The following is a 72,089-nucleotide window of genomic DNA, read 5'->3' on the forward strand; positions in this document are numbered from 1 at the left end:
TGGTGAGATTAAGTCAAACCACAAGAAAATGTACGGTTATAATGCTATTATGCTACTATCTCTTAGTCTTGTGCTTCATGAATAGGAATTTGAAAAGGAGGACAAGTGAAAATTAAAATTCCTACGTTTTTTCTTTCAAGGAGACACTAAAGGAACAAATCCGTGTGCTCAGTGGACAATATATATAACATGTAGAGTAAAAAGAGATGCAACAAGTGTACAACCTCTTTGGCGAAGCCATGTCGATCTCAGCGTGATTGGGTTGGCCGGTGAGGATGCTCCGGCTGACTTTGCTGTCGGAGGAGGGGAAGAAGATCTTAGGCGTCTGGAGATGGAGCCCGAGGTACTGCTCCGCTGTGATGGAGGGTTTCGTCGTTGGAGCAGCTCTGGTGAGTTGTACGACGCCGAGGCTGAAGCAGGACAAGAGAGACAACGAACAACGTTAACCTGAGTGGAATTCTAATAGCATCTCCAATACATGACATAAAATACATAACCACAAAGTGCTAGATGTAAAATACATCAGCCGCTCATCTCTGAACTTAACTGTCGAAACTGAACTTAACTGTCGAAACTGAACTTAACTGTTGAAACTGAACTTAACTGTCGAAACTGAATTTTGCTGTCGAAACTGAACGCACTAGCAAGGTGAGGCTACACGTCGGTCGACTGACTTTTTCATCTCTGGTCAGTCGATTTTGCAGCCGTTGGATACGAAATCAAGGGCCTGCGGTTCATCTTCAACCTCCACCCCCCTGAGCCGCCAGCCACCACCGGCCAAATAGCAGCCCCCCGCCGCCCACGGCCGGCGGTGCGCCGCCCCGCCCGCCCCGAAAACACTCCCCACCGCCGGGCCGCCGCCGCCCCGGCCATCCCTCTAGGCCCCCCCGTGCCGAGCTTTTTCTCTGGCGATCCCCACGCCACCGCCCCGTCAACGCCCCGCCACCGCCGGCGACCACCGCCCCCATCCTGAACCCTAAGATAGATAGTGGGGTACCTCTCCGGCGAGCCCCCCCTCCCCGCTGCGGCTGGTTCTTCCTTCACCCTGGCGAGCCCCCCCACCCCCTGAAAATCGACTGACCCAAAAGTCGATTCAGTCGACTGAAGTGTAGCTACATCGGAGCAGCATCGCAAGCAAGAGCAAGCGCGAGAGCAGCAGCGCGAGCAAGAGCAATAGCAAGAGCAGACCAGGCAGGGGACCGAGAGCAAGAGCAGAGCAGCAACGTGAGCGAGAGCTAAAGCAGCAGCAGCTCCTACTGATGTGGACGTCGCCGCCGAGGGAGCGACGCCGTCGAGGAAGTGGTCGGCGACGCCGCCGCGGATGGAGCCGCGCCGTGTCGGCTCCGGACCGAGCGCCGGCAGCACCGTGAGATCGAATCAAGAAGAAAATGCGGCGATTAGTGTACAACCTCTTTGGTGGCGCCGATTAGGCCACAGCTTCATCCGAGGAAACGGTGATGATGATGCTCTTCCGGTGGTGCAGGTGAAGACGGCAGTGTGGGAATGGAGGTGGCGCGAAAGACGAGGGGAACGTCAGGGCAGCTCCTTGGAGGTGGAGGACGGGGTGGCTGAACCGGCGGGACGATGAGATCGACGACGGATCCTCATCCGGTACGGTGGATGAGGGACGTCGAGGTGTTGCTGTGGATGACGTCGTCGGGGAAGAGGATCCGGCTGGGTTGCGTACGGAGCAGGGTGTGGGGTTTCGTCGCGGGTTTTCGCGGCCTCGGTGTACGCATGGGTGGGCGGATGGGATGGCAGTGGGGAACCATGGCTTAGAGACGGGCTTGTCCGAAATGTGGGCTAAGTTACGAAAGTACCCCCACCGATTTGAGGCGGTTCTTTCGGTTCAGGGGTAGCACGGGCATTTCGTGTGTCGGGATTTCACAGGAGGTGGGAGTTTTCGCGCGTGTTGTAATTTCGGAATAGCAAGGCGCGGGTTGAGATGGAGGGAGTTGTCGGAGCACAACGAGACAAAGATATATCTTAAATATTTCGGGCTAACAAGGCGCGGGTTGAAATTTCCGGACAAGCCTAACGTGTACTGTACCAAATCAATGCGCACTACAAATGTCATTCAAAACTTTGAATTCATGTTATGTTCAATTAAAATATTTCGCTACATGTATAATGCATGCAACCTACTACTCAAATGAACGTTTTAGAGCATTCCAAACGTATATACTACCGCTTCAATATGAACTAAATTTGAATTCGTTTCTCCATTTGAATAAGATCTATAGTAATGATTGTTGTGAAGTCAAAGCATTAGAATTCGTTTCTCTATTTTAATAAGATCTACAATCATCATTATTGTCAAGTTAAACCATCGTTTGTGTATTATCTTCACAGCACACCACATGATTAGTCTCGAGTTACATATGAACTATGTGTACTATATGAACTCGAACTAGATTTTTTGAATCCACTTTATTTTGATTTCAAATCACATTACATTTCTAGCTCTAGCTAGATCTTCATAATGTAAACCATGTCTCATATGTATAATGTGTTTATCACATTATGTATGGTTCCCCGCCCCCTACGCCTACAAGTATTTAGATGTGAGTTGCAAACACCACACATTACCACAAATTCAAATAAAATGTGAGAATGTTCGATATATAGTATTGTTTAGATTGTTCGATATTTAGTTGTAAGCTGCAAACGCCACACATTATCACAAATTCAAATAAAATGTGAGATTGTTTGATGTATAGTATGGTTTAGATTGTTCGGCATTTACCTGTGAGTTGCAAACACCATGCATTATCACATTATGGTATAACATGTGCACAACACGTGTATCACCACTATATTCATGCATGCAATGTTTAAAACACGATGATCTCCTATTCAAATATATGAATCCGCTTTCATATCAAATTATGATCTTTGTTAGTCTCTTACACCCACACAATCCTCTAACCTTTGTAGCTACCACTAACTTTCTCTCGTGCATGCACAAGCCCTCCTCGCCCTCCCCCTCCCTCGGCATTCTATCCACCGGGCACATTCATTTTTTTTCTTTAGGTCGTTCTCCCTGAGTCTCCACAACTCCTTTCTGACACACACCGATCGATAAACCTCTTCAGCGATGCCTGCCTACAACATACACACACACCTTCAATCTCCTCCTTTATGTGTCCTTGCCTCGTGTCTCTCATACGGTCAGACACACGTGTAAACTCTTGCCCCTCTTTTCATCGATCTCACAACCGCACACTCCTCCCCCTATCTAGCTAGTAGTTGGGCCTCTCGCACCACCTCCTAGCTCCATTCTCTCTGTCTATCTCACTACTAGAAAAAGGCTTACTAGTGGCGCACCAGTTTTGCTTACTAATGGCGCACTACTGGTGCGCCACTAGCATCACGCCACTAGTATTTTTTACTAATGGCGCACCAGTGGTGCGCCATTAGTATCTGGTATACTAATGGCGCACCAGTGGTGCGCCATTAGTATATGCCATGGTGCGCCATTAGTATAGGCCACTGGTGTGCCATTAGTATAGCCCACGGTGCGCCAATAGTATTTTTGAATTTTGAAGGCGGGAAAATAGTAGTGGCACACCGTCTAAGCCCATCGTGCGCCATTGCTATTTTTGAATTTTGAATTTGGATCTGGATCGCAATTTTTTTGCCCATTTTTTGCTCTTTTTTTGCACGATATTATTTCAAATTTTATTCCTGTTTTTGGATCTTGTACGTTCTTTTGCCGTGTTCTTTTGCCGGAGAGGAGGAGGAGGTCACCGGAGAGGTGCTCGCCTACATCGCCGGAGAGGAGGAGGAGGTCGCCGGAGAGGAGTTCACCGGAGCATCGGAGAGGAGGAAGGAGAAACCATGAGGGGATGGGAGGAGAGGAGGGAGGAGGAGCTCACTGGAGAGGAGGGAGGAGGAGCTCACCGGAGAGGAGGGAGGAGAAACCGTGAGGGGAGGGGAGGGGAGGAGAGGAGGGAGGAGGAGGTCGCCGGAGAGGAGGAGGAGCTCACCGGAGAGGAGGGAGGAGGAGCTCACCGGAGAGGAGGGAGGAGGAGCTCACCGGAGAGGAGGGAGGAGGAGCTCACCGGAGAGGAGGGAGGAGAAACCGTGAGGGGAGGGGAGGGGAGGAGAGGAGGGAGGAGGAGGTCGCCGGAGAGGACGAGGAGGAGGTCGCCAGAGAGGAGGAGGGTAGTATGGTGGAGGAGAGAAGGGAAGATGGAGTGGAGGAGAGGAGGAGATGAAGTGGAGGAGAGGTGGAGTGGAGGAGAAGAATGAAGAGGTAAGGAGGAGAGGACACGCCCAGCCATATATACGGCATAGTAATGGCGCACCGTGGGCAGGTGCGCCATTACTAAATTTTTTTATTTTGAATTTTGAAGGCGGGAAGATACTAATGGCGCACCATGGGCAGGTGCGCCATTAGTAACTTTTTTTAATTTTTTTGATTTATTTTGAATTTTGAAGGCGGGAAGATACTAATGGCGTACCATGGGCAGGTGCGCCATTAGTAACTTTTTTTTATTTTTTTGATTCATTTTGAATTTTGAAGGCGGGAAGATAGTAATGGCGCACCATGGGCAGGTGCGCCATTAGTAAGTATGATTTTTTTTGAATTTTTTTGCCTCTGCAGATCTTAAAAGCCCCGTATCTTTTTTCTGTTAGGTTTTTGAGGATTTTGAAAATGTTTAACGGGGTTCACCCGGTTAAATTCGGATGTAAATTTTCGAGTAGATGATTTTTCATATAAAAAACTTTTTCATCCGAGTTCGTATGCAAAAGTTATGCCCATTTTTAAAAATTCTCGAGAGATTTTGCAAAAAAGTCAAAAATTCATGTTTGTAAATTTTGCTAACAACTAGACCACATATCACATGGGAATCTTATTTTCTTTTATTTTTTTTGACATTTCTATCATTTTCTTTTATTTTTTTTCAAACTAAAAAGGTGGTCCACGGGGGGGTGGGGGGTGCATTCGGGGGAATGCTTGGGCCAAATTACTAATGGCGCACCGTGGGAGGGGTGCGCCATTACTAGTTGAACTAGTAATGGCGCACCCCTCCCACGGTGCGCCATTAGTAGTTTAAAAATAAAAAAAATTGAAAAAAAATTTGAAACATAATTACTAATGGCGCACCGTGGGAGTGGTGCGCCATTACTAGTTGAAATAGTAATGGCGCACCATCCCACGGTGCGCCATTAGTAGTTTTGAAAAAATTTAAAGAATTTTTTTTACTAATGGCGCACCGTGGATGTGGTGCGCCATTAGTATTTGCACACCAATGGCGCACCAACACATGGTGCGCCATTAGTATTTAGTAATGGCGCACCACATGTACAGTGCGCCATTAGTGTCCATATTGGCTATAGCTGTTTTTGTAGTAGTGTCTGTCTCGCTGGGCCTTATTTGCCTCTAACAAATGGACGTACACCCACCGATCTCTCGCTATACATATAGCTAGCTAGGTCCTTATAACTCATTTTTACCCACACGTCAATTGATCTACCTCATTAGTTGTGTCTCTCCCTTCCTCCGACAAACAACAATTGATCTACCGATCTAGTTAGGTTTGCTTACCAAACACATGGTTCCCCTTCATCATCCATGGATGCGTCCCGACAGATCTATCACGCACAGGCACACACAGAAACACATCCCCACTCTTATTGATAACATTGCAGTTCCACCCTCAGTTTGTCTAGTAGGCCTCTCCCACCATCTTCGAGAAGCAACTCCATCACCCATCCAGCACTCTGCCCCTCTCCCTCCCTCTCCCTCCCTCTCTCTCCTCTCTCTCTGTCCCATCATATTTCCCGTCCTTCAGTCATGTATGGATGTCGACCGATCTCCCTCAAGACATAGCTGGGTCTCTCCTTCTCAACAGATATACGAGTCGTTCTACCTCTATAGTTAGGCCTCTGCCTACCCCTCCCCCCACCCCCTCCCCCCACACACACCGATACATCGAGCGCTCTAGTCATGTCTCCCTGCCACACACAAACTTGACATGTGCCCTCTAACATTCCGGTAGGCCAGTCACCCTATATCTTTGACTTGCACACACACACACACACAATTTCGATGGCTCTCTTCATCGATCTCGCACCCACCCACTTGATCCTCTCTTCAACTCTATCGATAGCTATGACCCCTCCCTCTCTTCTCGTGGATTGCCCGACCCTCTATGTATGATATGGATAGGCCTCCATTTCACACACATTCCATGCAAAATTTTGTTTGAGATGTCATTGACACATATTCCCACAAATAATTCACGAAATCAACCCCCCACCCCCCCCCCACCCCAAAACAAAAAACACTCACGAACGTGGTTTGTATCTCTCACACACACCCACGTAGGTGGGGGACGTGCACGAAGAGAAGAGGTGCATGCACAGCGCACGTGCTCCCATCTCTTTCCCAACCACACCCGCGCGGTACACGGTGGAGCTCATTTCTGTACGAAAAAGGCAGCCCACGTGGTAATTTGGCACGTGTACTGGTTGTCCACTTGGTGGAGGGAGGATCGTTTACCATGGGTGACCAAACAAATTGCGACTTGACGTGTTATGTTAGAAAAAGAGGCAAACCATGTGGGGCCTACCTTAGAGGCAAGGCTCTATACACTGGAGTACTTTTGATGTGTCCCGTCAACTCGCAGAACGAGGAGAAGCTTGCTTAGTACGCCGTCTCCCCCGCCCACGGGTGCGGTGGCTCGCAGGATGAGGTGAAGCTTGCTCCGCCTTACGCCCGCTCCCTCGCCCATGTGCGCGGTGGCTCGCAGGACGAGGAGAAAAATTTACTACTCCCTCCGTTTACTCCTCGTCCCTACTACCTTGGTTATAGAGATTATATCATATTGTTTGGAATATATATATCCTTTAGTAGATTTCAATATGAACTACTAGTACATACTCCAAACACTGATGTATATAGACGTATTTTAGAGTGTAGATTCACTCATTTTGCTCCTTATGTAGCACTCTCCCTCGCCCCTTGACCCTCGCCCACGTTGTGGACGTGCAACAATTCATTCGATCTCATATAGCCAGAACGATATATACTGCACTACCATTATTGCTCGACTTCCCGAAGAGGCGAAGAGCCAATTGCAAGGTTAATATTTTGGAGATGCCAAGCGCAAGGTTATAGGAGAACGAGTAGTTGGTGCCGCGTCATTTATAAATAAATTTTTCTTTTCTTGAGTGGCACGTACGCAATATGATAGGTTCATATGGAGAGAAAAGGAAACCGCTCCACTATATACATAGTCAGGACGGGCCAGCCTACACGGTTGCTTGCTGGGGTTGCTCTCTTCACACTCTCTCGCACAAAACGACTGTGGCCACATCTCTAACATCCCGGCGGATCACGTCCGCTTGGGGAAGGGGTGGATGCTTAGTGTAGATGCGGTGGCCGTCGCCGACGGCGAAAACCCACTGTCGGCACGTCCCGATCAGGGGTCCCCGCCGTTCTCTCTCACAAAGCCGGTGAGGTTGCCTTCGTCCCTTGCTCACTGTTGCGACGTGGGCAGTTTCCGCCTCCCGCCGCCCTCCTCAAGGTTGTGCTACGTCTCTCAGGTACAACTCCCTTTTCAGCCGGCTTGTACCACTGCTCCAGCTGCCCACATCACTCCCTGTGGATATTTCTCTACTTCTTTGCCCCACACATACCTCTACTAGCTTCTACGTACTGTATTTGTGATGAGTTTATGTCTCATCAACTAGTCCCAGTAATCTTATTCTAATCACGCTTCTTCAATTTCTTTGCCACAGGGATGCTCATCTCGATTTTGGTGAAACTGCACAAAATGATCCGATGGTCAAAAGGTTGCAAACTTCATTTATTAGGAAGCTCGAACGTTGCCAGCAAATTAAAGCCTGGTCAGGGTTCACGGTTCAAGGGCTAGGGACAGCATGGATCGTTTTTTTCTTTAGCTGCCTCTGTTCCAAAATAAGTGTCAAGTTTAGTTGTAGTACAACTTTGTACTAAAGTTTGCACAAAGTTGAGACACTTATTTTGGAACGGAGGGAGTACATATTTGCTATGATCTGTCAATCATTGAGATGCAATAGCATGCATGTTAGTCTCCTTTGTATTTGATGAAATGTTGCAACGGGCAACCTTGGACGCAAGATACATGTAACAGAAACTGGAAGCTTCATAGCATTGTACAAATTTATCTCGCTGATAAATTACAGTACGTACTATACTAGTACTTCCTCCATTCCTAAATATAAGTATTTGTAGAGATTTCACCATGAACCACATGCGGATGTATATAGATGCATTTTAAGTGTAGATTCATTCATTTTGTTCCGTATGTAGTGGAATCTCTACAAAGATTTATCTACTAGTAATAGCTAGCCCCCACTACTAGGAATTCTCTATCCTCTCCTTGAGCCACATCATCAAAATTGATGTAGCCGCTAGATGAAGTAAATCAGTCCATAATAGCCGTCTGATCTAGACGTTGAGAGGCTCCGCACTAAGCCACATGCAAGCATGCAGAAATACCGTGACACATGCATGTGAGTGGGTTTTAAATCGCGTCAACATGTCTGCATGCAAGCATGCACCGGTAGCATGCAGGTAAGTGAGCTTTTAAGTCCCATTAACATGTCAAAAAGAAAAATATAATCCCATTATGCAGTAGGAGTTGGCTGATCTTTTTTCCTTACGTGGGATGATCTAAATGATGATGGGAGTTTATTTAGTTTGGCTACCACATTTGTCATGCGGTTATCGAGTTTTTTTAGTTCTATGAAATCGATAATTTTGCGCAGAGAGATATACCGCTGTTCCGCGGCAACGTGCGGGGACTCATCTAGTAATATTTAGGAACGGAGGGAGTACTATGTAAAGAGTTAGGTGTCGCACGGTGATAGTGTGAGGTGGGCCATGTAATCACCGAGGATGCGTGTTTTCATTGCTCTTGCACGCCTCCGCTGTAAGAATGGAGAAAATTGTAATCTAGTAGTAGTACCTCCTTTCGCCGAAAGCGTGGGACATCAAGCAGTCCTACCACCTCAGTAATAAAGACCAATGAGCCGTCAAATCACATAGACCCAGCAGTAAGTTGGACGGACGAAGCAACCATCACTCTTGCGCCAGTGAGAGGTCATGTCCGCTCTGCCCGGGTATGAATGCGGCATCGATTCTTTGGAGCGGCGCTAACCGTTTCAGGCGGGAAGCGTGCGCGGGCGATGGAGGGGCTTTGGGTGGGCCAGGCTGGTCAGGAGCGAGCGTGGCAGCTGTCCGCATGTCCCTACCAGACACGCCCGGAAACGAGAGGATGCACCGACTCTCGCGGCTAAAATCGTACACTACACAACATCTCTCTGTAGGAGTAGGTCGATCTGTCGCTCTCTCTAACACACACATGCTGTTAAACACACACACACACACGCACCTTGGTCCCGTTGCACCTTCTAACGTGACTTAGTACACCTAGACGGAGGGAGTAGTAAGTATACGAGATACGGTGGCACACTGACTTAAGTCGAATACAAGTGCCCAAAATTTGTGTGCATGTTATAATAAGGATTCACTTAAAATAGTACGTGAGCAAACAGAGGGATCAATTGGACAGTGTTCTTGAGCAGTAGCGAGATGTGTGAGGTAAGATACACCGCTGGCGCTTTTAATTTTTCTTATTAATTTGTTTGTTTCACCCTTTGACTGGTGGGACCCAACGTACTACGTGGAGAGAGGTAAGGTGACTAAGGCTGCATTATTTCTGCACCACTGTGGATAGTCTTACCACCAAAGCCACATGACACGATTATGATTGAAATCCCAATGACTCCCACACACACAAAAAAACACGGCATGCTTGTCACACGAATGCAGGAATGTATAAAAGGTTATTTCCCTCTCGTTGAACATAACGGGAGGGTTGTGTAGCTGGTTAGCCTGTTCGCTCATCAAACTTGAGGTCTCGGGTTCGATAACTACACTTGAGCATAATTTGTGCCAGGAGGATTCTTTGACTGGTCAAAATGTTTTCTAGGGTTTGCACGCTTCACACTCTCTCTCCAGTATATATATACACGCTGGAGCCTCAGCGCTTGTAGTTGCTCTCTTCACACTCTCTCGCCCTCTCCCGCTGGAGCCTCAGCGCTTGTAGTTGCTCTCTTCACACTCTCTCGCCCTCTCCAGATCTAAACAAGACTTCGTTGGCCTCTCTCTCCCCTCACTGCTGCTCAAAGAGCCGGCAGGATCCGTCCGCCGGGAAGGGAAGGAGGCTTAACGCTGTCGCCGTCGGCGAGGGACTACCGGCGCAGCTGTTCACTTTCCACCCAGCGGCGGCGCGGGAGGGCCTCCGACCCCTTCTTCTTCGCCGCCGTCCCGTCGCCCACCGAACCACGCCCCAAGTACCTTAAGGTATAATTTACTTACTCCACATGCATTGCTCTAGCTGCATGTATACCATGAATCTAGGACGTGGTTCAAAGAGGAAAGGAGTGGGGGAAAGTAGTGGGAAAAGTTGTATATAGCATGAATCTAGGACGTGGTTCAAAGAGGAAATGAAGGGGGAAAGTTGTATAGCATGAATCTAGGACGTGGTTCAAAGAGGAAAGGAATGGGGGAAAGTAGTGGGGAAAGTTGTATCGCATAAATCTAGGACGTGGTTCAAAGAGGAAAGGAAGGGGCGAAAGTACTAGTTCAAAAAGGAAAGGAAGGGACAAGGCTGTAGAGTTTGAGCAGGACTAGATTTGCTGCGCTCACATAGGGAAAGGTGTCTAAAGATAACAAAACTGGGACCAACACAAATATGCTCCTTGGTTGTTTGTTCTTTGTTGCAACAGACTGTGCATGACCACAGTACATCGGTAGATGCACATGGTGCTGGTGCGTCCACTGTCCCGTGCAACTCATTAGCTGTTGTTAATCTAAGGCCCTGTTTGGTTAAAAACTCCCTAGTCCCTACCTGCTTGGTTCCAGGGACTAAACATGGACTAGAGGTTATTAAATGACATGCTAAAAGACCATGTTACCCCTAGTAATGAACTAATAGAGACAAGGTGCGATGCGTGGCAGGGGCAACTGTTGGAAAAAGTCCCAAAAAGACTCCCTCGGGGTCTTCTTTCTTTAGTCCCAAATGCCCACTTTTAGTCCCTAAAAGTCCCTCCTGTTTGGTTTAGATGGGACTGACACGGAGTTTTTTTAGTCCCTACACCAAAATGTCCCTGTAAACAAACACCCTCTAATAATGCCGCTGGAAAATTGATGCAATGCCACAGTTAAAAGCAAATTACATGTTTAACGAATTTTATTGTTAATATAATCTCTATGTTAATATTAATCAATGCCACCGTTTGAGAAATGCTACTGTCTTGCTTTCTTTCCCATTTAGATAAGGTAGATGCTTCTTTTTGTTGGCTTCTGTGTCATCCACCGTTATTGACCACTAATTGTTTCCTTTGCACCTCTGTGTAAACAGGGTTATCTACTTCACCTCGTTGCCATTGTGACCTTTTGTTGCACTGCACAAAACACTTTTGTTTTAAGAGTGTTTTGTGCAGTTCAACCAAAATGTCACACCGACAACGTTGCTTGATTGCTTGATCTTAGTGGAACTGCACAAGAGGAGATCTTACTTCCTATCCGTTAAGGCGAATTTGGTTCAGATCTTCTTCTTGTGAGTTGTTTGAATTCCGCATCATGAGAGGTCAGTACTAGCCTTCTTTCACATGATTCTGCAGTGTGCTTTCATATGTTGTGCTACTTGTACGATAATGTTGCTTGATTTTAGTGAACTGCACAAATGGAGACAAGACTTCCAATCTGTATGTGCACCGTAATATCCCATTGAGGTAAGATAAGGATATTTCACAAGGAGCAGTTGAAGGATGGTTACATTACTCCCCACAAGACCAAACTAACTTCAGCTCAGAAGGACTGACAAATCTCCATTTTTTTGCTGTGATGCGCGAGTACAATGTTGTTCTAGGATTCTTTCTGGTGAGTTCCATTTTTCTAAAAGTGTGCTCTACATGGACCATGTATGTGCCTGTTGAAACTGTCAATTCATAGTACAGTTTGCTTTATACTAATCACTTTTTTGTATTTGTGCAAACAGGGGTGCTCAGCTTGATTTCAATGGGAACTGCACAAAATGTTCATGAATACATCGAATCATTCATTTCCACCACAAGAAAGGAGGTGCCGATAAGTTCAAGGCGTTGCAACATATAAGGGCGAAATCATACAAGCTACGCGCGAATTTGGTTGATTTTGGTGGAACTGCACAAAAAGAACAGCTGGTTTATTTAGCACGAGGTGCCATGTCAATGTCCGAACTGATGGCAAACCCTGCCCATTCCACAATCATAGGCATTTGATATTTTGGAATGGGACAACCTTGTCAAATTTTGCTCATTGATTTTAGCAAGACATGCGTTTGATATTTTCGAATGGGACGCCCTTTGCTGTCAGTAGCGTCGATCAATTTTTTCTTTATTCTTTAGTTGTGAAGTAAATATTGCCTCTGACATGTGAGTAGCTGAGATGCATAATCATCGATTGTTTTGAATGTTCTCTATGAATTGCCAGGCCTGTGTGTTTGATTGCTATGTACAGAAACGCTAAAAAGCTGCTCAAGCTCTTTGTACTCCTTCTGTTCCTTTTTACTTCGCACATTGTGAAAGTGCATACTTTGACTGCAGACAAAACTTGTATGCAGACTAGAAAGGACCGGAGGGAGTACATGTGAAACTGCTCCAAACGAGGTGATCACCCTGGGAATAATGCTAGTACATATTGTTTTGCATGTTCATCCAATGCGAGTGATACAGGAATTCGAACTAATCGAAATAAATTCATTCATACATGGTCGGATTTCATATAAACATACCGGATTTCATTACATTTCATACATTCTTCAACTAAAAAGGGGTGCGCTGGAGGTATAATTAATTAACCAAAGCTACCCACCTGTGTTCCGCTGAGCCGAACAGAAGCTTCAGTGACTTAACTGCAGGTGCAGTTGCGTAACTGACATGTGGCCTGTTGGGCCCATGTGTCAGTCAGCCAACTGCACCAGCAATTAAGTAGAAGCAGTGTTCTTCTCCAGCGCAGCTCTCCGACTCCACGTCACCGCCAAGAAGCTAACCGGCCGTCAATGGTCAACCCGCCTAGCTTGGCTTCAACCGGAGGGTAGCAGCGGTGGCCTTACTTGGACCCGAGCGGCGGCGACCTACCGTGTTCTACTCTTCCTCGTTTTCTGTGTGGCGCGGCCTCGTTGGCAGCGGGGCGGGGCCTCGGCGGAGCCGGCGATGTCCTCTGTCTCGTTGCCGGCGGGCGGCGCCTCAGCGGAGCGGTGGAAATCCTCCCCCACGTTGCCGGCAGGGTGGGGCCTCGGCTGAGCCGGCGATGTCCTCTGCCTCGTTGTTGGCGGGGCGGGGCCTCGGCGGAGCCGGCGGTGTCCTCTGCCTCGTTGTTGGCGCCGCGGGGCCTCGGCGGAGCAGGGCCTCGTCGACGCCAGCGGAGCGGGGACTCGTCGGAGCCGGCATTGTCCTCTGCCTCGTCCTCGGTCTCGCCAAACAGCGCCTCGCCCGCTTCATCGCCCTCTTTGCTAGCCTCTTTGTAGGCGGCCGCAGCCTCCGCCACCCGCATGCGGTACCGCCAGCGCTCGAGGCGGCCCTTGCGGGCGGAGCGGTACGAGTCGAGCAGCGCCTCCTGCTCCGCCCGCTCCGCGGCGATCTGCTCCTCCGCCTGCAGGTGCTCCTGGAGGAGATGGTGGTTGTAGGCGGCGTCGGCCTGCGCCTCCCGGAACTGCTCCTCACGCATCTGCCTCACCCTGTCCATATATTGGGCACGGGCCTCGCCGATGGTCATGGTGCAATGCACCGGCGAGGATGGCGCGGAGGAGGGGGTTGGCGCCGGATCGTCGACTACCATGTTCTCCATTGGGACGTCGTCGTCCTCCGGCTGCCTGCCGGCCAGCCGGTCGGCAGCAATGGCTGCCATCTCCTTGTGGTCCGTCGTCCGCCCGTCCCGAAGAGCGCTGGAGCGCGAGGAAGCCATGGTGGGCAGTAGTGGTGTGGACAGGAGAAAGGGAACGGATGCGGATGACTGCGGCTATGGCCGGCGCAGCAGTTTATATAGCAATGGTGGGCGGGCGGAGGGACGGACGTGTGGCGCCGGAGTAGCCGCCTCGGCAACCGCGTATCATTAATGTGGGCGGCAGATGGACGGACGGACGACACTTGTGTCGTTTGAAGGCGGAGCAATCGCCTGCACCGGGAAGCGGGGCGGGCGGCGCTGACTGTTTCGGGCGGAAAGCGCGCGCGGGCGAGGAGATGACTTTACTTGGAGAGGATGACAATGGGGACCCACCAGGTCCATAGCCTCACGTACGCAAGTGCCTCCTTATTATATATATATATATAACTATAATTTATTTTGCTTCCTCCTGGTTTCCTGACATCACGGTCCCACACCATTGTCAACCTATGTAGTAGTCAATAAACGAGAGAATTGCACAAGAAGCGGCCGACAGCTGGGACCAAGCAGCTCGAGCAGTATTTGTGTTTTTGAGGTGTGAGCACTGCAGAGTTTTTCGATGTTTAGCCCAGATATTAATTTTTCTCCTCTGAACAACAACGAAAACATCGCTGCAGGTATTAACTGGGCGGGCTGTGGCCCGTCTAGCCCAGGCCAGATATCCAGCCCAGATATTAATTTTTTTCAAGCTGAAAATGGCTAGCCCAGCTATACTTTTTTTAGGAATACCCAGGCAAGGTCAAGTTGTTATTCTCCGCCCCGCTGGGCTGCAAATCTTTCCTAGGAGGGATGCATTAGGCTTAACAAGAAAATGGGCTTTAAGAAATAATAAATGGGATGTAATTATAAAAACTGGGCAGTAACTATAAAAAATGCACCAAACACGTGATTACTTTATAAAATATTATTTTTGGATATTGAAAATTTTAATTTCATTAATTGTTGCGAGCGCAATGTTTCGTTGGATTTTTACGTAATATAAATTTATATTGAAATTGTATTTAATCTGACTAGAAATTTCGGGATAAAAATATTTCGGATCCCATCAAAATGTGGGAAATTTTATTGAATTCTGTTTTGAACGGTTGGTTGAAATGGGCTGTACTTTTAACAAACTGTAAATGGGCTGTAGTAAATTCCATTAGAATTCAAAAATGGGCTACACATTCTTACAAATCTCAAATGGGCTATAAGTTCTCTGCCACACACTTCTGGCCTTACTAAGTTGACGCGTCCCCTAAAAAACAGAGTTGACGCGTATGCAAGGCTTTGTCAACTTATAGTCAACACACGGTTCTAGCAGCAGTGGCCGTTGGATGTCCATCCAACGGATGCCGTGCTTCTTCTTCAATCTCGGATATTCTAGCTTCACCCGCCCAAAAAATGATTCCTCCCCCTGACATCTGGGGCGCACCGTTTCGGAAGCTGACCTGTGGGCCTACTAAGCTGATCTGCATGCATTCAAAAAAAAGTTGACGTACCAAGGGCTTTGTCAACTTAGTCAATATAAACGATTCTAGCTGCAGTGACCGTACGATGTCCATCCAACGGCCGTCGTGCTTCTTCAACCTCTGGTCTTCTTGCTCCAGCCGCCCAAAGCAGCGCCGGTCGTGCCGCCTGCTCCTGCCTCCCGTGGCCGGCTGTGCTGCCGCGGAGGCCTCACCGCCCCCTACTACTCCCACCGCTGGCCAGGCCATCCCTCCACTCACCCACACCCCCTGTTATTCTGCGGCGACGGCAGCCTCACACCGCAGCCGAACCAGTGAACGCTCGTACTCCTCTCCGCGTGGGCATCCACTGCCGCGTCTTGCCCGGCTCCGCGTCGTCCCCTTCCTAGGCCTCGCCGTCGTCCACCGCCGTGGTGCTCTCGGCGCGGCGTGGTCAATGTGGTCAACGACCGACTTCCATCGGAAGAGTACTGTACGTGGAGAGGCTGACAGCTGGGTCCACGGCAGCCGCAAGGAAGTGCCTCCTTATTACGCGGAAAATAATTATTCCTCCACCTGACAGCGGGGACCCACCGGACGGGCCACCAGTATTTTGCGAAAAAAATCGTTTCCCCTGACTGCTGGGACCCACCGGACGGGCCACCGTATTTCTCGAAAAAAACATTCCCCCCGCTGTCAGCTCGGACCCACCGGAAGTGCCTCCTTATTACGCACAAAAAAATGAATACTCCCCCGGCTAGCTGGGACCCACCTTGGTGGGAGGCTGACTTGTGGGCCTACTAAGTTGACGGGGACGAAGGGCTTTGTCAACTTAGTCAATATGAACGATTCTAGCTCCAGTGACCGTACGATGTCCATCCAACGGCCGTAGTGCTTCTTCAACCTCTGGTCTTCTTGCTCCAGCCGCCCAAAGCAGCGCCGGTCGTGCCGCATGCTCCTGCCTCCCGTGGCCGGCTGTGCTGCCGCAGAGGCCTCACCGCCCCCTACTATTCCCACCGCTGGCCAGGCCCTGCGGCGACGGCAGCCTCACACCGCAGCCGAACCAGTGAACCCTCGTACTCCTCTCCGCGCGGGCTTCCACTGCCGCGTCTTCCCCGGCTCCGCGTCGTCCCCTTCCTAGGCCTCGCCGTCGTCCACCGCCGTGGTGCTCTCCGCGCGGCGTGGTCAACGTGGTCAAGGAACGACTTCCATCGGAAGAGTACTGTACGTGGAGAGGCTGACAGCTGGGTCCACGGCCACAGCCCAGTTTTTTTGTGATTTGCCAAGTAAGTCGCTTTGTCAGGCCTGTTGGGCTGCAAATCTTTCAAGACGAGGAGAGCTTTCATTCGGCTGGCCGAGAAAATGGCCCATCAGTAATGAGAAATGGGCTGTACATTTTTAAAACACATCAAACCGGCAATTAGTTTCAAATATCTTTTTTTTCATTTCAAGATTTTAAATTACATTAATTTTTATGCGTGGAGAATTTGTTGGATTTTATATTGATATACATTTATTTTTAAAATCAGTTTGAATGTGAGTCGAAATTTCGGGATTAAAAACAGTTCGGACCGCACCGAAATATGCAAAATTTCGTATAATTTTTTAACCGTGGCCACAATATGGGCTGTAATGCTAACAAAAAGAATATGGGCTCCAAAAAAACCTTAAGAATTAGCAAATGGGCTGTAAATTATTAGAAATAATGGCAGATGGGCTGTATGCTGTTTTCCACAGATTTGAGGCTTTCCTAAAAAAAGGTTGACGCACAAGCACTGACTGTTGGATGTCCATCCAACGGCCGTCGTGCTTCTTCAATCTCTGCTCTTCCTGCTCCAGCCGCTCAAACAAGCGCCGGCGGGACTGCCTGCTCCCTCCTCCCCGCGGCCGGCTGTGCTGCCGCGCAGGCCTCACCGCCCCACCGTACTCCCATCGCTGGCCTAGCCATCCCTCTACTCACCCACACCTGCTGTTATTCTCCGGCGACGGCAGACGAACCAGTAAACCCTCGTACAGTCGTACTCCCCTCCGCGTGGGAAACAACTGCCGAGTCTTCCCTGCCTCCGTGTCGTCCCCTTCCTAGGCCTCGCCGTCGTCCACCGCCGTGGTGCTCTCGGCGCGGCGTGGTCAATGTGGTCAACGACCGACTTCCATCGGAAGAGTACTGTGCGTGGAGACGCTGACAGCTGGGTCCACGGCCGCAGCAAGGAAGTGCCTCCTTATTACGCGCAAAATAATTATTCCTCCACCTGACAGCGGGGACCCACCGGACGGGCCACCGTATTTCGTGAAAAAAACGTTTCCCCCTGACTGCTGGGACCCACCAGCTACACCTTCGCACGCAAGGAAGTGCGTCCGGGCAAAAAAACAAAACGATTCGCCCCCCTGACTGCTGGGACCCACCAGCTACATCTTCGCACGCAAGGAAGTGCCTGACAGTCGGGACCCACCTGGTCGAAGCGTACGTAGCGTTGTCATTCTGGTCGCGAACGTGTACGTACATATATACTGGTGGATGTAGAGGCGCGCACGTGTCGTAGTAGAGGCGCGCACGTAGCATGTACACGTACGTACAGCGGCCAGGGTGCAAGAAAGAAAATACGGCCACGTATGTGTACATACGGGCGGGGTCTCGAACGCCTACTCGCGCATACGTACGGCGAGGGCTCGTTGACATGGCTGGGTCGGAACGGAGAAACAGCGTCGTCGTCGTGTTCATGGGGAGGCAACGGAATGCGTCGTGTTCATGGGGAGGCAACGGAATGCGTCGTGTTCATCGGGAGGCAACAGAACGCGTGGGAGCCAACCGGCTGGGTCGGAACGGAATGCGTGGTCGTGTTCATCGGGAGGGCTTGGACGGAACAGGCGATGGAAACGAGGCCTGGCGTACCGCACAACGGAGGAAACGGACCTCCTACGTTCGGAACGGGGTCCTGTTGATCGGGAGGGGTGTGGCGTACTGCAAAATGGAGGAAACGGACCTCCTACGGCCGAAACGAGGGTCCTGTTGATCGGGAGGGGTGTGGCATACCGCAAAACGGACGAAACGGACCTCCTACGGTCGAAAAGGGGGTCCTGTTGATCGGGGGGTGTGGCGTATCGCAAAACGGACGAAACGGACCTTCTACGGTCGAAACGGGGGTCCTGTTCATCGGGAGGGTGTGGCGTACCGCAAAACGGGACTCCACGGGATACTGTTCATCTCCACCGTCGACCTCCTCCAGCCTCCACGGGCTACCGTCGACCTCCTCCAGCCTCCACGGGCTCCTGTTCATCCAGCCTCCACCGCGCGCTACTCCACCGGCTACTGTTCAAGCACCCCTCCCACCCTCCGTCTACTGTTCATCCAGCCCTCCACACCACGGGGTCCTATTCAACCACCCCTCCACGGGCACCCCTCCACCATCTACTGTTCATCCAGCCCTCCACCACACCACGGGGTCCTGTTCATCCAGAGGCAACGCCACCGCTCACTGTTCATCCAACCCCCCCGCAACGCTCACTGTTCATCCCAGAGGCAGCATCGATCGGCTTCAGTTAGCAGCAGTAGCGAAGGAATCGCTCGATCGGGTTCAGTTAACAGCCATCGATCGATCGCTCGGGTTCAGTAACGCGTAGCCTGCAGTGCAATCGCTCGGGTTCAGTTAGAGCCCAACGCCTCGCCCGGGTTCAGTTAGAGCCAACGCCTCGCACACACGCGCGTACGTGTACGAGAGAAACGCGCATCGCTCGGCCCCGACCTCCCACCGTAACCGGGAACTCCCCCAAATTTTCCTCGCCCTCGCTTCTACCACGGTTTTTTCCGTCATGGACGGCCCAAAGAATGTCATGCAGCTGCGTCTCCGGCCCGCCCAGGGCGAAAAGCCCATTTTCTGTCATGATTTTTTGTCATAGAAGTAGGAGCCCACCACATCTATGATGATACCGGGTTTTTTCACAATTATCGTCATAGAAGTGTCATATGTATGACAGAAAAAAAATTCATTCGGCCCAAAATGTCACGGATGTGTCTTTTTTTGTAGTGACGGTGCCGCACCAGAGGCGGTACTCTTTCGTATCTGCTCAACTTATTTATCGCAGCTAGAAAATAGATCGCCACTGCTTTACTCTGATTTCTTGTCCCTCACTTACATGTTAGTTGAAGGCAAACATTGGTTGCAAAGTTGCCTTTGTCCGGTTTGCACCTTCAGATCCGCCATGGCACGCTCAACACTATACTCGCAATGCTTATGGTTTTCCCTTTTATATTCCACACTAGTTAAATGACAGTAGACTAAATTTCAAAATTGGGTCAGTTGATTTTTGAGAGCTCCCCGGAGTTTGCTGGTGTGAAGGAAGGGGCTCGGGTGGGGACGGTGGTTGTGGGGGTGGTGGTGGAGCCTCGCCGAACGAAGAAAACTCGACGCGGGTGCGGGCGGGGGTGGGGGTGGCAGAGGAACACAGGCGGTGGGGACGGTTCAGTGGAGGGCGGGGGGGGGGGGTCAGGGCCGGTGGTTCGGCCGGCGGCCCGTGCGGTGTTCTTTATGGGAAGAATATGAGACGAGGAAGAAGGGTTAGGAGACGTAGGATCTTCATCCAACCGCCTGAACTGGTCGACTGACCCAAATGACAAAAGTCACGCGACTTGCATGCAGACATGCCTTTATATTCAGTACCATCATCATAGCTGCTTAGCACTGCTCCTGAATCCATCAAGCTATACAACGTGCCACTCATAATTCCAAACTTGTTGCTCAAATACGAATCTGATATGATGCTGATATTATTAAAACATATAATGTTTAATTGGTGAGCTAATGTTCCTACTTTACTTTCGAAAAGCACGTGCACCACATATAGAGAGACAGTAGGGAGTTGCATTCTTAATGCGCTCTGGTTCATCATGTGTGGGCACTGCACAACAAACAGTTTATTATCCAAAATCTGCTTGCTCTTCTTTAGCATGTTCCCCTTCCGTTCTTCTTTAATAAGTACTCTCTCCGTTCCTAAATACAAGTCTTTGTATAGATTCCACCATGGACTACATATGGAGAAAAATGAGTGAATCTACACTCTAAAATGTATCTGCATACATCTGTATGTGATCCATAGTGGAAATCTCTACAAAGACTTATATTTTGGAATGGAGGGAGTATGATAGAGTATAGTATGTTCCTTGTAGTGAAGATGAGTTGGGACATTTGCAGTGTAGAGGTCTATACGATCGGTTGTGATGGACACTTTGAACTCTTCGGGCCTCTTTGATTCGTAGGATTTTGTAAACATAGGAATAGGAATTCTAATGGCCTGCACACTTGAATCCTATAAGATTAGCAAGGAAATGCAGGGAGCTGTGTCGCCTTTGAGAGTTACACTGATATTAACAGTACCGCACCTTCAGTTGAAGAGAGCTGGTAACCGAAGCCTTTCTAGCCGTACCGGCAATACTAGCATATATTCCAGCAAGTTCAACTTTGCTGATTTTACTCCTGATGCTTATGGTTTTCCCGTTATATCTACACTATGATCTGTGCAGCTGCTTTGTGTCGCACTAGCAGCAGTCCACTCTTGAAGCTAAACAACACACCAATCATATGTCCTAAGGTTCTTCAAGTACAAATGTGATATGATACTGACATTAGCTATCAGACACACATTTAATTGGTTAGCTAATGCTCCCAATTGAGTTTCCAAATGCATGTGGCCACATATAGAGAGACATCATGGAATTGCAGGAAGGGGAGCAGGGACAACTGCAGTTGATAGCTCTATTGGGCCTGTTCTGCTAAATGTTTCACACTTCGAGTTGGTCTGCCATAATACCCCGGAAATGGTGGAGCAACGTGGTCTTTGATAGACTAAACTGATAGTAACAGCTGTGCGCCTTCAGATGAATAGAGCTGGCATGTAGGTGATCGATAGGCTGCATATTAGTAGCGGCAAAACCCTATGTTTTCCAGCGAGTTCCGCTTTCCCGATTTATTTATGGTGGTTATGGTGTACCCTATTATCTACACTACGATCTGCCTACTGGCTCTGCACTCTCATTATCATGGTTTGGAAATAAACTTTCTATACGCTATATTATGAACCTAACATCTGCCAACTATCCTTACATCTGGGGCCCCCAACAGGGAGCCTATTTTTTGTGTAGTTGTGCCAGATTATATTAATCTACTCACCATATTAGAGCACACATGGGCTCTCTCATCAGAATCCAGTGATAGCACACAAGGGTTTACAGGGAGCCTCTATTATATTACAATATCCTCTGCATTACCAAGATAATCTCACTACTATTTGTGTTTTCATGCTTTACAGATATTGTACGTAATCACAATGAATATAAGAATGCGCACATCAGAAGAATATTGCAGAACAGTTCAATGGGTAACAAACTTGGCATCAAGGGATTGAGGTCCATTGTGGATGCAATGACACTAGTAGAAAACAGGGCTTTGGTCACAGGGCGGTATTCACATTAGTCCCGATTCAGTCACGAACCGGGACTAATGTGAGCATTCGTCCCGGTTCGTGCGGCTAAGGCATTAGTCCCGGTTCACCTGGGCCCTTTAGTCCTGGTTGGTGCCACGAACCGGGACTAAAGGGTGCGATGCCCATTAGTCCCGGTTGGTACTAATGGGCTTTGAGGCATTAGTACCGGTTCATGGCACGAACCGGTACTAAAGGTCCCATTTTCAAACTCTACCCCCCCCCTGTGGACCGCCTTTTCAGTTTTAGAAATAACAAAAGAAAATGATGGAAATGTCAAAAAATAAAATAAAATAAGTTTCCCATGTGATATGTGGTCTAGTTGTTGGGAAAATTAACAAATATGAATTTCTACTTTATTTGCAAAATCTCTGTGGAATTTGTAAAATGGGCATAACTTTTGCATACGAACTCGGATGAAAAAGTTTTTTATATGAAAAATCATCTACTCGAAAAGTTACATCCGAATTTAACGGGGGGAACCCCGTTAAACATTTTGAAAATCCTCAAAAACGTAACAGAAAAAAAGTTACGGGGCTTTTAAGATCTAGAGTGGAAAAAATCAAAAAAAATTCAAACTGTGGTCAAACAATGGTCAAACTAATTATTCTAGAATATTAGTGTTACTAAATAATTATTTCAGTTATTTTGAATTTTGGTCAAATCTGGTCAAACTGTGGTCAAACTGTGGTCAAACTAATTATGCAAGAAATATTAATGTTACTAAATAATTATTGTTTTTTAAAACAATAGTTTCAAACTCAAACAGTGAAATGTGTCACTTCATGCTCAAGCAAAATTCCTGAGGGTTAATAGGATTGACATCTTACTATTGTCAGGAAAACAACAAGTGCAGACTTGGAAATGAGGGAGAATAGAACCCGGAAGTTAAGCGTGCTCAGGCTGGGGGAGTGGGAGGATGGGTGACCGTTCGGAAAGTTAGATGATTTGGAATGATGAGGGGTGATTAGAGATTAGAGGATAAATTGAGCAGTCATGAGGGGTGATGATTAGAGATTAGAGGTTAAAATAATTCAGAAATTTGAAAAAAAAAATTAAAAAAAAATCATAAAATTTCTTTACTCCCGGTTGGTGTTACCAACCAGGACTAAAGGTGGAGCTCCACGTGGCCGCGGCCTTTAGTCCCGGTTCGTGTAAGAACCGGGACTAATGGGGAGAGGCATTAGTAACGACCCTTTAGTCCCGGTTCAAAAACCGGGACTAAAGGGCCTTACCAACCGGGACAAAAGCCCCTTTTTCTACTAGTGTGAAACCCACATGCTGCCGACCTATAGATTCACATTCAGAATATGATCCTAATGACTATTCTGAGCTCAAGGAGTCAAAGGCAGATGACCTATCTTGTTCACCCAATAAGGTGCATGTTCTAATTTGGCAAAGTTTTATTGGTTGCACATATCTTGCATAAGGTGTCTTGCATTTCTTTTGCTTCATTGCACCGCCATCTTCTTAGTTTACTCATGATATATGTGAAGATGCCATGCCCATCCATTATCAACACCTATTCCATTTGTCGTCATACCATGTTTTTACATTCAAATGTTGTTCTTGTGTTTCAGACATCCAAAAGGAAGAGGGTGATTGCAGAACTAGAAGGAGTACAAGCAAAGTCCTTGAAAAAGGTGGTGCTACCAGAGAAATCACATAGCACCCGACATATATTGGCGATAGAACCAGTGCCGCAGAACCTAGGATATCGCAGCTATGCTGGTAGCTGCTTTGCTCTTGTGAGTACCTATTGTCCTATCGATGTCCTTACATTCATACCTGGTGGATTATGTGACATCATTGTGCACTATAGCTTGCTTATCCACTGTTCACTCCAAATTAACAGATCTATATTAATGCTTAAATTAATGTAGAATAAGCCCAATGCTTATGAAGAAATTTAGTTCTGCATTGTTCTTGTAAGTATATGTTGTCCTTCATCACTGTAGTTATATTTTTCAGCTAGTTCTTCATGAACACTTTGCAGCTTATTTTCCCTTGACCTCCATTTTTCTACACATCAGATCTACATTTACTCTTGCCAAAATATTGAATAAAACCAATGTTACTGAAGAAGTTTAGCTCTGCATTACTCTTGTGAGTGCCTTCTGCTTGTATGCTGTATTTACATTTGTACTCTGCATATTAAGTTAAATAATCACCATTTGTTCCTATATTTTCACATCTATATTTACTCTTAACAAAATGTATAATAAAGGCAATGCTCTTCAAGAAGAGTGTGCGGTAAACTTCTTGAATTGCCCCCCCCATCAATATGGACAAGGGTTCTATAGAGCCTGTCCTCACTACTAATGTAAGTTTGTCCTCCACGAGCCTTCAAACTATGAACAACGGTCTGGTGAAGCTGGCCGCTCCTGCACAATGCCATTTCCTGCCGTCTTAACTATGAACAATGCCTATTATGTTAATGCCATTTTAAACCGTGTCTCTTTATTACTGACAAAGAAATGAGATGAATTGACAACGCTGATGTTTATACATGCAAAACATGTTATCTACCTACTATTTCTCTTTCAGGGTGACATCGCTGCTGCTAGGAAGAACTGCCAATGATAGTGAGACGAACCCATTGTTTGTCCCTCTAACACATATTCCAGAGGAGAAGGCAACACATCTTGAGGGTAGGGATACAACCACGAAGTCACATCTTGATGTAGTGTCAAACTTACTCGGTGATAGAAGCTCGATGAAGTCGCCGCCTGAATCAAATCGACTTCTTCAGTCTGAAATTCAAGCGGAAATACATGCTTCTGCTCAAATCCGACTGGAACTCCAATCTCTATGCAAGATTACCATAAGTACATGACGTTTATTGGTGCTATGCAGCTTAAGTTGGTGGATATGAGCGCCAAAGAAGGGCAGTCTCATCAGGTTGCTAAGCTGCTTATGCTGCAGCTCCTGGGTCGGGCTAACCATTCTTGAACTATTTTGAAGTGTTGTCGGTTCTGTCTATTATTTTGTCCGCCTGTTAACTTCCACTGGTGGCAACCTGCCCAGTTTATGTAATCTGCTATCTGGTTGCCCTTTATTATCACTAGTGGCGAACTTTGATGCCGAGGGGATGTAATATGATGTAATTTCTTTGTTGTATAGTCTAGGTTTATTCATTGTCATGATGTTGTAATTTGTTTTCTGTTTCTGTTGTCGTTGCTCTGAGAAAAGGTCGTAATATTCGATCAGTGTCCAACAAGCCAATAGGTTAGGTTTATAAAATAGTAATTTCTATACTCAAACTGGCTGGTTGCCAATCGCTAGTACGGGCCGAACCGTGGGCCTACAATCATCTTGGGCCACTAGTTTGGTCTAGTCTTAATCTAGCCCACTAATAGTTTCGGGCCTTTAAAAGGCCGAGTAAACCGCTTGCCTTAATTGGGCCCGAAAATTAAATACGCTTTTAACAGATTAAAATGTTTTTGGGCCTTGGCTGACCCAATTACATGACGGGCGGGAAGCAGGCTGATATATAACGGGCTTAAATTAGGCCCAACGCTCTCAAGGGCCTTTAATGGGCCTATAGGCAGTTTGGGCTAGAATGTATCCACGAAGACTACGGGCCGTTAAGAGGCCAAAAGTAACTACGGACCATAATTAGGCCCAGGTGCAACTCGGGCCTTTAAATGGCCGAAAGTGAAACTGGGCCGAAAGAGGCCCATATATAGACAGGGCCGCTGACAGGACGAAACTGGTATCGGGCCGAACTATTAAACGGGCAATTAAGAGGCCGAAGAGCAAATCAGGCCACCAATAGGGCCTAATGGCACAATAGCTATTAAAAGGGCCGTATCTATTATGGGCTGTAATTTGGGCCAAGAAATAAAAGTCAGTTAATAGGCCGGATCAGGTGTGGACCGTAATTTGGCCCATACTATTGCAGGTTGTTAACGGGCCAGATCTGACATGGGCCGTAAACTGGGCCGAGAATATTGCAGTCATTTAACGGCATGTATCTGATGTGGGCTATAATTTGGTCGAGAAAATGTTAGGCTGTTAACGGGCCGGCCCATTAGATCTGACGAAATCTTGTGGGCCTATTCCTGGGCCGGCTTTTAGACCTATATGGGCCTCTATTGGGCCGTCCCACGTGTCAACGTTTCATTGGCGATCCTTGTCAAATGGACGGTTGACATCTGTCCCAACGCTGAGCCGACACATGGTTCGTTGGCGAATGAGAATTTTACACGTGGAAAATTGCCATTGGTTGGGGCTGTTAACGGGTTACCGGATCCAAACCGGAACCCGATAGCTTAACGGCGACACGTTACGGTGGATGCCATGTGTTGGTCACCCTTGAAGAAAGCACTTCTATGACGCGCGATTTATCGTCATGGAAGTGGACACTTCCGTGATGATAATTTTGGTAATGTCATGGAACACTTCTACGACAGCACAGGTATGACTATCTTGATTTTGTCATAAAATCTTCATGGATGTACATGCATGACAGAAAACGTGACCTACTATGACAGACACATATCATCACGAAGTGTATTTTTTGTAGTGGTGGAAGATGGGAGTTTTAAATATCCGGTTGTAGAGAACTTGACACCAGATCCGAATTAAAATACACCAACCGCGTGTGTAACCGTGACCTCTCTTTTGCGACCGTGGGGTTATGTTTGAACGTAAGTAGTTCAGGATCACTTCTGGATCATTACTAGTTTGCGACCGTTGCGTAGTTTCTCATCTTATTCTTGTACTCGTAAGTTAGCCACCATACATTGCTTAGTCCCTTGCTGCAACCTCACCACTTATCCATTCCATACCCATTAAGCTTTGCTTGTCTTGATACCCATGGTAATGGGATTGCTGAGTCTTCGTGGCTCACAGATTACTACAACAACAGTTGCAGGTACAGGTAACACGATGATCTGAAGTGAGAGCGATGCTTGATTTCTTTTGGAGTTCTTCTTCTTCGATCAAGGGATAGGTTCCGGGTCAGGGAGTGTCAGGACCCCGATTCTAAGTCACACCGATCTAGCATGTAACACCTCACACCACTTTGCGGCCTCACGCACGGTATTCCCACGGGTGTCACCTTACCTAGCCCGGGACCGTTTGCGTCTTTTGGCTCACGTATATGATAGTGTCGCTAGCATCCATATGACAGAGAACCCAGGCCTACATGACTAGTCGTGAACCCAAAGTGGCACCAACTTATGGGGACAGGCATACATGAAACAACATCGAGCATGTCGGTCATCAGCGTGTGAATCCGGGCTGTAGCAACTGGGCTAACAGGACTCCGGGAATCCGGGCTGTAGCAGGCTAGTAGGACTCCGGAAGTCACCGCGTGACATTTCCCCGAAGGGACAGACACAGGAACGATGTGAATCACATGCCGGCCAGTCTAAGCGTTCCAGAGCAGTAGTGTTGGGCTAGCAGGACTCCGGTAAACCGGGCTGTAGCAGACTACCATGGCTCAGTGGAAGCACCAGACTACATTTCCCCATAAGAGAGGCTACCAAAGATAGACAACTAGGTTGTCGGATACCACACATACCAGGCATTTCAATCGTACACACAATATGCTCGATATGTGCAAATACAACATGGCACCACAACAAGACTATACGACTAATAGTATTTATTCATAAGGCTCCCAAGAGTCAGATATTACAAACATGGGTCTCATGACCCAGCATTCAAGTCATACAAGCAATAGCACAAGCGGAAGCTTAAGCATGTCTGAGTACAGACAACTACAAATGAAAAAGGCTGAGAAGCCTGACTATCTACAAGACCCTCCCGGGGGTACAAGATCGTAGCTGAGGTAACAAGCTAAACGTCGAAGTCCACGCGGAACTACTAGCGAGACTGAAGTCTCTCTGCAAAAACATAAATTAAGCAAACGTGAGTACAAATGTACCCAGCAAGACTTACATCAGAACTATCTACATATGCATCAGTATCAACAAAGGGGGTGGTGGAGTTTAACTGCAGCAAGCCAGCTTTGACTCAGTGGCTATCCTGAACTACGACTGCAAGTAACTCTTTTGGGGTGGCGCACACAAGTCCACATATTCACCATATCAATACACCACTATGGACCCGCTCCCGTCTCCCTACGAGAACGCCGTCCATAGCACTCACGCTTATCTTGCGCATTTTAGAGTATCCACTTTCACTTGTCTATGAACTGTACAGGCAACCCAGAAGTCCTTTTCCGCGGACACGGCTATTCGAATAGATGATGTTAACCCTGCAGGGGTGTACTTCTTCACACACGCTCTCGCCACTTACCACCATGTACACGTCGTGTATCTCGGCAACCTTCAAGCGGAAGCCTGGCGAGGGAGTCGGCCACAACCTGACTAACCACACAAGTCTCTAGTCCAGGTTTATCGCCTATTCGGGTTCCATCCGCAAGGAGATCCGGTCGGGGTGTCGCTCACGGCCCCAAACGATGTGAGCAGGGTTCCCAAGCCCACCATCCGGGTGCCACTTGGTACACCCTGCCACTGGTCCTAGTCTGTCCCAAGCCCACCTGTATCGGGTGCCACTTGGTAGACTACTAACACTACCTACAAACACCAGAAACTAGTTGCAACTCCTGGACAGAGATCAGTTTGATTAATAAGTCGAGAGGGGCCGAGTTACCGGAACCCAATGTGTGGTAGTAGCTGTTCATGGATCATAAACACAGAACTCAGTTCCTGAGGACGGCTGCAATGAGAAAACCCACCAATGTACTCCTACATGGCCTCTGACCGCTACCTTTACCAAATCGTGTTCACACACTTAGCTCTCAACAGTAGGACATGTTCACAACTTTCCAATTCATTCCCGATGAATCAGACCTGACACAACTCTAAGCAATAGCAGGCATGACAAACAAGCATGAATGAGTAGGCACATCAGGGCTCAAACAACTCCTACACATGCTAGTGGGTTTGATCTATTTACTGTGGCAATGACAGGTCATGCAGAGGAAAGGGTTCAACTACCGCAGCATGTAACAGTTGAATCGATGTTGTCCTAATGCAGTAAAAGAGAGCAGGATTGAGAGAGTGAGACTGTATCGGAATGAACAAGGGGTTTTTGCTTGCCTGTCACTTCTAAATATATCTCTACTACTATAGTACATCATTTTTTGAACATGGAATACCCATTCATCGTGTTCTAGAAGCAAAACCCTTAGCCGTCGATTTGTTACACCAGGTGAATCTCCACTGTTTATCAATACCAGACTCGATTGATCCAACGACACATGTTTCCTGGATTCGCGTTGTACGGACGCGTGCCAAAACGCTACCAATCTGGATCTTCCAGAGTTTTCACGGACGTGCTGTTGGCCTGCAGCAATAGCGGTCTGCTGCTGTGAAGAATTAAATATTCCAACCACGAGTATTTACATGCACAGGCTCGAACTATCTAGACCAGGTGCATGTAGAGGCTAGCAGGCCAACAGGATCAATTTACATCTCACGGAGTGCTACAGGGATGGAAGCATTTTTAACTTTCTCAAAAGAAGTAGGGCGCTGTAGAAAAGACTGCACACATTTTTGTTTGCAGATGAAGTAAAGAGTGTACACATGGCAATATTGCTGGTCGCTGAGAGAAATATTCGAAAAACCTGTAGAAAATTTTGATTTTGATTATATTTCGAATTTGAATTTTAAAAATATTTCACAAGCATGTCAATAACAATAACATTTCCCTTCAAAAAAGGTATGCTTTTTCTAAAGCATTCTTCATATAGGAATTCATTGTGCTACTGTTGTTTTACGTGAAGAGCAAAAAAAAAGTTTCCATGAGTTCCCACTCGAAAACACAAATGTACTTTTGAAATTTGCATGATAGTTTTATCATAAGATAGGTGATTTAGTTTTTGTTTAAATGATTTAGTATTGTGATTACTCATAATAATCTAACGTGCAAAGCACGTACAAATTACAAGTATAGTATAGTTCTTCATCGGTGTCATCGAACTCATCGTCGGAACATCGTCTACTGAGAGGGGACAAACACCGGAAACAAAGAGAACACATTCAGTGCAATGCACAATAAAATGATGGCATGACATGTTAAGGTACTGAATTGACCTAATGCAATAGTAAGTCATATTAATTGAAGTGGAATTCAAGTCTATAGCAAATTCCAACTCCAAAGCTATTTACCAAATATTCCATAATCATGAATTGACCTAGTTGCTGATGTTAACTTTCTCAAACATGCATGATCATGGCATAAACAGATTCCTCATATTTGTCCGATCATTTTTCATATATAACTTATTCCCATTGGAGTTATAAATTAATTACTATGAATTTTAGAAGTTTTAGCTATTTTTAGAAATTTCCTGAATTATTTTAAATCCAGAAAATCAATTACTGCGTCAGCATTGTGCAAGCATGACGTCAACGAGTCAACCGAGGCTGACCAGGTCAAACCTGACCAATGGGTCCCACTGGTCAGTGATACAGTGCTGGTCAGGGTCACTGACCCGTGGGCCCGGTCAACGGCCACATCAGCTCGGTCAAAACTGTCGCGTGGGGCCACCATGATTAAGTTAAATCTAAGCAGGAATAAACTAGGGTTAATTAGCGCGTGGGGCCCTTATGTCAGTGAGCTAGGGAGGTTAGTTAGCCCCGTCATTAGAGCTAATGAAGGTGCCACGTCAGCAGTCGCCTGGGTTACTCGCTGGTGACCTCACAGTGCGACGGCGGCTCGCCGGCCGGGCGATTCCGACCACGAGAGCTCGCGCTCTTGGGCTCTACGAAACCAGCGCGACGAGGCACTTCAGATCATGGCCGTGCCTGGCCGTGGGGTGGTCCGTGGCGACGGCAAGGAGCTCGGCCGCGACAGTCGGAGCTCGGGCGTGAGCGCGGGAGGCGCTTCAGGGTGCAGGCGGGGAACCTAACGCGCTAGGGAGGGCGTGCGCGAAGCGGCGACTGCGCTGGACACAATGAGCGGACCAAAAGGTCGCCGGAGTCGTGTCGGCGGCGAGCGCAGGTGGCGGCGCGTCCGGGTGGCACGGCGGCTACGGCGTGCGAGAGGGAAAACGGAGGGAGGGAGAAGATTCAGTGGCTCATGGCGGTTGCGACGACCGTCAAAGTGGGCTCGGGGAAGGCCGGACGACAACGGGGCATCTCCAGCGATCTGGGGGGTAGAAGGTTGAAGACGACGGCGTCGGCGGCGTTCGGGGGCGTCCGGCGTTGCTTGACTCAGCGGAGAGGGTGTGGGCGATGGGGCGATGCTCCTGGGCATGTCCAGGGGCGATGGGGAGGCAGTGGCCGCGGTGGTGCTTGTCGGCGATGACGGTGGCGCTCGGACCGTGCGAAAGGTAGAGAGACAGAGGGGAGGAGGAGCACGGGGAGGGTGAGAGAAGACCAGAGGCGTTGCGTGGCGACGCAGGAGGCATCCAGGGATGCGAGGGAGCAGCCAGGCAGGGAGGAGGTGGCCGACGCGTGCGCGCGCGTGTCGGGCACACGCCCTCATGCCTACTGGCAGGAGTTTGAAGACGGTGGCGGCTGTGGTGGGCTGGGCTGCTGCTGGGCTGCACAGTGTTGGGCCTCTGGGCTGAAGGTAAGCGCCAGGTATTTCCTCTCTCTCTCTCTCTCTCTCTCTCTCTCTCTCTTTTCCATTTCTGTTTCAGTTTTCTATTACTTTTATTCTGTTTTGAATTAGTAAAAATACTAATTCGTTTTGAAAAATCTTGAAAATGATTGCGGCATATGTTTGGATTATTTCCAACAACCTTAAAATACTTTCAAGATTATTTGGACATTTAAAATTATTTATAGGATTTAAATGTCCAAATGCAAATACTTATGATTTAATTCAAAAATCCAAAAATGATCTAGAAAGGTGTGCACCATTTTTGTCAGAGGTTCTAGACCAATTCAAAAATGATGAACTTTTCTAAAGAGCATTCTGGGTTCTTGAAAATGTTTTTAAATTGAACCTATTTGATTTAATTTTGGTGCTAGGGTTTGTCATCCCAATTTCAACTTTAATTGAAAAACTAACATGATGCATGGATGCTTTAAGGCAACTAATGGCAAGCAAATTCTAGGGCTGTGACAACTCACCCCCACAAAACAAGAATCTCGTCCTGAGATTCAAGACGTGAGGTAAGGACACAAAGGGGACACAAGCTAACACGGTCTTCACGATCCGACTGTCCTCCTCTAAGATGTTGATTTATTGCTTCAAATTGATCTTGACATCTTTGCTTTTGAGATCTTCATCCAACACAATGACGATATGAAGAAACTCCATAGGAAACGATCTTCTCAAAGATCGGGTAACTCAAGATCAACTCATGGAGCGAGATGTTGACACATCTCTTGAGCTGAGAGACAAAACACACATCGAGAGGAAGGGAAGAAACAATTGACGAAGGTTTAATTTGGTAGGCAACAATTCCACGCTGGAGTAGGATGGTGCATGGTTTCAAAGTAGCGAGGAGATTGATTGCCATGATTCCACAACGGGGCACCTTGGGAGAGGTGACTCGTAGAATTATTACCTTAAGTGGCAAACCGAATTACTTTTGATCCATAGATCATTGAAACTCTTCGTACCAGCCTGAGGCAAATCACAATTGATCGTTTGAAAGAATTCGAGAGGATGGCATACTCAGTTTGGAAAGGAAACTTCGGTTATAGAACAACTCGGCAAATGGAAGGCACATTCCAGTTGATACCAAGGATATAACCTAGTGACTGAGCGTTCTTTCAACAACTTGAGCATTTCCATATTCATCAAGGTTTTACCAACATCTATGCCAAGATCCTGGTGACACCTCGTACTACCATGATGAATAACGATGGAGGATGCAGGTGCAGAGCAGGACAACACTTTCTCAGATTTTACCTTAGCGAGGCCAAGGAAACAAAATCTGGATGATCGACTGAGAGACATTTAGCACTCCGCTTCTAATGTTCTCCTTGATGTGCTAGCGTAACCCATTTATAGATATGGTTTGGTATCTAGAATATCAAGTAAAAGATCGGACTTCGGAAGCACAAGAATCCATAAGGAACAACTTGTGGAATAGGTCAAACCAAATCCTCATGGAGAAGCTGGTCAAATTGCTTAATCAAGAAGCTACAATAATAGATCTTCCGGCTAGTGTGTCGGCCAACATCAACCTTGTCGGGACCTACATCATAGATCTTGGAAAAGTTGCAAGCATCATATCTGCCTGAGATTCAGATCTGGTTGGTAACGAAATATTTCAGACATCATGTCTGGAAAAGAAAATTTGCAACACAAATCGACGAGATGATGTTGCGAGATTCTCGGGAATGAATTACGATAGCAAGCTGCAAAACACGAGCTGGGTCTGCTACACACATGTGTACACGTTGTCCCAGACAAGCATGACCACATAGTAGTCTTACAATGAAACACTACCGAGTTCAGGTGGGAACCATCAACGAGGATATCAAAGTCCTTTTATAAGCCCGGGTTAGCTCTTAAGAAGGAGCTTCTTCTCCTTGAACAAATCAATCAGTGGCTTGATGTGCTAGGAAACAAATATGGAATGGAGGCGCCAACCTATCAAACCATAGAGTACTTCGCACATAGGCGTGACTAACTTGGGATGATTCCAGAGGAAGCGAAATCAATCTTTCTCGAACTCACGGCGACAACTTGCACCAAATGCACATAAATTAGAGGAAGTCACCTCTTCCATCCAAGCATAAGCTTCATGAACGGAACACGAAGTCATTGCTTACAAAGTTTCCAACACTAGGTTGATGTTCAACATGAATCATGGCGGAGACAAAATGCTGCTGATGGGCTCCACAGCAAATCATCGGAATTTCCATATCACTGGACTTCCACCATTATGTGAACAATGTGATAGTATTGGCCAGACCATAAGATGTAATGGTGTATGCTCGAGGAATCAACCACGAGTAAGACAACATTACTATTGGAAATATGCCCTAGAGGCAATAATAAAATGGTTATTATTGTATTTCCTTGTTCATGATAATTGTCTATTGTTCATGCTATAATTGTATTAACTGGAAACCGTAATACATGTGTGAATACATAGACCACAACATGTCCCTAGTAAGCCTCTAGTTGACTAGCTCATTGATCAATAGATGGTTATGGTTTCCTGACCATGGACATTGGATGTCATTGATAACGGGATCACATCATTAGGATAATGATGTGATGGACAAGACCCAATCCTAAGCACAGCACAAGATCGTGTAGTTCGTTAGCTAAGAGCTTTTCTAATGTCAAGTATCGTTTCCTTAGACCATGAGATTGTGCAACTCCCGGATACCGTAGGAATGCTTTGGGTGTACCAAAGATCACAACGTAACTGGGTGGCTATAAAGGTGCACTACAGGTATCTCCGAAAGTGTATGTTGGGTTGGCACGAATCGAGACTGGGATTTGTCACTCCGTATGACGGAGAGGTATCTCTGGGCCCACTCGGTAATGCATCATCATAATGAGCTCTATGTGACTAATGAGTTAGCCACGGGATCATGCATTACGGAACGAGTAAAGAGACTTGCCGGTAACAAGATTGAACGAGGTATGGGGATACCGACGATCGAATCTCGGGCAAGTAACATACCGATAGACAAAGGGAACTGAATACGAGATTGATTGAATCCTCGACATCATGGTTCATCCGATGAGATCATCGTGGAACATGTGGGAGCCAATATGGGTATCCAGATCCCGTTGTTGGTTATTGGCCGGAGAGGTGTCTCGGTCATGTCTGCATGGTTCCCGAACCCGTAGGGTCTACACACTTAAGGTTCGGTGACGCTAGAGTTGTTATGGGAAATAGTATGTGGTTACCGAAGGTTGTTCGGAGTCCCGGATGAGATCCCGGACGTGACGAGGAACTCCGGAGTGGTCCGGAGGTGAAGATCGATATATTGGACGAAGGGTATTGGAGTTCAGAATTGTTCTGGGAGTACCGGGTGACGACCAGCGTGACCGAAAGGTGTTTCGGAGGCCCCGACAAGCATTGGGGGGCCTTATGGGCCAAGGGGAGGCGGCACACCAGCCCACTAAGGGGCTGTGCGCCCCTCCCAACCCCTCTCACGTAACGTGGAGAGGTGGGGGTGCCTGCCGTAGGGCTGCCACCCCTCCCGGCTTGGGGACAAGTTTCCCAGGGGTGGGGGCGCCCAAACCCATCTAGGGTTTCCCCTGTGGCCGACGCCCCTCCCCTAGGGAACCCTAGGGTGCCTCCTCCACCCCCTTCCCCCTATATATAGTGAGGGAGAGAGAGGGCAGCCACACCCCTTGTTTGGCGCAGCCCTCTCCTCCTCCAACTCCTCCTCCTCCTCCGTAGTGCTTAGCGAAGCTCTGCCGGAGAACCACGAGCTCCATTGCCACCACGCCGTCGTGCTGCTGGAGTTCTCCCTCAACTTCTCCTCTCCCCTTGCTGGATCAAGAAGGAGGAGACGTCCCCGGGCTGTACGTGTGTTGAACGCGGAGGCGCCGTCCGTTCGGCGCTAGATCGGATCTTCCACGTTTTGAATCGCTGCGAGTACGACTCCATCAACCACGTTCTTGTAACACTTCCGCTTAGCGATCTTCATGGGTATGAAGATGCACTCCCTCTCTCTCATTGCTAGCATCTCCTATATTGATCTTGGTGACACGTAGGAAAATATTGAATTATTGCTACGTTCCCCAACAGTGGCATCACGAGCTAGGTCCATGCGTAGTTTCTATTCACGAGTAGAACACAAGTTGTTGTGGGCGTCGATTTTGTTAATTTACTTGCCATTACTAGTCTTATCTTGATTCGGCGGCATCGTGGGATGAAGTGGCCCGGACCGACCTTACACGTACGCTTACGTGAGACAGGTTCCACCGACTGACATGCACTAGTTGCATAAGGTGGCTAGCGGGTGTCTGTCTCTCCCACTTTAGTCGGATCGGATTCGATGAAGACGGTCCTTATGAAGGGTAAATAGAAATTGGCATATCACCGTTGTGGCTTTTGCGTAGGTAAGAAACGTTCTTGCTAGAAACCCATAGCAGCCACGTAAAACATGCAACAACAATTAGAGGACGTCTAACTTGTTTTTGCAGGGTATGCTATGTGATGTGATATGGCCAAAAGGATGTGATGAATTATATATATGTGATGTATGAGATTGATCATGTTCTTGTAATAGGAATCACGACTTGCATGTCGATGATCATGACAACCGGCAGGAGCCATAGGAGTTGTCTTAATTTATTGTATGACCTGTGTGTCAATGAAAAACGCCATGTAATTACTTTACTTTATTGCTAACCATTAGCCATAGTAGTAGAAGTAATAGTTGGCGAGACAACTTCGTGAAGACATGATGATGGAGATCATGATGATGGAGATCATGGTGTCATGCCGGTGACGAAGGTGATCATGCCGCGCCTCGCAGATGGAGATCAAAAGGCGCAAGATGATATTGGCCATATCATGTCACTTTATGATTTGCATGTGATGTTTGTCATGTTTACATCTTATTGCTTAGAACGACGGTAGCATAAATAAGATGATCCCTTACTAAAATTTCAAGAGATGTGTCCCCCCTAACTGTGCGCCGTTGCGAAGGTTCGTTGTTTCGAAGCACCACGTGATGATCGGGTGTGATAGATTCTAACGTTCGCATACAACGGGTGTAAGCCAGATTTACACATGCGAAACACTTAGGTTGACTTGACGAGCCTAGCATGTACAGACATGGCCTCAGAACACAAGAGACCGAAAGGTCGAACATGAGTCGTATAGTAGATACGATCAACATGGAGATGTTCACCGATGATAACTAGTCCGTCTCACGTGATGATCGGACACGGCCTAGTTGACTCGGATCATGTATCACTTAGATGACTAGAGGGATGTCTATCTGAGTGGGAGTTCATTAAATAATTTGATTAGATGAACTTAATTATCATGAACATAGTCAAAAGGTCTTTGCAAATTATGTCGTAGCTTACGCTTTAGTTCTACTAAGATATGTTCCTAGAGAAAATTTAGTTGAAAGTTGATAGTAGCAATTATGCGGACTGGGTCCGTAAACTGAGGATTGTCCTCATTGCTGCACAGAAGGCTTATGTCCTTAATGCACCGCTCGGTGTGCTGAACCTCGAGCATCGTTTGTGGATGTTGCGAACATCTGACATACACATTTTGATGACTACGTGATAGTTCAGTGCGTAATGTTAAATGGTTTAGAATTGCGGCACCGAAGACATTTTGAAACGTCGCGGAACATATGAGATGTTCCAAGAGCTGAAATTGGGATTTTAGGCTCGTGCCCACGTCAAGAGGTGTGAGACCTCCGACAAGTTTCTTAAGCGTGCAAACTAAGGGAGAAAAGCTCAATCGTTGAGCATGTGCTCGGATTGTCTGAGTACTACAATCGCTTGAATCGAGTGGGAGTTGTCTTCCAGACGAGATAGTGATGGTTCTCCAAAGTCACTGCCACCAAGCTACTAGAGCTTCGTGATGAACTATAACATATCAGGGATAGATACGATGATCCTTGAGCTATTCGCGATGTTTGACACCGCGAAAGTAGAAATCAAGTAGGAGCATCAATTGTTGATGGTCAGTAAAACCACTAGTTCAAGAAGGGCAAGGGAAAGAAGGGATACTTCATGAAACGGCAAATCAGTTGCTGCTCTAGTGAAGAAACCCAAGGTAGAACCCAAACCCGAGAGTAAGTGCTTCTGTAATGAGGGGAACGGTCACTGAAGCAGAACTACCCTAGATACTTGGTAGATGAGAAGGCTGGTAAGGTCGACAGAAGTATATTGGATATACATTATATTAATGTGTACTTTACTAGTACTCCTAGTAGCACCAGGGTATTAGATACCGGTTCGGTTGCTAAGTGTTGGTAACTCGAAATAAAAAGCTACAGAATAAATGGAGACTAACTAAAGGTGAGATGACGATATGTGTTGGAAGTGTTTCCAAGGTTGATGTGATCAAGCATCGCATGCTCCCTCTACCATCGAGATTGGTGTTAAACCTAAATAATTGTTATTTGGTGTTTGCATTGAGCATAGACATGATTGGATTATGTTTATCGCAATATGGTTATTCATTTAAGGAGAATAATGGTTACTCTGTTTATTTGAATAATACCTTCAATGGTCTTGCACCTAAAATGAATGGTTTATTGAATCTCGACCGTAGTGATACACATGATCATGCCAAAAGATATAAGATAGTAATGATAGTACCACATACTTGTGGCATTGCCATTTGAGTCATATTGGTATAAAACGTATGAAGAAGCTCCATGTAGATGGATCTGTGGACTCACTCGTTTTTTAAAAGATTGAGACATGCGAACCATGTCTATTGGTATATATGCATGAAGAAACTCCATGCAGATGGATCGTTTGGACTCACATGATTTTGAATCACTTGAGATATGCAAATCATACCACATGGGCAAGATGACTGAAAGGCCTCGTTTTCATTGAGATGGAACAAAAGAGCAACTTGTTGGAAGTAATACATTTGATGTGTGCAATCCAATGAGTGCTGAGGCACGCAGTGAATATCATTATGCTCTTACTTCACATATGATTTGAGTAGATTCTAAGTATATTTACTTGATGAAATACGAGTCTGAAGTAATTTCAGAGTGAAGTATAAGATCGTTGTGACAAGAGGATAAGATGTCTATGATATGATCATAGAGATGAATATCTGAGTTACGAGTTTGGTACACAATTAAGACACTGTGGAAATTGTTTCACAACTAATAACGCCTAGAACACCATAGTGTGATGGTGTGTCCGAACATCATAAATGCACCCTATTGGATATGGTGCATACCATGATGTCTCTTATCGAATTACCACTATCGTTTATGGGTTAGGCATTAGAAACCACCGCATTCACTTTAAATAGGGAACCACGTAATTCCGTTGAGATGACACCGTATGAACTATGGTTTAGAGAAACCTAAGCTGTCATTTCTTAAAAGTTTGGGGCTGCGACGCTTATGTGAAAAGGGTTTAGCCTGATAAGCTCGAACCCAAAGTGGATAAATGCATCTTCATAGGACACCCAAAACAGTTGGGTATACCTCCTATTTCGGATCCAGAAGCAAAAGTGATTGTTTCTAGAAACGGGTCCTTTCTCGAGGAGAAGTTTCTCTCGAAAGAATTGGGTGGGAGGATGGTGGAGACCTGATGAGGTTATTGAACCGTCACTTCAACCAGTGTGTAGCAGGGCACAAGAAGTTGTTCCTGTAGCGCCTACACCAATTGAAGTGGAAGCCGATGATAGTGATCATGAAACTTCGGATCAAGTCACTACCAAACCTCGTAGGTCGATGAGGATGCATACTATTTCAGAGTGGTACGTAATCCTGTCTTGGAGGTCATGTTGCTAGACAACAATGAACCTACGAGCTATGGAGGAGCGATGGTGGGCCCGGATTATGACAAATGGCTCGAGGCCATAAAATCCGAGAGGATCCATGTGTGAAAACAAAGTATAGACTTTGGAAGAACTACTTGATGGTCGTAAGGCTATTGGGTACAGATGGATTTTAAAAGGAAGACGGACAATAATGGTAAGTATCACCATTAAGAAAGCTCGACTTGTCGTTAAGATGTTTTCCAACAAGTTCAAGGAGTTGACTACGGTGAGACTTTCTCACTTGTAGCGATGCTAAGAGTCTGTTGGAATTATATTAGCAGTTACTGCATTATTTATGAAATCTTGCAGATAGGATGTCAAAACATTGTTTCCTCCACGATTTTCTTGAGGAAAGGTTGTATGTGATACAACCAGAAGGTTTTGTCAATCCTGAAATATGCTAACAAGTATGCAAAGCTCCAACAATCCTTTTAAGGACTGGAGTAAGCATCTCGGAGTTGGAATGTATGCTTTGATGAGATGATCAAAGATTTTGGGTTTATACAAAGTTTATGAGAAACTTGTATTTCCAAAGAAGTGAGTGGGAGCACTATAGATTTTCTGATGAGTATATGTTGTTAACATATTGTTGATCAGAAATGATGTAGAATTTCTGGAAAGCATACTGGGTTATTTGAAAAGTGTTTTTCAATGGAAAACCTAGATTAAGCAACTTGAACATTGAGCATCAAGATCTATAAGGATAGATCAAAAACGCTTAATAGTACTTTCAAATGAATACATACCGTGACAAGATTTTGAAGGAGTTCAAAATAGATCAGCAAAGAAGGAGTTCTTGGCTGTGTTACAAGGTGTGAGTATTGAGTAAGAGTCAAGACCTGACCACGGCAGAAGAGAGAGAAAGGACGAAGGTCATCCCCTATGCTTTAGACGTAGGCTCTATGGTATGCTATGCTGTGTACCGCACCTGAAGTGTGCCTTGCCATGAGTTAGTCAAGGGGTACAATAGTGATCCAGGAATGGATCACATGACAGTGGTCGAACTTATCCTTAGTAACTAGTGGACTAAGGAATTTTCTCGATTATGGAGGTGGTAAAAGAGTTCGTCGTAAAGGGTTACGTCGATGCAAACTTTGACACCAATCCGGATGACTCTGAGTAGTAAACCGGATTCGTATAGTAGAGCAGTTATTTGGAATAGCTCCAAGTAGCGCGTGGTAGCTGCATCTACAAGATGAAATAGAGATTTGTAAAGCACACACGGATCTGAAAGGTTCAGACCCGTTGACTAATAACCTCTCTCCCAAGCGAGATATGAACAAACCCCATGGGTGTTGGATTCATTACAATCACATAGTGATGTGAACTAGATTATTGACTCAAGTGCAAGTGGGAGACTATTGGAAATATGCCCTAGAGGCAATAATAAAATGGTTATTATTGTATTTCCTTGTTCATGATAATTGTCTATTGTTCATGCTATAATTGTATTAACTGGAAACCGTAATACATGTGTGAATACATAGACCACAACATGTCCCTAGTAAGCCTCTAGTTGACTAGCTCATTGATCAATAGATGGTTATGGTTTCCTGACCATGGACATTGGATGTCATTGATAACGGGATCAAATCATTAGGAGAATGATGTGATGGACAATACCCAATCCTAAGCATAGCACAAGATCGTGTAGGTCGTTTACTAAGAGCTTTTCTAATGTCAAGTATCATTTCCTTAGACCATGAGATTGTGCAACTCCCGAATACCGTAGGAATGCTTTGGGTGTACCAAACATCACAACGTAACTGGGTGGCTATAAAGGTGCACTACAGGTATCTCCGAAAGTGTCTGTTGGGTTGGCACGAATGGAGACTGGGATTTGTCACTCCATATGACGGAGAGGTATCTCTAGGCCCACTCGGTAATGCATCATCATAATGAGATCAATGTGACTAATGAGTTAGCCACGGGATCATGCGGTACGGAATGAGTAAAGAGACTTGCCGGTAACAAGATTGAACGAGGTATGGGGATACCGACGATCGAATCTCGGGCAAATAACATACCGATAGACAAAGGGAATTGAATACGGGATTGATTGAATCCCCGACATCGTGGTTCATCCGATGAGATCATCGTGGAACATGTGGGAGCCAATATGGGTATCCAGATCCCGCTGTTGGTTATTGGCCGGAGAGGTGTCTCGGTCATGTCTGCATGGTTCCCGAACCCGTAGGGTCTACACACTTAAGGTTCGGTGATGCTAGAGTTGTTATGGGAAATAGTATGTGGTTAACGAAGGTTGTTCGGAGTCCCGGATGAGTTCCTGGATGTGACGAGGAACTCCGGAGTGGTCCGGAGGTGAAGATCGATATATTGGACGAAGGGTATTGGAGTCCGGAATTGTTCTGGGAGTACCGGGTAACGACCAGCGTGACCGAAAGGTGTTTCCGAGGCCCCGGCAAGCGTTGGGGGGCCTTATGGGCCAAGGGGAGGGGCACACCAGCCCACTAAGGGGCTGTGCGCCCCTCCCAACCCCTCTCACGTAACGTGGAGAGGTGGGGGTGCCTGCCCTAGGGCAGCCACCCCTCCCGGCTTGGGGGGCAAGTTTCCCAGGGGTGGGGGCGCCCAAACCCATCTAGGGTTTCCCCTGTGGCCGCCACCCCTCCCCCAGGGAACCCTAGGGCGCCTCCTCCACCCCTCTTCCCCCTATATATAGTGAGGGAGAGAGAGGCCGCACCCCTTGCCTGGCGCAGCCCTCTCGTCCTCCAACTCCTCCTCCTCTGTAGTGCTTAGCGAAGCTCTGCCGGAGAACCACGAGCTCCATTGCCACCACGCCGTCGTGCTGCTGGAGTTCTCCCTCAACTTCTCCTCTCCTCTTGCTGGATCAAGAAGGAGGAGACGTCCCCGGGCTATATGTGTGTTGAACGCGGAGGCGCCGTCCGTTCGGTGCTAGATCGGATCTTCCACGATTTTAATCGCCGCGAGTACGACTCCATCAACCGCGTTCTTGTAACGCTTCCGCTTAGCGATCTTCAAGGGTATGAAGATGCACTCCCTCTCTCTCGTTGCTAGCATCTCCTAGATTGATCTTGGTGACACGTAGGAAAATTTTGAATTATTGCTACGTTCCCCAACAATTACGAATATCGTTGGTTCTTAACTTGATTTGACGATAGCCCATACTCAAATCAAAGTTTTGATAAGACAATAGGTCCAACAAATGATCACAGGGACCAATCGATGAAGATATCATCTTTCTTCAATTAACACACAAACACAAGGATATCCCTTTGGAACGAACTAAGTTAGGCAAGCTTTTATCTTCCAACTCTCCAAGTTGTTGCTTAGCTTAACCAACTAGCTCAGGGGTATCCAACACAGATTCTTGGAGAAAGGGGTGGCTACAAGAAACCAACTTGATCACGAACTCAACATAGCGGTCATGTGACAACCTGGTAACACTTCCGAGAAGATATTCGGAAAATCAGGAACCACCGATATGTTACTAAGCTCGAGAACAATCTTGCTTTTCAGGGCAAGACGATGTGACCAAACAAGAAAGCGATTGATACAATCCTAACTCTTGATCGAAGGGTGCACCAGGAAAAAAGGACTAGGTAGCACGATCAACCTTAGGGCGATGATTCAACAACCAACAGGCTAAGAATGAGATTATTGTCCATTAACTACCAAGCAACACAGTTACTAGGAGTATTGATTTCACACATCACGGTTCACATGTCGGTGTTCCGGTTACCATAACATGGGGACCGAGGTATGAACAATGATGGCGGAGAGTATCACTGCATCAAGAGTTCATAAGATATGGTGCAATTCTCATGACAATCCTCACATAAAGGAGGTAATACTCCAGGTAGAACAGAACAAAGTTGGATTGGCAATTTGATCTGCGGAATACAACTACTTTGACTCAATCCTAGATATGGACGAGGTACTGGAGTTTGTTTCTCCTAGTCATTCCGGAGTAGAATGGCTTGACGGACCACAAGAGTAAAAGGCATCGATGAACACGAATGCACACATACCCTTGACTATCAATAGATAGGCTAAGGTCAGAATACAACTAAAGAGGGACAACTCAAAGGGACATATATCTTTCTGAGTTGTGGATGCATAGATTAGTATGTCAAACGAGTTCAACATATTTCTCCCGGATAACCCATGCAGAAAGGTAGATCTGGCAGATTCACAATATAACGGAGAACTCCTCATAAGCACTCCGGTTGTGATCTTTTGGTTCAGAAGAACTTCTGCCATAAGCAGTTCATGGTATTTGGAAGAAGGAAATACCACGGACTTGAGGACTATCGCAAAGGTTACTAATATCCTAAGGAACGAGCAACACTACCAACAGGAAGTAAGTAGAGTGAATCTTGGGTTCAAGAGCCCAAAAATAGAATGCCTACTAACTAAATGGCATCACGGGATGCTTTCGAGAACGACGGCCAGAATCATCACACTAGGAATACAAAACGTTGCTAGATTACTAGGTGATCCTCTAAGACACCTGGGGTCATAATAATAGCTCCAACATAGATGTCGAGGCAACAGAGTACCTCAACTCACCAATTAGTGTGGTTGAACTAGCCCAAAGGAACATCGGAACGGGAGGAAGGGATTTACAAATGCATCAGACTATTTAGAAACCTGGGATGACTCGGACAGCATAACGGCTGTAAATGCTCAAAAAGGGTTTAAGACATCCTGCAAAATGGTGGCATAGCCACTTAACATCACAATAGCAAGGTTCCAAGACCAACTGCTAACACGGGAAAATACTAGGAACTGAACTGAGACTTGAATCCATCAATCCTAAGATTCTACGGATTAGTAACACGTGATCCTGATAGAAAGACAATAATCCTAGTTCTTAATCCCCATAGAAGAGAAGAGGTTGACTCGGATCAGAAGGGCATAAGGTAAAGGAGTAAAAAGAGCCTTACGTTCCCTTCCACAATCAATTCCCTTATATAACTAAAGCATTTCTAGACTCGACTTCGACCAGTTTGGCTTGGTAATCCTACAGGCAGTCAGGCTCTGATACCAAAGGTGTCAGGACCCTGATTCTAAGTCACACCGATCTAGCATGTAACACCGCATATCACTTTGTGGCCTCACGCGCGGTATTCCCACGGGTGTCGCCTTACCTGGTCCGAAACCGTTTGCGTCTTTTGGCTCACGTATATGATAGTGTCGCTAGCATCCATATGACAGAGAACCCGGGCCGACATGACTAGTCGTGAACCCAAAGTGGCACTAACTTACGCGGACAGGCATACATGAAACAACATCGAGCATGTCGGTCATCAGCGTGTGAATCCGGGCTGTAGCAACTGGGCTAATAGGACTCCGGAAATCCGGGCTGTAGCAGGCTAGCAGGACTCCGGAAGTCACCGCGTGACATTTCCCCGAAGGGACAGACACAGGAACGATGTGAATCACATGCCGGCCAGTCTAAGCGTTACGGAGCAGTAGTGTTGGGCTAGCAGGACTCCGGTAAACCGGGCTGTAGCAGACTACCATGGCTCAGTGGAAGCACCAGACTACATTTCCCCATAAGAGAGGCTACCAAAGATGGACAACTAGGTTGTCGGATCCCACACATACCATGCATTTCAATCATACACACAATACACTCGATATGTGCAAATACAACATGGCACCACAACAAGACTCTACGACTCAGAGTATTTATTCATAAGGCTCCCAAGAATCAGATTTTACAAACATGGGTCTCATAACCCAGCATTCAAGTCATACAAGCAATAGCACAAGCGGAAGCTTAAGCATGTCTGAGTACAGACAACTACAAATGAAAAAGGCTGAGAAGCCTGACTATCTACAAGACCCTCCCGGGGGTACAAGATCGTAGCTGAGGTAACAAGCTAAACGTCGAAGTCCACGCGGAACTACTAGCGAGACTGAAGTCTCTCTGCAAAAACATAAATTAAGCAAACGTGAGTACAAATGTACCCAGCAAGACTTACATCAGAACTATCTACATATGCATCAGTATCAACAAAGGGGGTGGTGGAGTTTAACTGCAGCAAGCCAGCTTTGACTCAGTGGCTATCCTGAACTATGACTGCTAGTAACACACGAGTCAACATATTCACCATATCAATACACCACTATGGACCCGCTCCCGTCTCCCTACGAGAACGCCGTCCATAGCACTCACGCTTATCTTGCGCATTTTAGAGTATCCACTTTCACTTGTCTATGAACTGTACAGGCAACCCAGAAGTCCTTTTCCGCGGACACGGCTATTCGAATAGATGATGTTAACCCTGCAGGGGTGTACTTCTTCACACACGCTCTCGCCACTTACCACCATGTACACGTCGTGTATCTCGGCAACCTTCAAGCGGAAGCCTGGCGAGGGAGTCGGCCACAACCTGACTAACCACACAAGTCTCTAGTCCAGGTTTATCGCCTATTCGGGTTCCATCCGCAAGGAGATCCGGTCGGGGTGTCGCTCACGGCCCCAAACGATGTGAGCAGGGTTCCCAAGCCCACCATCCGGGTGCCACTTGGTACACCCTGCCACTGGTCCTAGTCTGTCCCAAGCCCACCTGTATCGGGTGCCACTTGGTAGACTACTAACACTACCTACAAACACCAGAAACTAGTTGCAACTCCTGGACAGAGATCAGGTTGATTAATAAGTCGAGAGGGGCCGAGTTACCGGAACCCAATGTGTGGTAGTAGCTGTTCATGGATCACAAACACAGAACTCAGTTCCTGAGGACGGCTGCAATGAGAAAACCCACCATGTACTCCTACATAGCCTCTCACCGCTACCTTTACCAAATCATGTTCACACACTTAGCTCTCAACAGTAGGACATGTTCACAACTTTCCAATTCATTCCCGATGCATCAGACCTGACACAACTCTAAGCAATAGCAGGCATGACAAACAAGCATGAATGAGTAGGCACATCAGGGCTCAAACAACTCCTACACATGCTAGTGGGTTTCATCTATTTACTGTGGCAATGACAGGTCATGCAGAGGAAAGGGGTTCAACTACCGCAGCATGTAACAGTTGAATCGTTGTTGTCCTAATGCAGTAAAAGAGAGCCGGAGCGAGAGAGTGGGATTGTATCAGAATGAACAAGGGGTTTTGCTTGCCTGGCACTTCTGAAGATAGTATAGTTCTTCATTGGTATCATCGAACTCATCGTCGGAACATCATCTACTGAGAGGGGACAAACACCGGCAAACAAAGAGAACACTTTCAGTGCAATGCACAATCAAATGAAGGCATGACATGTTAAGGTACTGATTTGACCTAATGCAATAGTAAGTCATATTAATTGAAGTGGAATTCAAGTCTATAGCAAATTCTAACTCCAAAGCTATTTACCAAATATTCCATAATCATGAATTGACCTAGTTGCTGATGTTAACTTTCTCAAATATGCATGATCATGGCATAAACAGATTCCTCATATTGTTCTGATCATTTTTCATATATAAGTTATTTCCATTGGAGTTATAGATTAATTACTATGAATTTTAGAAGTTTTAGCTATTTTCTGAAATTTCCTGAATTCTTTTAAATCCAGAAAATCAATTACTGCGTCAACATTGTGAAAGCATGACGTCAGCGAGTCAACTGGGGCTGACCAGGTCAAACCTGACCAGTGGGTCCCACTGGTCAGTGACACAGTGCTGGTCAGGGTCACTGACCCATGGGCCCGGTCAACGGCCACGTCAGCACAGTCAAAACTGACGCGTGGGGCCACCATGATTAAGTTAAATCTAAGAAGGAATAAACTGGGGTTAATTAGAGCGTGGGGCCGTTATGTCCGTGAGCTAGTGAGGTTAGTTAGCCCCGTCATTAGAGCTAATGAGGGTGCCAGGTCAGCGGTCGCCTAGGTTAGTCGCCGGTGACCTCACAGTGCGGCGGCAGCTTGCCGGCCGGGCGATTCCGGCCACGAGAGCTCGCGCTCTTGGGCTCTACGGAACCAGCGTGACGAGGCGCTTCAGATCATGGCCGTTCCTGGCCGTGGGGTTGTCCGTGGCGACGGCAAGGAGCTCGGCCGCGGCAGCCGGAGCTCAGGCGTGAGCGCGGGAGGCGCTTCAGGGTGCAGGCGGGGAAGCTAATGCGCTTGGGAGGGCGTGCGCGAAGCGGCGAGTGCGATGGACACGACGAGCGGACCAAAAGGTCGCCGGAGTCGTGTCGGCGGCGAGTGCGGGTGCGTGTGGCACGGCGCGTGCGGGTGCGGGTGGCACGACGGCTACGGCGGTTGTGACGACCGTCAAAGTGGGCTCGGGGAAGGCCGGACGACGACGGGGCATCTCCGGTGATCTGGGGGCAGAAGGTTGAGGACGACGGCGTCGGCGGCGTTCGGGGGCGTCCGGTGTTGCTTGACTCAGCGGAGAGGGTGTGGGCGATGGGGCGATGCTCCTGGGCATGTCCAGGGGCGATGGGGAGGCAGTGGCCGCGTTTGTGCTTGTCGGCGGCGACGGTGGCGCTCGGACCGTGCGAAAGGGAGAGAGACAGAGGGGAGGAGGAGCACGGGGAGGGTGAGAGAAGACCAGAGGCATTGCGTGGCGACGCAGGAGGCGTCCAGGGCGGCGAGGGAGCAGCCAGGCAGGGAGGAGGTGGCCGGCGCGTGCGCGCGCGCGTCGGGCACACGCCCTCCTGCCTACTGGCAGGAGGTTGAAGACGGTGGTGGCTGTGGTGGGCTGGGCTGCTGCTGGGCTGCACAGTGTTGGGCCTCTGGGCTGAAGGTAAGCGCCAGGTATTTCCTCTCTCTCTCTCTCTTTTCCATTTCTGTTTCAGTTTTCTGTTACTTTTATTCTGTTTTGAACTAGTAAAAATACTAATTCATTTTGAAAAATCTTGAAAATGATTGTGGCATATGTTTGGATTATTTCCAACAACCTTAAAATACTTTCAAGATTATTTGGACATTTAAAATTATTTATAGGATTTAAATGTCCAAATGCAAATACTTATGATTTAATTCAAAAATCCAAAAATGACCTTGAAAGGTGTGCACCATTTTTGTCAAAAGTTCTAGACCAATTCAAAAATGATGAACTTTTCTAAAGAGCATTCTGGGTTCTTGAAAATGTTTTTAAGTTGAACCTATTTGATTTAATTTTGGTGCTAGGTTTGTCATCCCCATTTCAACTTTAATTGAAAAATTAACATGATGCATGGATGCTTTAAGGCAACTAATGGCAAGCAAATTCTAGGGTTGTGACAGGGAGCCTGGGTTTAGCAGGGTGGATGTCGTTCTTCTTTTTCGTTTGATTTCATTCGTAGTTGGATCCTGCTCTTCTGTATGATAATTGCTATGTATTGATGAACTGTTGTATTCATGATGTAGCTTGTGGCGAGTGTAAGCCTTTATCTTGTACTCTCATGTATTCATTACATGGTATGTTGTAATGATATCCACCTTGGTATGCGCTCGAAATGCGGTTGTGCCCCAATCATGAATTCATCACGTGATTGGGATAGAATCGCATCTTCGGCGCTACTTGTTATCATAAGGTTCGACCGATAAAGATCTTCATAGAATATGTAGGAACCAATATGGGCATCCAGGTTCCACTATTGGTTATTGACCGGAGAGGTGTCTCGATCATGTCTACATAGTTCTCGAACCCATAGGGCCGCACGCTTAACGTTTATTGACGATATAGTGTTATATGAGCTATGTGATTTGGTGACCGAATGTTTTTCGGAGTCCCGGATGAGATCACGGACATGACGAGGAGCTCCAGAATGGTCCAGAGGTAAAGATTGATATATAAGACGATGATGTTTAGACACCGGAAGAGTTTCGGGGGTACCGGGTATTCATCAGATTGCCGGAAGGGGTTCCGGGAAGCCCCGGGAAGCTATATGGGCTTAATGGGCCAAAGGGGGGAAGACACCAGCCTACAAGGGGCTGGTGCACCCCTCTCCCTGGCCGCTGGCCCTAGGGGAAGGAAAGGGGGAGGGTTGGCCCCTCCTGCCTTTCCCTCCTCATGAGAGAAAGGAAAGGGGGGAGGCGCCACCTCCCCCTGCCTTCGTCTAGCGCACAAATAATGAAAGGGGGGCGTGACAAGGGCACGAGCACAAGCAGGATTCGGCCTCCTTGGGGGCGCCTCCTGGTAGCCTCCCCTCTCCCCCACATATATATGAGGGAGGGGCGCCACACAAGACCACAACAATTTCTTAGCCGTGTGCGGTGCCCCTCTCCACAGTTTCATTCTTCGATCATATTTTCGGAGTGCTTAGGCGAAGCCCTGCGGAGATAGAATCACCACCACTTTCACCATGCCGTAGTGCTGCTGGAACTCATTCACTACTTCGCCGTCTTGCTCGATCAACAAGGCGAGGACGTCACCGAGCTGAACGTGTTCTGAACGCGGAGGTGCCGTATGTTCGGTACTTGATCTATTGGATCGCGAAGAAGTTCGACTACATCAACCACGTTACTAAACGCTTCCACTTACAGTCTACGAGGGTACGTAGACACACTCTCCCCTCTCATTGCTATGCATCTCCATGGATAGATCTTGCATGTGCGTAGAAATTTTTTGTTTTCCATGCAACATTTCCCAACAGTGGCATCAGAGCGAGGTCTATGCGTAGATGATATGCACAAGTAGAACACAAAGAGTTGTGGGTGGTGATAGTCATACTACTTACCACCAACGTCTTATTTTGATTCGGCAGTATTGTGGGATGAAGCAGCCCAGACCAACCTTACATGCCCATGCACATGAGACCGGTTCCACGGACTGACATGAGACTTGTTTTGCATAAAGGTGGCTGGCGGGTGTCTGTTTCTCCTACTTTAGTTGATTTGAATTTGACTATGGCCGGTCCTTGAAGGTTAAAACAGCAAACTTGATAGATCACCGTTGTGGTTTTTGCGTAGGTAAGAACGGTTCTTGCTAGAAGCCCATAGTAGCCACATAAAACTTGCAACAACAAAGTAGAGGACGTCTAACTTGCTTTTGCAGGGCATGTTGTGATGTGATATGGTCAAGATATGATGTGATATATGTTGATGTATGAGATGATCATGTTTTGTAATATCGACAACCGGCAGGAGCCTTAGGGTTGTCTCTTAATTATTGTATGAAATGCAAGAGCCATGTAATTGCTTTACTTTATCGCTATGCGTTGGCAATAGTTGTAGAAGCAATAGTTGGCGAGACGACCCCGACGCAACGATGGAGATCAAAGTGTCGAGCCGGTGACGATGGAGATCATGATGATGCTCTGGAGGTGGAGATCAAAAGCACAAGATGATGATGGCCATATCATGTCACATATTTTGATTGCATGTGATGTTTATCCTTTATGCATCTTATGTTGCTTAGAACAGTGGTAGCATTATAAGATGATCCCTTCACTAAATTTCAACATAAAAGTGTTCTCCCCGAGTATGCAATGGTACCAAAGTTCGTCGTTTCGAAGCACCTTGTCATGGGAAACCACGACCACCTATGGGGCCATGAGCTCCTTTGTGGTTCGGCGGGCGAATGGGCACGTTGCAGAAAGAGCGGAGAAGCATAACACAGCACGACAGAGATCACACGGGCAATTTTACCCAGCTTCGGCCGCCGTGAGGCGTAAAACCCTACTCCCGCTTTGGTGGATTGATGGTGGATTATGGTGGAGAACGCGGCGCTCTTTCCCGGCAGGGTCGCCTTGGGGCCAGAGCGGCTACGCGTGTATGAATATGCGAGGGTCCGAATCCTCTCTACGGTTGCCATGGCCCTCCTTTTACTGGTCAAGGGGTCACCATAGTGGCAAATCAGTCATTACATACTAATTAGATAGCAAACAGTGCTATTATACCTAACTCTGCAGGCGGACAGAGCGCATTAAATGCGCCGCTTAGTGTCACATCACAGCATGCCCGACAAGCCTTGCCGGGCTGTTTTGCCAGCTTCGCACCTCCTTGCTTGACACATCTTAGGATGGGTGTCATTTGGAGGCGTTTTCCGTAGGAAGTGGCTTCCATGTGGCAAGAAGCAGCCACTTAGTCACTTAAGGGCTTGACACCGCACTGATTGGTGACTTGCGTCGCTGTGAGGTGGAGCGGTGAACCTTTGGCGTGGCAGTACGCCCTTTCTGTGCCCGGCAAGCCTGCTGGGGCGGTCTGGTGGCTTGTCTTCGGGGCAACCTCGTCCTCGCCAGGCTCGCCTACCCGACAAGGGAGGTTTTTCCCTTAGTGATATCTTGTCTCTCTGGCTTGACCTGGTCTTCTTGATCTGCACTTTGATTCTTCAAATAACTGATCTCTAGTGCTTGGTCTGATCTTGGGTGCTGCAATCTTGGTGGGTCAGTGGCTCGCTGTCCGTGCACAAGTCAGGGGAAAACGTACACCCCTGTTTCTTTACCCCGATAGAAGCCCCCGGGCCTGAGCCATACGCGTCGCTGTGCACATTGGGTTAGGCCCCAAACAGTGCACAAACACGTGGCGAGAAATCGCTATGCGTTGCAGCGATTTGTCATGATAATCAGTCAATCCAACATCCACTTCGCGTGTTTACCGCGGGTCGTGGGGTAGTGGGACTGTAGCAGTTAATGTGAAACGGTAACTTTCTGAAGAGTCGCGCCCTCCCCCACGTTCTTTCCTTAAGAAGGGGAAACGCGGAAGGGTACTGCTCATTCATTGCCTGCTCGGCTCCTCCACCATCTTCTTCCGCAAGCCAAGCAACTGCCCTTCCTCCCTCCCCATACTCACCGCCGGCCTCCCACCCAACGCCTTTTCCCCATCTCCATCGCAATCTTGAGGGAATGGGGAAGAAAACCACCGCCAAGGGAAAGCGGACGACCGCCGCGAAAGAGGCGGCCGCTGAGGGGAGCAAGAGGGTGACAGAGCTGGACAGAAAGCGGAGGGGAGATGTCGTCTTCTTCCCGTCAAACTTGGATGGCGAAGTGTTGCAAGCGAGGTACGGATATCTGTGGCGAAGGGAAGTCTCGAAAGGTCATGGCGCACCACTCCTAGCTAAGGGGGAAGAGGACCCGCTAGATTCATATCGATTCTTTTGCGCATACTTCATCTGAGTCTCTGCCGTCCCTTCTCTGATTTCCTTGAGGCGATGATGATGATCTATGGATTCTAGCTCCTAGACTTTTCGCCAAATGCAATGGCGTGTATGGCGATCTTTGCTCATCTGTGTAAGAATTTCCTTGGGGTCGCCCCCAATGTTGATCTTTTCAGGAACTATTTCGTCCTGCGGGTGGAGAACAAATCTTATCGCTCCAGGAACATAAGTTGGATGCCACGAGTGCCGAGGAAGAATTGGGATTACATACTCGGCGTGCAGCGTGAGAGATGGGAGGAGTGGAGGGGAGATTGGTGTTGTATTCAGGACGAGAAGGCACCGATATGCGTCGGTGCTGTACAAATGGTTTTTAACCACTCTTCGCGACGGCATTTGGAACCGTCGCCAAGTGAGTGTGGGCGATAGGGGGGTCCTTCCCACACGACCCAGAAACCGTCGGGGATAGGGCCTCCTGGGACACAGGCTGGGGCAAAATGAGCTCGTGTGCGATCGGGCGAGGGATCGAAACCCAATCATTTCCGTTTGTATGTACATCCCACATGTTGAATCCTAGAAAAACATTTCCGTTCGTATGTATATCACACACAGTCAATCCAAGGAATACGTTTTCGTTCTTATGTACATCCCACACTGTCAATCCAGGGAAAACATTTCTGTTCGTATGTATATAACACACAGTCAATCCAAGGAATACGTTTCCGTTCTTATGTACATCCGACACGGTCAATCCAGGGAAAACGTTTCCGTTTGTATGTACATCCCACACAGTTTTATGTAGAGGTTCGTGTGTGAAAGGTATAACTATCACACACGCTTTGCCTTCGTCAACTGTTTGCTTTTATCAACTACATCACACACGATTTGATGAAGAAAACTGTGTGGGATTGAGCTATACATCACAAGCGCTTTTACTGCTAGAACCATTTGCAAAGTTCCATGACACATTTAGCAGGTTTATTAGTTTACAATTAATAATTCCAGTATTATGCAAATTCACATTTCATATCGAACAATTGTTTGCCAATTTCATATCAGGCACATAAATATATTTTAACAACACGGTACGATAGCTACCTGAAAACAGCACAATACAACATATAGCTAGTTCAACTACATAAGAACAATATTAGAACAATATATTCACTTCCCTAATTGAGATCATCCATGCTCGTCTTATCCACCCCTGCTTTCAGTTCAGTAAGAACCTGTTTTGCACTGGCCAACTGGGAAAGTGCCTCCTCCTTCGTTAACACCATCTTAGCAAAGTCTGATTTAAAAAATCTGAGCTCATTCTCCACCTTCCTCTTTTTATCCCGCATCTTCAAATATTCTTCAGCGTTGACAACACTTTCTCTAAGCCTATGTCTGTTCTCTTCCTCATACATGCTCCAGAGCTTTGCTAGGCACATCTTCAAAGACTGTGGCCACTCTTGATCAACCCACTCCAAGTAAGAACACTTTCGTTCATCCTATAATATTTAAGACTAGATCAATAACAATTGTAAGGGAAATGAGTTTATAGCAACATAGAAAATCACCAATGCTTATTTTGAAAAACTGAAGAAACATGTTAATTATGACATATCTTCTCAAAAAGATCAATGTGCAAATGAATTAATTGCTACTGGGACAACAACCAAATTCTGAAACATCAGAAGCTATAATTAACTACAACAACACTGCAAGTTCTTACTCACGTACAATAAATAACAAATTGAACATTTTATAAGAAGGTAAATATAACTGCAACAGCATAGCGACAATGTTTGGATGACAGCAAAATGATAGTAACAGGTGTGTACATGCACAAATTTAGTAACATAGAACTAATAGCAATAAGGCCGTCCACTATGTATGCCAAAACTGGTGTAAAGACAACTGTTGCTACATCTTGCACCGGTGCCCTACACTGGCGAGCTGATGCAGCGGAAAAAAAATCAGGGACCCGGACTCCAGAGCACCTAGTTGCTTTGATGCCCAGTTCCTTCGTGCCATAAAGATTTAGTATTTTACTGTTTGGCTGCTCGGACGTGTGGACCAAAGTTGGCTGCATAAACTACTGAAGCGGTGCCAAATAATTTTCTAATGGCACCGCTGATGAGATGGCAACAATTTTAGATACTAGGTACAATCTGTGACACTGTCTTAGGATGTGTTTGGTTGAAGGTGTGGTATGAATGGTTTGGGACCGTGACAGTGTATGAATCACATCTAACAAATGATTTGTAAAAACGAAAGAGGGTCTAACCTTCTCTGCACATGCCAGAAATTTCCTCCCACTGTCCACAGATTCAAATGCAACTAGCTTCACACATGGAGATTGATGGTGACAACGAGCAGATAGATCTTCAGCCACCCCGCTCCATCCGTTCCCACTGATGGGCCTAGGAAGCTACAAGAGGAAGAAATGACTCAAATCGTCCGCCGGGTAAAAATCCTTCATTCCAAGTCATAGCTCGAGAGAGAGAGAGAGGCATACCCGGTTGGTGAAGGATTCGGCGGAGGAGGAGGAACCGCTGGAGAAGTCTTTGAAGAAGACCATGGCGACCCCAACGGTAGGATGCGAGATGGCGAGAGCGAGGAAGCAAGCGAGGAAGCGGCTATAGCTTGGGAAGGAAGGAAGGAAGGAAGGAGGAAACAGGGGAAATGTGACTTGTGGTTGGGGAGAAAAGGGGGTGGGGAAGGTGCACTATAAAAAAATACACTTCCGTGATGATACGTGTTTGTCACAGTAGGTCACGTTTTTTGTCATGCATGTACATCCATGAAGATTTTATGACAGAATCAAGATAGTCATACATGTGGTGTCGTAGAATTGTTCCATGACATTACCAAAATTATCATCACAGAAGTGTCCACTTCCATGATGATAAATCATGCGTCACACAAGTGCTTTCGTCAAGGGTGACCGACACGTGGCAGCCACCGTAACGGGTCGCCGAAGCTATCGGGTCCGGTTTTGGATCCGATAACCCGTTAACAGCCCAGATCAATGGGGATTTTCCACGTGTAAATTTTTGATTGGCCGAAGGAAACACATGTCAGCTCGTCAGTGGGTCAGATAGGCGCCTGTGATATGTCGACACGTGCGATGGCCCACCACTGGCCCATTTAGCTTACAAAGGCCAGCCCGTTTGACTTGGTCAAAAGTTAGCAGGCTGGACCATGAAAATCCTGTTAACGGTCTCTTCGCAAATAGCCCATTTTACGGCCCGGGAACTCACGGCCCATTAGGGCCTACCCGAAATCGGCCCAACAACGTCATGTGGGCCGTCTAATATAACACCAGCCCGTTTCACTTTCGGCCCATATATGGCCCACGACGTCTTTTGGCCCATATGAGGCCTTTGGTATCTTTAGGCCCTTTAGCGGCCCACGGTGACTATAGACCATAACGAACAGTAAATTTCTTTGTACCCATTAACGGCCCATGATTCACATGGGCCGTTGAGGGATTCTTGGATTATGGGGTCCTCGGGTGTCCGGGTTGTGTAGCATGGGCCGGGCGGATGGGCCATGAAGATACAAGATAGAAGGCCTTCCCCCGTGTCTGGGTGGGACTCTCCTTTGCGTGGATGGCAAGCTTGATGTCGGGATATGTAGTTTCCTTTGTCTGTAAACCGACTCTGTACAACCCTAGGCCCCTCGGTGTCTATATAAACCGGAGGGTTTAGTCCATAGAGGCTATCACAAATCATATAGGCTAGACATCTAGGGTTTACCCATTACGATCTCGAGATAGATCAACTCTTGTAACCCCTAATACTCATCAAAGTTAATCAAGCAGGAAGTAGGGTATTACCTCCATTAAGAGGGCTCGAATCTAGGTAAACATCATGTCCCCTTGTCTCATGTTACCTTCGATCCTCAGACGCACAGTTCGGGACCCCCTACCTGAAATCGACCAGTTTTGGCACCGACATTGGTGCTTTCATTGAGAGTTCCACTGTGTCATCAACGGCGGGATCGATGGCTCACCTTGTCATTAACGACAACATTACCTCTAGAGGGGCCCTAGCTCCGGGAAAGCTCCTCCAGCTCGGCAGTTTCACCATGGGTGCCCGTGCGACCGTTAAGCCAAATGCAGCCCTCGAGATCGCTAAACATCGCCTTCGCGTCGGCCTTGAACACCCCGAAAAGATGGATCCAGCAAATGTCTCGTCCTTAAACGAGCTACTTGATCGCATCGCCGCCCTGGGAGTTGCAACAGACTATGATCGGATTGGGCTTAAACCCGATCAGAGGGAAATCAGGTCCCCACCGATCACCCATCTAGTAGCGGTCGTGGACGAACAAGCCGAGAATACTTCTCCCCCTAAGTTAAGAACAATCTATGTTCGGATTTCTGAGTCCTGCGAGCCGGATACCCATCTTCATGAAGAGACCTCATGTCCTCCGAACATAGAACCGAGCGTTGATCCCGAAGGCCGCCAGGACACTCCGGACCCTGGGTCGGTGACCTCGCAAATTCTTCAAACTCCAGACGAAATAATGGGTCAGGGTTCGAATTTTAACCCGCCCACCCACCACAAGCAATATTCCCCAAACAATTCAGGTCCTCCAAATGTATGCGACCTAATGTATGTACGGCAGCAACCCGAGGAAACGGTCCACCACTTTTGGGCCAGATTCCTCCTTGTTAAAAACAAGATCAAAGATTGCTGTGACGAAGAGTTGCTCTTCCACGTGGCACCTTTAAACAGCGGATATCATGCCGTGTTAGGGCGAGACGCATTCACACGCTTTCAAGCCATACCTCATTACAGGTATATGAAGCTCAAAATGCCAGGGCCCAACGGAGTTATCACTATCACTAGTGATCCGGATATAACACTCCGCGCGGAAAACAAAACTGCATCCCTGGCCCTCGAGGCGCTATCAGAGGCCCTTGCGGCTGAGGAACTAACCACTCTGCGCTCCACAGTCGACAAGGACGATGTAATACTTGAAAAGAGGCCCAAATCCACTTCCATCAAGCCAGCAGACGAAATAGTCAAATTTCAAGTACACCCAACGGATCCTAATAAAACGACAGCCATTGGAGCACAGCTGGATCCAACTATCGATGCCGCTCTAAGAGCGTTCCTGCGCGAAAATTGGGACATCTTTGCCTGGCATCCCTCGGATATGCCAGGAATCCCACGCAGACTAGCCGAACACAGCCTCAACATAATAAAGGGGTTTAAGCCAGTCAAGCAAACGCTACGGCGATTTTCCAAACCCAGGTGGGAAGCTATGGGGGAGGAGCTAGCCAAACTACTTGAAGCCAAGTTCATCAGAGAGATCAAACACGCAGACTGGCTAGCAAACCTAGTCATGGTGCCAAAGAAGGACAAATCCTGGCGCCTCTGTGTCGATTTCAAAGACCTCAACAAAGCCTGCCCTAAGGACCCCTTCCCGCTGCCCCGCATTGACCAAATCAATGATCCAACTGCAGGGCACGATTCACTGTGCTTCCTCGACGCATACTCCGGATACCACCAAATTAAAACGAAGGAATCCGATCAGGCCGCAACGACATTCATTACTCCGTATGGGCCTTTCTGCTTCAACATTAAGCCTTTTGGAGTCAAAAAACCAGCGCCACCTACCAACGCATGATTCAAACATGACTGGAAAAACAAATTGGCAAGACGGTGGAGGCATATGTAGATGATGTAGTCATCAAAACTAAACATGTCGAATCATTGGTGGACGATTTGCGCCTTACATTCAACAAACTCCGAACATATGACATACGGCTCAATTCGGAAAAATGCGTTTTCGGAGCTCCGGCCGGAAAGCTGCTCGGGTTCATCATTTCCAATAGTGGAATCGAAGTAAATCCAGCCAAAATCCGAGCCTTGTCACAATTGGCAATGCCAATAGACCTAAAGCAGGTCCAAAAACTAGCTGTGTGCATGGCAGACTTGAGCCGCTTTATCTCCAGATTGGGAGAAAAGGCACTGCCGCTCAGTCACCTGCTCTGACGTACCGACCACTTTGAGTGGACGGATGCGGCAACATCCGGGTTGGAAGAAATAAAAACTTTGTTAGCAAACAACCCAACCCTCGCCGCACCAAACGTCGGCGAACCGATGCTACTGTACATATCTGCAACTCACCAGGTGGTGAGCATTGTGCTCGTCGTCAAACGAGAGGAAGAGGGACACAAATTCCCACTCCAAAAACCAGTATACTATGTATCGGCGGTCCTTACACCATGTAAATCCCGATACCCGCACTATCAAAAGATAGCGTATGCGGTCTTCATGGCATCTCGAAAGCTACGGCACTACTTTCAAGAGTGCTCGATCACGATGGCTTCCGAAGTACCACTCAACGACATCATAAACAATCAAGAAGCCACTGGCCGCATTGCCAAATGGGCTATCGAGCTCTTACCATTTGAAACAACATACAAGCCACGCCAAGCTATTAAATCTCAGGTGTTGGCCGACTTTGTCACCGAATGGACAGAAGCTGAACTCCCTAAAGAGTAGATCACATACTCCAACTGGGTGATGTACTTCGACGACTCCAAAATGTTAGCCGGATTAGGGGCTGGTGTCATCACCCCTACAGAGGACACAGTCTGTTATGTATTACAAATCATGTATACATACTCCAATAACACGGCCGAATATGAAGCACTACTGCATGGACTCCGGATGGCCATTTCTATGGGCATACAACGCCTTGAGGTCCATGGGGATTCGAACCTCACGATATCTCAAATAAATGGAGAATTCGATGCAAAATATTCAAAGATGGTGGCCTACCGCAACGCCGTACTCAAAATATCATCTCGGTTTCAGGGACTCGAGTTTCATCATGTGGCTCGAGACAGTAATCAAGCAGCGGACATCCTTGCTCGAATGGGTGCTAAACGTGACCCCGTCCCACCTAACACCTTTTTGGAAAGGCTTTTAAGCCATCCGTGGTATGGCAGGACAAGAGCGGAAATACCAGTCCGGCGCCGATCACGCCCCCGGATGCCGAACACGATTCAGATATCATTGGGGGCTCGGGCACTGAACCAATGCCTTTCGCCCATGTAATCATCGCAGTTATTGCTCCATGGACCAAACCCTTCTTAGCCTACCTTAATAGGCAGGAGCTCCCTGATGACCAGAACGAGGCCCGTCGCATATTTTGATGCTCTAAGGCCTACAAAGTTCATGAAGGAGAACCCTACAAGAAAAGCACTACTGGAGTTCTTCAAGGATGTATCTCCAAAGAGGAGGGGCGGCAGCTCTTGGCCGAAATACATGCAGGCCTCGGCGGCCATCACGCCGCAGGTCGGGCCGTCATAAGCAAGGCCTTCCGTACATGTTTCTTCTGGCCCACGGCCCGAGCAGATGCACAGGCCCTTGTACAGCGCTGTGTCGGATGCCAGCACTTTGCCAATCAAAGCCATATGCCGCCCACTGCCCTAAGAACAATCCCCATTACCTGGTCTTTTGCGGTCTGGGGGCCAGACATGGTCGGACCCCTTAAAGGGGAAAGCCATAAGAAGAAATATTTACTGGTCATGGTGGATAAATTCACCAAGTGGATAGAGGCCAAACAAGTAAAAACAGCTAAAGCCGGACCGGTGATAGATTTTATATCCGGTGTCGTACACCATTATGGTGTCCCGCATAGCATTATTACTGACAGTGGCTCCAACTTCACAACCGATGAGGTAACAAATTGGTGTGCTAACCTGGGCATCAAGCTCGATTACGCCTTCGTATATCACCCTCAAACAAACGGTCAAGTCGAACGGGCTAATGGCCTGATAATGAGCGGCATCAAACCCAGACTAGTGTGATCCCTAAAGGAGTCGGATAAACACTGGGTCGAGGAACTTGACTCCGTACTCTGAGGGCTCCGGACCACGCCCAACCACATGACCGGATACACACAGTTCTACATGGTGTACGGCACAGAGGCTGTCTTGCCCTGCAACATTATTCATGATTCACCTCGAGTGCGCATGTATGAAGAGAGAGAGGCCGAGCTTGATCGGCAGGACGACTTAGATGGCCTGGAGGAGGAGCACGACGTTGCAAAAGCCCGTTCCACATTCTATCAACAACAAGCTCGAAGATACCAAAGCAGAGAAGTGCGGGCAAAGACTTATAACGTCGGTGAGCTTGTTTTACGCCTCTCAGAGAAGAAAAACGACAAACTCAAACCAAAATGGGAAGATCCCTTCATTATAGATGAAGTTCTCACTGGAGGAGCCTACCGCCTTCGCAATGCATCGGATAATCGCTTAGAGACGAACCCTTGGAACGCTGCCTGACTCCAAAGATTCTACGCATAAGTACGGCCATGCTTCTTATTCGTTCTTTTATCTCCTTTTCAATTTTTTCCTTTTTCGTTTTTATACTTTTCCGATGGTGTGTTCGGATAAGCCGAACACTTGAGGGGTACACACCCTTAAATGTACACACCCTGGCACGACTGGGGGCTTCTGTAAGTAGAAGCTTATTATTATACCAAGCCTAGAGCTCACAATATATGTGTCGTTTGTGGATATACATCCTTTTTGCCATTATATGCACCTCTATGACTTAAGTTTTTGCCAAGCTGGGTTGCCTCGCTCCTGTGCTTATGCCCTACGTTCCCGATTGTTCAGCTAGGGCATAAAGGGAGCACCTCTACGATTGTTACAACCGGGTTATCCGGACATGTACCTCAGACGGGTGAAGCCAAAAGCTAGGGTTCTTAAGGGAATAATTGGTCAGCACTAAAACGACAGATTGTTGCCGTATTGCAACCATTTTAAAGCATTTCGAGACGGTTTTTTCTGTATTATGGACCACACGCCCCGGGACGTGTAATCACAATATGCCGACCCAAGGAAAGGAACCTTTAACGAAACTATTTTCCTTGGAAGATGTTTCTTACATACGTAATATAACATACATCCCGAACTCAAATTTTTTGTCTGTTCGAGCACAATGACTGGGTTGCGTGGTTTCCGGAAAGATACTTCCTTTTGTCCTAAGTATCCGGAAACACTCCACCATTTTGGTCCGGAGGTTAAAACCGAAAGCCTGCGATGAAAAAATCATTTCACATGTTCGGATCTAACCAATGGTTGATCATAAATGTACATTGATACATTAAGTCAAAAACCTATTCCTTCTCTATTCCCATAAGGTTGTCTAATCTTCTTGCGGATATTTTGCAGCGATCATTACTTGATCATATACCAAATTTAAAGGGATTTCCTTCCCATCTGGTCCCTGTGGTCCTACTCGGGCCATATGATTCGGGTCCAGTTTCCTGAAGCGTGTCTTCACCATGGCCCAGGCTTCTCGTGCGCCTTCACGGCAGGCAGATGTCGGGCCCTTTGAACAGGTTTCCAAGGCCCTCCATACATTCTGGAGGAGTATCAGATGGCCATACTGCCTTCACCATACTCCTCATGGCTTTCCGGGCCCGAGAATGCACGGCGGACAACTGCTTTAGCACGTCGCCTTGAAACCCGGATACTTCCTCTTCTGGCTGACAAGTTAACAGACCCGCCACAAAAAATTCATGATATTGCACATTATGGACTAAATATGACTACCTATGGTGGCTCTGAATAAGAGGGGAAGACATACCGAACATGCCGCCCTTCAGCTTTTCATTTTCCTTCTGAGCGGCTGATAGCTGAGCCTTCAAGCTCTTTATCTCTTCGGACTATTTGTCCTTTTCCTCCTTAAATTTTTTCTCCCTAGACGCGCCCGTCGCGGTCTCTTTCAATTCCGCTAGTTCTGCGGTGAACGCATTCAGTTACGTCTGGTTTGTGTTCAGCTCCTGGGCTAGCATAGTGTTCTTTTCTTGCAGAACCTGCTAAAATTATCGATCCTTAAATCGGTTTGCTTCACCATTTCAAGTCTCGGGGCTACTGGCATATGACCATGCAAATTGCATCAAATTTTACCTGTATATTCTTCCGAAACAACTAAATGACTTCGGCAAGGCCGTCTCAGGAGGCTCGAATATATGTATCTATCAAACTCAGTGCAGCGAATTCTTGTTCGGACAAGGCCGGGGCACGCATAGCCTCCTTTAATCGACGGTGATTCACCACGCTCTCCACTTCGGAATTCATGACCGATACGTCATCCGAATCCTCTTGCGGAGGCGGAACGGGCGTGGCGTCGGCTCGCGTCCTAGTTGACGAGTCCGGCACCGGATTAGTAGACATTTGGCTAATCAGGCGTTTTCCCACCGTCTGCCGCGTACTTCTCCTGATGTCAAGGATAAAAAGGGAGACTCTTAAACCGAGACTCATGCCTAGGCATGCATTAAAGCACACATACCTCTTGGAATACTGTGAGGTCTCCGCAGTACTCCTGCTCCCTTTTCGTTTTGAACGACGGCCTTGTGTAGGGGCCGCCCTCGAGGAGATACAGTCCCTAGAGCGCCGATCCTATTAAAATCCGGATCAGTACAACGGGTAAGGATGCAGATGAGGATCTCCTCTTAGGAAGCCTCTAGATACTCACGATGTAGAATGGGTAAAGGCGAGGGTAGTCGGCGGTGATAGCCACTTCCGAACCATCAAGGCTCGCTTGATAGAATACCCCATCGTCGAATTCTCTATATATGTCCGGATCCTCGCAAAAGCCAGGATCTTCAACATGATTATGATCCTCTGGCTGGGGAGCAGGACAGTGGACGTCCTCGGTCATCCTCCTCCATGACTGTTGGTGGCAACAAAAGGTAAATTCGACTAGTGTCTGCAATGCAATGAAATAAGCATAGAACGATCAAGATCTTACCCATTCAATAGGGGTGTACATGGAATAAGCCTCCCGACAGTTTAACCGGAGAAAATCTTCTTTTTCACCCTTATACAGATCAGCCAAAATTGAGGCCAGTTTGGCTGGCGTATTCGGACCTTTCCATCTGTAGCAGGACCATCGTCTTCTCCGTTGTAGCACCATAAGGGAGTTACTCAAAATTGAAGAGGCTGTACACACCTCTTTATTGCAATGGCCATGACTTCAACTATAGAGAGCTCAGTATGGGCTAGCAACCTGACCTTGCTGACCAACCTCTTTATCTCTGCACTGTCCTCTTCCTTGAGACTGCGGGGACGCCAGTTGAGGCGCTTCCTTAAAGGAGCATTGGAGAATTTAGGGAGGCCCTGCTAACTAGGTCTGGCAGCGGAACGTCGTCCATATAAAACCATTCAGAGGACCGCTGCGAGTATGCCTCTTTAGGTGTTCCAACAAGGTATCTGGATCTGGCAATATGCCATACTTCGGCACCGCCCACTTCAAATATGGAACCCCTTGGTGGCGGGGAATGAGGCAAACGAATTTCCTCCATAATCCAAAATGGGCCACGATGCCTAGGAACAGCTCACAGAGGGCAACAAAATCTGAGATGTGCAGAATCGAACCTGGGGTGAGGTTGTGCAGTTGGATGCCGTAATAACCCCCGGAGGAAGGGATGGATTGGAAATCCCAGGCCCCACAACAGAAATGGGACGAAGCACACCCTCTCCTCCTTATTTATGTTGGGGAAGTTCTCAGCCATCGCGTCGTTTACTATTGAATATAATCCAGCTCGAACGGAGACTAGATCCGCGAGGGGGAGGTAGGCTTGCATTTGGAGCCAGCTTAGCTAAAGATGAGGCACGGAGCAACTCTACCAATCGCCCTCTTGAGGGCCATGGGGACGCGAAGAGGAGCCTGGGGCGCTGGCCATGATGGAAGGCTTTGTTTGTGGCTAGACTTGGCCGTTTTCCTTCTGCGCGATGTGAGATGGAATTTGGAAACCCATATCTCCTTATATAGATGCCATCCAAGCGTGGTGAAGGGCTTATTTGCAAAAAAGCATGGACCATTCATATTTGCTAGACGCACGAAAATCAAAGCGTCGACATGGGGGGAATCGTAAAAGACATCGAGGTTATCACCGGATTGTCATTGGTCCGGATTATAATGAAGAACCTGCCTTGCAAAGCCGAAGACATGAGCCGAATATTACGTTGTCATTGAAGGCAAGTTCGGGGGAAACTGAGGGAGTCCTTGATTATGGGGTCCTCGGGTGTCCGGGCTATGTAGCATGGGTCGGACTGATGGGCCATGAAGATACAAGATAGAAGGCCTTCCCCCGTGTCCGGTGGGACTCTCCTTTGTGTGGATTGCAAGCTTGACGTCCAGATATGTAGTTTCCTTTCTCTACAAACCAACTCTGTACAACCCTAGGCCCCTCCGGTGTCTATATAAACTGGAGGGTTTAGTCCTTAGAGGCTATCACAAATCATATAGGCTAGACATCTAGGGTTTAGCCATTACGATCTCGAGGTAGATCGACTCTTGTAACCCCTATACTCATCAAAGTTAATCCAACAGGAAGTAGGGTATTACCTCCATTAGGAGGGCCTGAACTTGGGTAAACATCGTTTCCCCTTGTCTCCTGTTACCTTCGATCCTCAGACGCACAGTTCGGGACCCCCTACCCGAGATCGGCCGGTTTTGCCACCGACAGCCGTTTCCAGCCCGTGTTAGCTTTCGGCCTACTGATGGCCCATACGTTCTTGGGCTCCTTTCCGGCCATCGATTACTTTTGGCCCGTTACTGGCATGTTCCACTAATGGGCCAAATTCGGCCCGTGGCAAAAGTCATCCCGTTTGTGGCATGTTAACCCGTTGCGCCGTTTCCAGCCCGTCCTATATTTTGGGCCATTAACGACCCGTTATGCCTATGACAGAATTAAGCCTTTGTTGTCCTCCGGCCTATTAACGGCCCGTTACCATGCTGGGACGATACCAATTATGCCCGTTTACGGCCCATATTTATCCGACTGCCCGAGGCCCACCGATTCTGCGGCCCTGTTGGAGGCCCATTTATCGACGGCCCATAGGAGGCCCATGGATCCTACGACCTGTAGCAAGGTCAAGGTTACTGTTGACGATATAGACCTTAGAGTCACCCGCCAGGAGGGGCCGTGTTACTCATATGGTCATTGCCAGAAGCCCGGCGCCAAGCTTGAAGACGGTGGGCCAAGGATGGGCTTAAGACCCGGATATGCCTGAGGCCCGTAGTTGCAATCATTATTATGGTAGAACTTGTAGTGTAAAGCAAGAATAGTTGAGAGTCCGAGCCGGACACTCTTATGAGCCGGCCGGGACTCTGAGAGCTGCTGGGCGTCAGCCTCCCTATATAAAGGGACGACCCGGCAGCGGTTTAAGAAAACAGGAACAATCTGATCGAGAGCCAGGCATAGCGGTTTAGCTCCCTGGTTATCGAAACCCTGATCAATACCACCTCAAACTGGACGTAGGCTTTTACCTTCACCGTAAGGGGCCGAACCAGTATAAACCCTTGTGCCCCTTGTCCCGCTTAACCCCTTCAAGCTTCCTAGTTGCGATGGCTCCACGACTAAGTCCTAGCTCGAGGACATCTGTCGTGACAATTCCACGACATTTGCCGCCCACCATGGGGCCAGTGCACGGTGGATTTGAGTTCTTGAAGGGCAGCTTCGAAGGGCTCAAGGGATACGTTGTGGGCCGGATGACCAAGAGTCGTCACGGCAAGCTCTACATCGACGATGCAAACTGGGGCCCCGACGCCGGCTCAATTGAGTACGGGTACCGGGTCCCCTTCGGCGGAATTCATGTTTTCATTGGCAAGATTGGTGAGCCGGGCCCTGAACCGGATCTCTGCGCCGATCTCATCGAGACGGCACAGCGTGCACGACCCGCCCGGGCTCGGCCTGCCTTAAGGCATGCTTTTGTGGGGTGTATCCATGGAGGACTCTCTGATCGATCTGGATCTGGTGATGAGACGGCCGCCAGCTCTGACGGTGAGTCGGCCACCGATGAGTCAAACTCGTTGTATCAACTTCAAGATGGCAGGCTCATGGGTTGTTCCGATGGTGACAGTATTCCGGACCTATTTGAGCCGCCAAGCCGGGTTGGAATCTTTATGGCCGGTGCGCAGCCTGTTCAGAACCCCGCTGTTGGAGCGGGAAACCCGGTGCCTTCTCCGGCTTAGGTGCTGATGGATCTCACGGACAAGATGACAGCCCTGTTAACCGCCACGGTTGACCCGGCGGATCAAGCTCAGCATGATGTGGAGGTGGCACAGTTAAAATTGGATCTAGTGAAAGCTAAGGAGGATCTTGCAGCGGAAGGGATCAGGATGGCTGCGGAGAGGGCGGCTCTCGATGCCCAAACTCAGTTGATCCAGGCGCAGTCCTTCCGACTCACGATGGATCAGAACGCGTCCAATGAGGTCATGAGAAGAAGGCATCAAAAGACCCAATCTCGACTCCCTCCGATTTACGATCCACGCAACCTCTTCAACACGCCAGGTGCAGGGTCTAGTAACCCGCCAGGGGTCATAGTGCCCGGGTCTGGAACCCCTATTCAGCCAATAGTGATGGGGCCTCCCCAGGTGCCCCCTGCCCCGCCTCAGTACGTGCCAATACCCCCGGGTCATTATAATAACCCGCTGGAGAACATGGTCGCCGCGGCAGCACGGCTGGCGGCTCTCCCGGTCGACGGAGACTCTCCGACGGCTATTGAAACCCGCCGGGTCAGGGAACTCCTTCAGACAGCACTGGCGCAGCAAGAGGCGTACTCCTACAGCCGGGACAGGATCCACTCGACCCCTCGGCCAGGCCGGAGCCCGAGTTACAGCAGACACATGGTCTCAGCGACCGGCTCAAGTAACGTCCGACGCCATGACCCGCCCCCTGGCCATGGCCCGGTTCATAACGGAGCCTTTCACGCAACAGACCAGGACAGAGCACGGCAAGAGGCGAAGCAGGTGCCTCAATTGACGGCTTACCAGACCCCCCGGCTTATCCGACGACTTCCGTCGACGTGGGTATCCCTACCAGGACTGGGGGTGTCCCTTTTTTAGTGCCAGCTATCCGCAATGAGCGTCTACCCAAGGACTTCAAAGGCCCTAGGAAGGTGCCTAATTACACAGCAGACTTACAACCCGCAGCCTGGATCGAGAGTTATGAGATGGCTATGGAGCTGCTGGAGGTCAGTGAGGCGGCCATGGCTAAGTACTTCACCATGATGTTAGATAGGACTGCCCGCACTTGGTTGAAAGGGCTACCACCGAATTCCATTGGGTCTTGGGCTGAGCTGAAAGCCCGGTTCATCCAAAACTTCAAGGATACCTGTAGGCAATCTATGTCAATTGTGGATTTGACTAACTGCAAGCAGCAGGAGGGTGAGTCTACGACACATTGGGTTCGCCGGGTTAAGGAGATAATACATTCCTCGGATAAGATGGACGCCGGCTCTGCAGTCTTAATGTTGGAGCAGAATTGTCGTTTTGTGCCCCTAAAGATGAAACTCGGGCGACTTAAGCGCGACTGCAATGATATGGGTACACTGATGGCGGCTCTTGTCAAGTACGCCGATTCTGATGGTACCAAGGACCCCGCTTCAGATGATGAAAGGACAGGGAAGGGAAAGAAGAACGGCAATGGCAAGGGTCCTCAGCATAACCCAGGGAACCAAGGAGGAGGCAAGCGCAAGGCCGACGGCAGCCTAGAGTTTGTGGCCAACGCCAGCTCACAAGGGAATAACCAGCGACGTAAGGGGAGGCCCCCTCCCCGAGGCGGCGGGTCAGGTCCGACGCTGGAGCAGCTGTTGAATGAGCCTTGTCCAAGGCATGGCTCTAGAGAGAAGCCAGTGACTCATCTATGGAAGGATTGTGTAATCATGAAGGCCTTTAAGAATTACAACGGCCCGGGCGGCGGCTCAGGCGCCGGCGGTTTTCATGGCCCGGGCGGCGGCTCAAATTCTAATCCTCAGAACGGTCAAGGGGGCTTTAATCAACAGTCTGGCCAGGGTCATCAACAACAGCAGGGGGGTTATCAGACCAATCCAAAGCAGCTTAGCAGTGGACAGTATCATGTGTTTACCACCAGTCTGTGTAAGCGAGATCAGAAGCTTCATAAGAGGGCTGTGAATGCTGTTGAGCCGGCGGTTCCACGCTACTTGCGGTGGTCTGAGCAGCCTATAGTGTGGAGTAGGGAGGATCACCCTCCCCGGGTGGACAACCCGGGCCACTTGGCCTTAGTGGTGGCTCCTCAAGTGGGAGGATATAAGTTCACTAAGGTGCTCATGGATGGAGGCAGCAGCATCAACATCCTCTATTATGAGACTTTTTGCCGTATGGGGTTGGTTGATAAGAACCTCAGCCAGTCAAACACTATCTTCCATGGTGTGGTACCTAATAAGTCGGCTTATCCAGTCGGCAAGATCGAGTTGGAAGTGGCCTTTGGAGATGAGAACAACTACAGGGTGGAAAAATTGACCTTTGAGGTGGTCAAGATAAGAAGTCCGTACCATGCTATATTTGGGCGGCCGGCTTACGCCAAGTTCATGGCACGGCCGTGTTATGTTTACTTACAGCTCAAGATGCCGGGTCCTAATGGGACCATTACGGTTCACGGCAGCCGGAAGGTGGCCTTGGAATGCGAGGAAGGCGATGCAGCTTATGCAGAATCTGTTTGTGCAACAGAGGAGTTGAAGTTTTACAAAGACAACGTTGACCCAACAGATATGACCTCTCTGAAAAAGCCGACTACGGAGCATGAGCCGGCAATGAAATTTAAGTCGGCTGATGAGACTAAACTTGTTGATTTCATTCCAGGAGATTCATCTCAGCAGTTTAGCATCAGTGCCAACCTGGATCCAAAATAGGAAAGCGCGCTCATCGAGTTCATCCGTGAGAATAGGGGCATCTTCGCATGGAAACCTTCTGACATGCCAGGTGTACCTAGAGAACTCGCTGAGCACACTCTCAATGTTGATCCGAAATTTAAGCCGGTCAGGCAGTTCCTTCGGCGGTTCAATGAAGAGTTTTCTTTGATCATATTTGAATCTTAGTTTAACCCCTTTGAGAACCGACGTGGATCGTATTCGAATCAGTGTCATTAAACAATTCTTAAGGTCACTTGGGGGCTTCGTTCAAACATGGGTCGTATTCGAACCAAAGAGAACATAGCTGTCAATACCCATTTGATTGGCAAGGTGCCGAGCTCATTGAGGAGTTTTCTTTGATCATATTTGAATCTTAGTTTAACCCCTTTGAGAACCGACGTGGATCATATTCGAATCAGCGTCGTTAAACAATTCTTAAAGTCATTTGGGGGCTTCCTGTTCAAACATGGGTCGTATTCGAACCAAAGAGAACATAGCTGTCGATACCCTCTTGATTGGCATCGCCACACCCACTGGGGGCTATATGATCGTATTCGAATCCTAGCATAACCCCTTTGGGCCGGGTCTCTGGTCGTATTCGAACCGGAAGCCCCTAAGTTCCTCTGCTTTATAGCAAGTTCCGTCTGTTTATTTCCAAGTGTGTACGGCCGGGTCTCACTTTGCCGGCTTAACTTTGGTTTACAGTATTAGCTGAACACAATGGGTGTTATTAAGACAGGTAAACCGGAATTGCGGTACCAACCTTCCTATCCGGGTTATCTAAGCCGGAAGTATGCTTGCAGGCCGCTAAGTATGTTATTACGGCTGTATTCAGGATATTATTGAAGACCAGTCCTTTTTTGATTCATATTCCGGGTTATCTAAAACCTATGATACTCAGGGCGGTAAGCCACCTCGAGGCTTGTGATTTGTCTTTCTCTGCAGGATAGTTACAGGCAACTATTTTGAGAGTAAGGAAAACAAATGATTAATTATGACCCGGAGAAACATAAAGGAGACAATTTCAACAGACTTCAGCATTCAAGGCATGCACGATGGCACGACAAAGATAAAGTATTGGTCCTACTCTATTACAAGACTCATTGAGTCCAAAAGGGTGAGGCATTGTTTGCTAAGCCGCCAGCCGAGTTACGACGCTTGTTGAGTTGAAGTCTCCGGCTCGTTCCTATCTTCTCCTCCGGCTGATCCCAAGACCTGGAAAGTTGATGACTTCCAGTCGATGCCGCTGAGAGCTTCGAATTGGGCTTCCTCGTCAATTAACCCGGCCGGGTCAATCTCCAGGTCGAAGGTGTGCTGACGAGCCGGCGGGATCAAGTTGAGGGCTTCATAGCGCGGAGTAGGGATCATCTGATTTTCTGCATCGTAGCCCGGCTGATACTTAGTCAGATCTGTATCGTTGCCAATCAGAGTGGCCACCGGGCGTACGGCCTTCACGCAAGCTGCGAAGTCCTTCTGATCGAAAGCGGAGCCGTCTTCCTTCAGGCTTGGATAGCCAAGGGCGATGTCCGCCGGGTCTAACTCTGGCAGGAACGCCTTGGCCCGGCTCAGCGCAGCGATCGCTCCGGCTCTTGCAGAGGCCCGTCGCAGCTCTTGGATCCGTTGAGGCAGAACGGCGAGCCGGCGAAGGACTTCTGCCAGGTGAGTCGGCACCTCGTTGGATAGGGCCACCACAGCCAAGGCACGCTGTGACCCGGTGTAGAGCTGCTCCACCAGGGTATACACGGCCTTCAGCTTGGTTACCACGCTCTGGTTGAGGTTGGCACTTCTGGGACCTGTTTAACAGAGTCAGATAAGCCGCCGACAAGGATGAATTATGAGATATAAAAATTCTAAACTTGATGAAAGCCGGTGAGGCGACTTACCGAAGATTGCGGCCACCATCTGGGACACCTGGCGCTTTAGGCCGGAGAGCTCGGCGGTCTTCTCGGAGAGAGCCTTCTCTGCCTGTTCAGCCCGGTTCACCAATGCGGCCTTCTCTTCGGCCCACGCCTTCCGCTCAGCGTCAAACTCTGTCTTCAGCTTCTCTTGAGCGGCAATGCTGGACACAAATTTGGCATTTGCCTTCCGGGTCTCCATCTCTTGCATCTTCAGTCGGTTCTTGAGATCAGCCATGTCAGCCTCTAGCTTCTTGCCAGCAGCCTGCATAAATTTCCGGGTTATGACATGAACAGTTACTATATAAATTTCAAGTCCCAAGCGTTTTCCAAGCAAAGACACTTGGCACTTGGGGGCTAATGCATATTGAACGTTTCTATCTACAAATGGCCGGTTCAATTGGGTAAGCCGGAACCTAAGTCTACAACATATTCAATCATAAGTCGTCGACTTGGGGGCTAGCATGGTAAAGGTAACTATGCAGTAAGTAAGAGGACAGCAGAATGATACCTCAGATTTCTGCTGGATCTGGTTCACCATGGCAACCTCTGCGTCCCGGCTCTTGTGCACTTGGCTGATGTAGCCAGAGACGAGCTCTCCAATGCTCAGGTTGGCGTAGTCGGAGAGGTCCAGGTTCACCCGGTGGGGCTGCAGCAACTCCCCCTTAGCGGAGCACTTGGCCAGTGCGGTAGGTCTCCCCGGCTCAACAAATTCGTCCGGGTGATTACCACGTCCGGATCATTTGCTGGTTGAGCCGAGCCGGAGGCCTCCGGGTTAGCAGAAGCTTCGGCAGCTGCCTTGTTGGTTGGAGCGGCGGCTTCGGGAGCGGAGGCAGCTGGCGGTTCTTGATCTGCTGCCTCCGGCTCAGGCAACTCCGGCTCTTCGATTGGCTTGGCCTTCTTCGCCCTCTTGGTGAGTTTGGCTTGGGCACTGAAAGGACAGAAACGTTAAGCACAAAAGGGTAAGTAAAGACAAGTATAGCATGAGATGGTTATCATTACCCGGGCGCGGTCTTGAAAGCCGGAAGACTCGACTGCATAGAGTCGCCCGAAGAGGGGGAGGTCTCCTGATAATTTGAGTCAGAAGAATTGAGTGGCTGACGGATAACACCCGCCAACGGATGAAAAGGGTACAAGTGGGAAATAACCTCAGTTCGGCGCTTCCTCGATGCGTCAGGTAACCCGGAGGAGAGGTCGGTGTCCTTGTTGGTCCGGGTGTGACG

This window comes from Triticum aestivum, chromosome 7D (genome assembly GCF_018294505.1).
Source record: "Triticum aestivum cultivar Chinese Spring chromosome 7D, IWGSC CS RefSeq v2.1, whole genome shotgun sequence".
Lineage (NCBI taxonomy): Eukaryota > Viridiplantae > Streptophyta > Magnoliopsida > Poales > Poaceae > Triticum > Triticum aestivum.